Here is a 72089-nt window from a genome sequence, read left to right on the forward strand (position 1 = left end):
AGCACTGGGCAACAGCTGGGGTTGCCGACAACACAGTGGAGAGTAACAGGGATGACAGAGTATATGGGCTCCGGGGGGGGGGGTGCTATGGGATGGTGCCAATTGGGAGTTGGGTATATAGATGAATATGACTGTTTGGGATGTTCTGTATGATATACACACAAAAATATCAACAAATTTTTAAAAATGAGCTTTATTTGAGAAGGAGCATAAAAATTTACTTCATGTTAACTAGTAGAGGTGATAAACATTACTATCAAAATCTACCTGATGACTTTATATCCATACTCAGGTGCCAAGGATCTGAGTGTAACTGACTGTGACTAGTAATAATCAAATACACAGAGATTAGAGGTGCATGTGCAAACATTTAAGTGTTAGTAACATTAAAAATGAGTCTTTCTGTTGGAAACAGTGTAGTTTAAAATGAAATGGAGATCTTTTTTAAAGGTTAAATCCTCATTCAAATTTATGTCTAAAAGAGTTTACACTGAGTTCAATATTGTATGACTGTATTAATTCAACTCTGAACCCAAAAATTTACAGCCACTTTTAAAAGAGATGTGTCTTTGCTCTGGAAATTGTTATTGATATGTTAAAGCTGTAATAAAATGTTTCTTCTAATCATGGTTATTAAATAAATAATTAAAAAAGAAGAAAAAAACAATTGTACCAAAACACCTGGTTTTGAAAAATGCAGTTTCCATATTGTTAGTTTTTTAAATAGATATCCTTTCTATGACAAAGACAATGATCAGCAAATATCTTTCAGTCCAATGAATTTAGAATTTATTTTTCTGTACAGCTTTGAGTTTATTGTCTTTACCTGATGGTATAAACCTATATTACATAAATAATTTTCAAAATGGAAGTATTCATTTTTTAGGTTCTCACATTATAAAACCTAAAGAAATTAAGTAACAATCGGCACCCTAATTGTCACACTAATAAAAATATTCAACTGCAAGTTTTCATTAAGTTTTACAATTCAAATATCCAACTTGGATTTCTCAAAATAACAAGAAAAAAGTGATTAATATTTACATAAGTTGACCCTGTATGTTTTTGTGGTGTATACATATGTCATCTAACGCATTTAGAATACTTAAGACTAGATGTAAAATATTGAAATGCTAAAATGAATTGCAAAATTTATTTCTTTATATTTATTTCTTTATATTTGTTTATTTTATTATATTCTTACTCAAAGAGATACAAACAATCAGATTCTGCAAATAATAGAGAAGTGTCCTAAATATGAACAGGGCTTCAGAGGTTAGAGAGATGGCTCAGCACTTAAGAATGCTTCCTGCTTTTACAGAGGCCCTGAGTTCAGTTTCCAGTACCCACATCAGATGGTGGCTCACAGCCACCTATAACTCCAGCTCCCAGGGATCCAGTGCCTTCATCTAGTCTCTGCAAGTACTTGCACTCATGCACACATACCCACACATAGATACACATACATAAAAATTAAAAAAGACTTCAGAGAGATAAATGTGTGACTTTCATGAACATGAAAATATGCTCAATACCGCTGATCATTAGGAAAAGGTAAGTTAAAACACTGAGTTATCACTTCATTCTCATAAAAAAATGATTGTGATGGTTAGTGTGGATTATGATGGTTAGTGTTAAGTGTTAGCTTTTCAGGATCTGGAAATCACCTAAGAGGTATGACCCCAGGCACACCTGTGAATATTTTTTATTATGAAAAATTAAAGTCGTAGATTTATGAAATAAAATCAGTATATCAGGGAGCTTTCTGCATGTCTGTCTTTATTGCGTCACCATTCACAATAGCCAAGATAAGGAATTACTGTAGGTACCCTTGAACAAATGAGTCCATTAAGAAACTATCTTAACCAGGCATAGTGGTGAATGTCTTTAGTGCCAGCACTTGAGAGGCAGAGGCAGGCAGATCTCTATGAGATCAAGGTAGCCCAGTATACACAGTGAGTTCCAGGCCAGCTGTGGCTAGAGGGAGACTTTGTCTCAAGAAGACAAAAAAGAAACTATTTTTTATAATATACATATGCATTGGAATATCATTACCTACAAAGAATGGAATGCTTTATTTGCAACAAAATGGATGCAACTGGGTGCCATTAGAATAAAGTAAGCCAGGCACTGAAAGATGTTTTATATCATGTGTGATAATGAAAAATGTTGAACTGAATGAAGAAGAGTGATTACTAAGTAGCAACAGTAGGAAAAGTAGAAAAACATGGTTAAATATGATCAGTGATCACTGCCAACTTTTTGTAGATTGTATGTATAAATGTTCTTCAATGTAGTATAAGCTTTTCCATTAATGAGCAGAGATGAGTAGTTCTTGTAAAGTCATTTAAGAGAGGAATTTCCACCAAACCCCCTGGCTTTTACTTAAATTATTTTAACAGCTCTGAATATTTACTGGGGAGAATGTGATGACTCGAGTTTTTTACATCATACTGTGATTCAATCAAGATAACTAAGATGTCTAGCTCTCATCAGTTTTTTTAGTGAGAACATGAAAATATGCTCAATACTGCTGATCATTAGGAAAAGGCAAGTTAAAACATTGAGTTATCACTTCATTCTCGTAAAAAAATTATTGTGATGGTTAGTGTTGATTATGATGGTTAGTGTTAAGTGTTAGCTTTTCAGGATCTAGAAATCACTTAAGAGGCATTGCCCCCAGGCACACCTGTGAAAGATTATTTAGCCTTTGGGTATGCCTGTTAGTGATTCTGTTGATTAGAATAACTGAGTCATGAAGATCCATACTAAATTTAGGTATCAACTTTCCCTGTGCTTGAGTCCTGGACTAGATAAAAAGGAGAGAGTTGAGCACAAGCACTCTTCTCTCAGTTTCCTGATTATGAAAGGTCTGCAACCAGATGCTTCAAGCTCCTGCTGCTTTTACTTCCTTACCATTATGGCTACCACCACTGAAATGTGAGCTGAAACCAGTCCTTCCTCCTTGCTGCTTTTGTCAGGGTATGTTATGACAGCAACAGGCAAAGGAACTAAGACAATGATTATTTTCTCTTTTTTTAAAAAAATTATTTATTATTTTTATTTTATGTGTATGCGTATATTGCCTGCATGTAGGTGAGTGCACCCCTGTCCTGCAATTACCACGGAGGTCAGAAGAGGCTGTTGGAGCCCCTGGGACTGGAGTAACTGACAGTCGTTAGCTGCCATGTGGGTGCTGGGATTCAAACCCCGGTCTTCTGCAAGAACAACCAGTGTTCTTAACTGCTGAGCCATCTCTCCAGCCCCTGACAATGACTATTTTCAGAATGATGAAATATGTCAAGTGCTGGGGATGAGGAGATAAAGGAGCCCTTAATCATACTACCATTATTTAAAAAAAATCTTATAGGTATTTTATGTTGAGCATACTCTCCACCCCATCCTTCCCACCTCCATTTTTCTTCCCTTCCCTCCAATTTATTGTCTTTGTTTCCCCTGGACAATTTCACTTCTACTGTCACATAATATATGCACATATGGTTTCAGGTGATTATAAAAAATCTAGGAACTACAAATGATAGAAAATATACAATATTTGTCTTCCTGAGATGGGCTTCATTTGCTTAAAATGATTGTCCATAAGGCGTTTTCATATATCTTTAGTTTAGTTTATTCCATTCCCTACCACTCTGCTCCGCCATCATGCCTTCTTAATCCTTTAACTTCTAGCATACTCCTCTCTTGTGTAAATTCTCAAGAATAAAGAAAACATAATTAAAAATTGTCTCCTGTTGTGACTATTTTCCTGAAAACAATATAACTTCACTCTTGACATTCCATCTCCATATATGCAAATACAGACAATTATGGAAGACACTCACTGGCTGCTTTTTTATTGTAGGAGATATTAATGGCAAGCTATACTGCATTCGAATATATGAAGGAGTACATATTATGTGTTAAATTAAGTACACATGTGTACTTGAATTATTTTCCTACTTCAAGATTTAACAGAAATATCCATCATTCATTCTATAAAGAACATTTCAGGTACATGTCCCAAACTCCCCTTGCTTTAAGAGGTTACTATTTCTTTTATGAAACTTCTGACTGATGCAGAAATTCCTTATCTTTTGTTAGCTTCTTTCAGGTTCCAGAAGTCTGTCTTGTCCCCATAGATTTGCTCCTACTTTATAGTTCATTTTTAAATTGACATACAATAATTGTACTTCTTAATGGCATGATGTTATGGTATATTTCTACATCTAGCATTGATCAAGTCAGGATACTTAGGTTATACATCATCTCAAACATTTATAATTTGCTTGTGATGAGGACACTAAAAATCCTCTCTTCTGGTCACTCTGACTTATATATGCTACATTGTTAACAGAAAATATTCATCTGTTTAGAACAATAGGACTTAGTCCTTCTATCTGGCAGCAACTTTTTAACCATTAACTAATCTCCTCACCCTACTGAGAGATATCAGCTTTCTTCTAGTTTCTAGCAGCCACTATTCTTCCTTCTACAATAAATTTATTTTAATCATCACTTGTCAAATCTATTGCTTTAGAGGGCTGTTTTCAGGTTTCATTGTTGTTAACCACCTCTTCACTAAGATGCTGCTCACCCCATGTGTGGACAATGGTTCAATTCCTAAGCAACACAAGGCTATGAATTTAATTCAACATTAATAGAAGCTTACAGGTAACAGGGAAATATGTAGAAAAACAAAACATGAAACTGAATACATAATATCAGTACCTCTTTTATAGAAGTCCCATATTGACTATCTCTCTTTTATGCCTCTTTCAGCTGCCATGTTCTCCTCCTCTCATAAAATGAATCTCTTAATAAGAATCCCCACTTTTAGGGTTCGAAGCTTAACTTTTCCTGACTCTATCAAATGGAGGAAGTATGATGCCTAGTCTATGTTCCTTCATTCCTTCCCAAAGTGGATTAACAGTCATAACACCCACTATCATCAACAGACTTGTCCCTTTGTTCTAAGCAAAGCAATAAAAATAGTCATCTTAAACAATATGAGGTGCAAGACACAGACAGGCAAGATCTAGATATACAACTCTAAACAATCCAATTTTCCCAGCATTGCTTTCAGTATTAAATAAAGAAAATTTCAGGCCTGAACAGCTTTCATTCTAGGTCATGTTGTTCAAGGTATTGAATGCATCCTTTAAATAGTACCTCCAGAAACCTTGAACTATATAAGTTCAAGGAGACAAAGATTGGAGAAATTTCAATGAGAAATTTTTTAGTTGCAAAAAGTAATGGAAGGGAAGAAATAAAAACCATCATTCAGTGGTTGACAGGCATAAAAAATTTTAAACCTATGAGTGCTTATAAACAGCAGAACTGTTTGCTAATTTATGAGGAATTTTATAATGTAGTACCTTGCCCTGTGGATGAATAGTTGAAAACAGTTTATATACTATTTATGAAATCAACTCTTGTTTAGAAGTAATACTGGATTGGAAGTAGACATTCATCTGTTTCCAAATGTTTATGAACTTCTTTTTACTTTGCAATGGATAACTGAAATTTCCTTTATCTTAGATAAAGAGATATTAAAAACCATGATTTTCAGGGCCAGAGAGATGGCTCATTGGTTAAGAGCACCAGTGGGATCTGGTGCCTTGTTCTGTCCTCCAAAGTCATTGTACAACACAGGTAAATTTACATACATGAAGGCAAAACACTCATGTACATAAAAACTGAAAATAAGTATTTTTTGAAAAACATTTGTCAATAAGATTGCCTCCATGTATTAGTCACTATTGGTGTTTTGAAATGTGTCTGGCTCTACCGCTAGTACTCAGATATTCTTGACTATACTTTGTGTGAGCCCATGTTAGGATTGTACTCCCTGGTGTTATGAGGGGGAAGCTTATTTGGGAGGTTCTTAGTCTCATTAAAAGAATTTAAAAACAGGCAGAGAAGGATGCTCAAGGAAAATATATTAGAGTTTGAGAGGAAAAATAACAGGGCAGGCAAACTGTCAATCTTGGCAGCTGCCCAGAGACAGATGGAGAAGAGGAAGAAGGAAAGCCATGCTTTTTCAGGGAGGCTGGTACGCAGCTGCATGGCAGATGGGGTGGAGGGTTCAGAGAAAGAGTGAAAGAGCCATGCTTAATCTTTCTGCCAGTATCTGAAAAGACACAGAGAAGGAAAAAGAAATGTTATATTTTCCTGAGTAACATGGAAGAGCAGGTAAGCTTCAGGGCAGAGGCTTCAGAATTGGGGAAAGCATAAGTTTCATTAAGGGCATAATTAATCCTTCCATTTCCTTTATTTGCTGAGGCGTTTCTTGGCCAGGTGATTGACAGACCCAGCTGGATTGACTCTTAAGGGTGGAGACTACAGTATGTCATATCTACACCCTGGGCAAGAAATAGACCCCAATTTTATTCTTTTGAACAGCGAGATTTGGCTTCTGTTAATGGCTTCAGCAAAGCCCTGGTGTTTCCCCTGTTCATATGGAAATTTAATTCTTAAGAATAATTATGTTTCCATTGCTAATGTTACCAAATAAACAGGAGGTGGGGGTCCAAAGCTGAACATGAGGGAAGGGGTGCATCCTCAATGACCTCCAAGTGTGCTTAGTAGCTGTCTGGATACTTAACACTGGCAACCTTGTTCCTTGGTAGATCAAGGATTAGGTGCAGGCAATGCAATTTAAACAAAGAAAATGCATCACTTATGGGTTAGGGTAATTAATGGCCAGAGAGAGACTTTTACAGCCTTTCTCTATTCTTGCCCCCTGGAAATGTAGATGACACTGTACAACTCATGACATTGAAATTAAAAAAAGATAATTTAAAAAGAGTACTATGATCGATAATATGCTAAGATATTGGATATTATAGAAGAAATTGATAAAGTGCTAGACACATATGAGCTACTAGCATGAATTATGAAGATATAGAAATTCTGAACAAACTAATTGCAAGGAGATTGAAATGAAAATTACGAACCTCTCAACTAAAAAAATTTAAAGACTGAATTTGAAAAGCAGTGGTAAAACATTGCTGGTGAGTTCTAACAAATACTAAAGGAGAATTAGCATTAGTGTTTCTTGAATGACCTCAAAATTAAGAAAAAGAAGAAAATATTTTAAAATTAGGTGTACCAGGCATTACCTTCATAACGGAACTAAGCAAAACACCACAAGCAAATATAATTACAACTTAATATCCATAATGAACACTGATTCAATCATCCCCCACAAAATACCAGAAAACTGCATTTGACAGCACATTAAGGGGGCTTGGTACTACAACTAAATGAGGGTATACAAAAATGTTTAACATATGCAAAACAATAAATATGAAATACTACACCGAGATAAAAGTTTCCCAATCATTGAACACTGACAATCATCCCCCACAAAATACCAGAAAACTGCATTTGACAGCACATTAAGGGGGCTTGGTACTACAACTAAATGAGGGTATACAAAAATGTTTAACATATGCAAAACAATAAATATGAAATACTACACCGAGATAAAAGTTTCCCAATCATATTATTTTATAGACTAAAAATGAGGTGAAAGACCTGCGCATCAAGCACTAAAAAGAAAAATTAGATGAATCACAAATAAAAATAAAGTCATCACTTGTTAAGACTTTGAGTGTTCCCCTAAAGTTCATGTGTTGAAATGTAACCTGTACTAAGAAGGATTAAATATGTTACGAAGATGGAAACTTAACCCAACTATGATGTGTAGAGGTTGCGTCTTTGGGAAGTGATTAGGATTAGGTAGAGGCATTGGAGTTGAAATACAATGACTGAATTCTGGTGGGTTTATGAGAGGTAGGGAGGGAGGAAGGAAGGAAGAGGAGGGAGGAAGGAAGGGGGAGAAAGAGAGAAAAGAGATTGATTTATGTGACCTGTATCTCTGTACAATTTTGAGACTCCACTAGAAAGAAAGTTATCACCAAATACATTCCCTTAACCAGAACCATGATCTAAAATAAACATCCTTTCACTATAAAATCATATAGTCTATGCTATTTTGTTATTGGTAACAGAAAATAAACTACACAGAAAATTGGTACCGACAGTGGGAACATTGATAATAACAAATGCCTAAAAATATCTTTGGAACTGGGTGATTGGCAGAAGTTGGAATAATTTGTAGAAGGGTAAACCATGCCCAGAAATTTCTAAAAAGGGTGTTATGGGTATGGAAAGAATGAATTTAACTTTGGGAGATTGGCTTGGATAATAAAATGCCAGTGATACAGTGCTATGATTTGGATATGTTTAATTAAGTCATCTAAACTTCATGTGTTACCTTGCAAGGGAATACTGATCTGGAGGGAATTTTCTTAAGAGCAAATTGTTATAAAAGCCTGAACCTGACTTCTGGCTTCTTGTTTAGTGATGTGATTTCTCCCCTCCACACTTCTTCAGGTGTTATTTACCATAATGTGGCTGAGCCAATGAAAAGATTTCACATGAGCTTACATAATGCTATTTGGAATTTCAGCCTTCAAAAATGTTTGCCTTTCCTGCCTACCTGCATCCTGCCTACTACATTTTTTATAATAATGAGAAACAGATTGAAACATGAATTGTTACCCAGAATATATAAGGTATTCTTGCAACTCAATAGTGACAATACCAAACAACCTTCTTTAAAAATTTAAGCAAAAGATTTAAATAGACATTTCCTCAATATAAATATATGAAAAGGCACCAGTCATCACTAATCAACAAGGAAGTAACAAAAGAGAGAAACAATACCATACTACTTCACATCCATTTGAATAGCAACTTTTGAGAAAATAGAAGAAAAATGAAAAAAAGTAAAGATACGGGGACTGGAGAGATGGCTCAGAGGTTAAGAGCACTGACTGCTCTTGCAGAAGACCTGGGTTCGAATCCAATCACCCATGTGGAGGTTAACAATCATTGATTATTCCAGTTCCGTGGATTCTGCTGCCCTCTTCTATTCTCTGCATGACACGAGTGCACTCTTGTACATGTACATGCAGGCATTACACTGTTTCACTGAACACACCCACTACCTCTGGCTTTTAGAGTCTTTCTGCCCCTTCTTCCACAATGTTTTTTGAGGTTTGGGAGGGGGTGTGATATAGATTTATATGGGTGTTATGTGTACATGTACGTAAGTGCTGCCTGTTTGTGAATAGGAAAAGGACCATCCATTTGAGGTGGGTAGCCTCTCAGCGACAAAGCTGAAAGAAAAACGACCCTCCCCCAGCAGCCACCAAATGCCAATAGCTCCTTAGTTAGGGTGGGGTTTCAGGATCCCCCCTACCATCTGTATTGTTCTTTTGCAGGTCTTGTGTAGCAGCCCCAGTTACTGGAATTTCAGGTATGCATTGGCACTGCCATGTCATGCTGGGAGAGATCAGTATTTTTACACCTTGGAAATGTGTGGTCCTTTTCCCAGTCACATAACAGACAGCACTAAGTGGATGAAGTGGGTTTAAAAAAAGAGAAATAGCCAGGCGTGGTGGCACATGCCTTTATTCCCAGCACTTGGGAGGCAGAGGCAGGTGGATCTCTGTGAGTTCCAGGCCAGCCTGATCTACATAGTGAATTCCAGGCCACTGGGGCTACAGGGAGACCCTGTCTCAAAGAGATGAGAGAGAGAGAGAGAGAGAGAGAGAGAGAGAGAGAGAGAGAGAGAGAGAAAACAGGAAGTTGAGAGGGAAAATTGGGGGAGAGAGGATAGGGAAGTAATCTAACAGAAGGGAATGGGTTGCATTTGATCAAAACATATTATATGTATGTCTGAAATTCTCAAACAACAAGGAAGAAGAAAAAATATTAGGCAAATCCTTTATTGTGTGGGAAACATTTTGAAGGTTCTGAAAGTGTGCCACATGTGTGTGTGTCAGGTATAAGTGGTAAGTATTAAAGAGCACAATGGTAGTTTCCAGTCACTAAGAGAGAGAAATGGTAAGCTGTTCAATAGGCATGATGTTTCAGCTATGTAAAATGAATGAACTCTAGAAACGTTCTACACAAAATAGTGCCTGTACGGGTTAGAGTAATAGCTCACTGAATAGAGGACCTTGCTACAAGCCTGACCACTTGAGTTCTGACTAGGACCCGTGTAGTGGAAGGACATAACCAACCGCTGAAAGGTTCCTTCTGACAAACACATGCAAACTGTAGTGTGTACTACAAATACACACACACAGACACACACACACACACACACACACACACGCACACACACCGGCGGTTGGGGAGAGTCAGAGACAGAGCCTGAGAGAAACAGAAAGAGAAAAATATATGTAATAAAAATATTGCCTGAGGTTAAAAAGTATACCGTGCATTTCAGAGATTTTGTTAACAAAGCAGGCTTTGTTTGTTTTTGTGTATGAGTGTATTGCTTGCATGTGTGTAAGTGCACCCATGTCGTACAATGCTTGTAGAGGTAAGAAGAAGGTGTCAAATTTCCCTGGAACTGGGATTATGGACAGCTGTTAGCCACCAGTAGGTACTAGGAATCAAACCCAGGTCCTCTGTGAGAGGAGCCAGTGCTCTTAACTATTCAGCCATTTCTCCAGCCCCAACAAGACAGGTTTTATATTACACATTCTTAACACACACACATAAACACACACACACACACACACACACACACACACACACAAATCCTAAGAAAACAAGTAACAAAGAAACATGAGAAAATTTTTGGAGGTAATAGATATTTTCATTACCTTGACTGTGATGATGGTTTCAGTTATGTGCACATATTTAACCTCATTAAATTGCATATATTAAGTGAATTTTATATTAAGCAGAATTAATAAAGCTATTTTTAAACTATATATTCCCTATTGGCCCAAATCCTTCAGTATCTGCAATGACCATAAGCACCTGATGATTTACTTACAAGGCACACATAGCATAAATCGGAAAGATCTAGTGTTTAAAGCCTCTGAAACTTCGAGATTATCAGTGTATGGCCAAGCCTATCCTGACTGATTTTGTTCTCCTAAACTTCTATTATATTAATATTTTGAAGCTCTCACTGCCCACAATATTGAGAGTAATATATTATGACCTGAGGGATTTGAGGACAGAGCGAAATACAGAGGAAATTCTCTTAACCAATATGACCAATAATATACAGATAAAATAATGTGTAATTATCACATATTTAATGGCAAATATTGCTCAAAACAGCCTATGTAAAGATGATTCTAATAAACCTGGCAGTTTGTTTTTGTAACTGATAACCAAATCCCAAGAAGCATATTTGTAGTGGGTACCGTTTTATCCATTTCCCCCCCCAGTGGAAAAGAGAGGGTTTGAATTTGTCATGTAGCTTATTTAATAATATTTATTTTTTGCTTAATTTAGATGTCTTTGTAAAAAACACAAGTTGAATATTTTACACTCAGATGATTTGTGAGAGAGAGAGAGAGAGAGAGAGAGAGAGAGAGAGAGAGAGTCTGTGATGACTGGCTTTTGTTTGTGCGTTTTCAGGAGATGAAAGAATTAGCCTACTACTGTGTATGTATTTAACACTGAAAAACGTGATGTTTCTCCACATTTTCTTCTAGTTGTATTTTCTCCTTTATAACTCCAATTATGAGAATTAAAGTAAGTATTGAGTTTCTTCAGTATAATTTTGTCTTCATCTAGTTCTCTTGCTTTGAAAGAAATTCCCTAAAATGATGCTTTGTGAACAGAAATCAACAGAATTTATATTTTCTGTTGAAACAACTGCCAAAATAGCAAAAGATACTGCATTCAAGGACCATCCCTATGTGTCACTTGTGCAAGCAGAACACTGCAAAAGAGATAGTGTGGGAGCAAAGATATGACACATGTTAGAACTCTGGTTGTAGAAGGACAGAGCAGAATGCACCTTACTCTCAGAGTTCAACTCTTGGTTCTGCCATTTATCAAAGATAAAGCTTAAAGAAATTCAATTTTTACCTAATAAATAGAATGTAAGTTTTTGCTGTGATATTTCTCAATATTGTTATAACAGTAAACACTGAGGTATTATAACAACATTTGGGAATCTACAGCTGGATAGATCCATTCCAAAGACAAGTTTTTAATGAACTTAGCCAGTCACTACTATGTAACCCTGGACAAATTACTACTATTTGTTCAAACATTGGTGGTAAGAAGGAGTGTACCATAGATACTAAATCACATGTTCTGAAACAGACCGCCTGCCTGAATCCTAGTATCATGAATATACTCAGGCAAGTCACTCAGCATTTGTAAGCCCACATCTTCATCTGTAAAAGTAGGGACAATAATGGAATGTATCTCATAGGATAGTTATGAAAAGTAAATGGCAAAACTGCTTCATACAATGTTTGCTATGTAACAACCATTCAATAGTTGTTAGCTATTATACATGCAAATGAAGATTAGTAACCAGCCAGTGTCAAGTATTTTCTTTTCCCACACTTACACTCATTTGGAGATCAAAATCAAAGTAAAGAGGAGAAATCTTCATAAAGAAAAGGCATAAAATTCACTTGACTCACATTTCGCTTAACATATTTCCATTCAGATGTTTTCCAGACTACCTTACCCTAATTTGAACATAAACTGCAGATCATACTTAAGAGGGCCAATATCACTGTACGTTCATTCCCTTTTCTCTGGAGGGCAGGATGCTTTCTCAGCAGCAAAACAGAAACTGCTTCTTGTGCTTCAGTATTTGTGTCAGCAGCAAAATTGAAAATATTTTTTGTCACCCATACTGCTGTCAGCAGAAAAAAAAAGATAGGAAGTAGAGGAACATAATTTCAGCACTAACACAAGTATCAGAATGATTTACCTATCTGTTCTGCTTCACTTTCATCCCAGCTCTCAGAGCTTCATTCATCAATATTTTATTTACACATGGGTATCTCATTTGTATGCCATTTCTCTCCTCACTGCCAGATGGTTCTGTTGTGTGCATAGTGTTCATCAAGGAGAAGAAAAAGAGATAAAGCCACATAGTATTGATATCTGAGTATGACTTATAGTGCAGCTAGACTAAAGCAAATATTTGTCCCTCCTTTGAAGAAATACTAGGGAGTGACCAAAAAAATTAGCAACTAACTGAGATGGGATCCAATGTAAAGATGCATTATTAAGAATTAGAACCTGTAAAACTGGCGAGGTCAATTCCCTTGCCACTGTGATGTCACCATGTCCAGTGCAGTGCATTGTCACCTGAAAGTGTCAAGTTCATGGAGCTGCTACCACTTCCAAAGAGTAATTTCATAATTTAATACATCCTCTAATTGGAGCATTTTTCCAGATATCAGCATGTGTGTGTGCGTGTGTGTGTATGTGTGTGTGTTTTGACAAAAGAAAAAGTAATATTTTGTCTGAATAAAAGGAGATATTTTCTTGTTCAGGCATACTGAATTTACTTTTAAAAGATAGTTCTGTTAGAAAGGCTATCTGGCAAGGGTTCAGAGCTCAAAATATAGTAAGGCAAGCCTGGATTAGAATTTCAAGTCTATCACATATCAGTTGAGAAATCTTAATGAATATTTTAGTCTCTTTGTGTCTCATTTTGTTCACCTGTAACTGGTGAATAACTAACACAAGAACAAAAATGCCACATATATTAAAGAAATTTATTGTTAGAATTAAATGAGAAAGTATAAATGATATTAATTATAGTGCCAAACACAAACTCCAAATGAGTATGAGTTTATTTTGTGGTAAATTAAAATTTTGAGATGGCCAAGAGTTTTGTTTCCTGAATTTTTCTGTTTCTATTTCTAGAGGAACAGAATCAATAGAAAAAAATACTTATTACAAAAGGGATTTATTTGGTTGATTTACATGACATGGGTTGGATAGTCAAATGATGGTAATCTGCACACTACCGAGGGTAAAGACCCCATAGCTACTTGGTCCATGAAACCATATGTATTAGCAGTCTTGATCTGTCGGCAAAGGTTTGGAGGATTTCTGGAGAGCCAATTTACACTGGAAGACTGAAAAAGTTGAATTCTAATATAAGCAAAGGATTTTAGCAGCATGAAGAAGCAAAGGCAGGTGTTGTGTGAACTTTTTTCTGAGGCTATGACAGCAAACATAGTTACATCATATATACTAGATAGAGTGCCAACAACAGATCAAAGAGGTGATTGCACACCAGTCTAGCTTGCTGAAACAATGACTTCAATTAGGATCATTTACAGGAGCATCTGTGAGAGGTTGCTTATAAGAGCGTGGACACCTTTTGGGTAGTTACATCACTGAAGAAAGTTGTCTCTCATCCAGCAGCTGTTAACTGTCTATATATCCTGGGGGAAGGGGGAGGCATTGTGAGCTCTTCCCCCTAGCAGCTGCCATTGCCTATAAATCTTGGAAAACGGTAGACTCATGAACTCTCTCTTTCCTGGTAACTCTTAACTGTTTATAACTCCTTGAGAGAATGGGAGCAACTTGGAAGCCTCTTTCCCCTTCCAATGATTGAACAGGCCCAATTTTGTGCAGGCAGCATTCATGTAGTCCCAGCTGTTGTAGTTAAAGAGGACAATGGCTGGCTGGGGAGAAGGCTCAGTGATTAACAGCACTGACTGCTGTTGCAGAGAACCCGGGTTCAATTCCCAGCACCCACGTGGTGACTAACAGTCGACCATATCTCGGGTTCCAGGGGATCTGACATCCTCTGATCTCCAGTCATTGCAGGACATGGGTGCACTTACATACAGGCAGGTAAGATACTCGTACACATGAAGTTAAAATAGTAAATAAAATAATAAAAAATAAGAGGGCAATGGCCATTTCTGACCCAGAAGACAGTGTTCCACAATAGCAGGCAACCAAGCAGCACGCTTTTCTATAGGACCTTCTCTATATGAAACACACCTGAAGCTGCAACTTGCTCTGAGGGTGGTCTTTGCCTCTCAGTTAATCCTTCTGGGAAGTGTCCTCACAGATCCACCCAGAACTGGGCATTTCAGTTGAATCAAGGTCCAATTAAGTTGGAAATCAACATTAACCATCTCATTATACCTATGGAATCATTTTCTTTCAAAGCATGTGGAGAAACTTTTCACCCAGAGGAAAAAGAATGCAATGGATGCAACCGCTTGACTTTCTAAATATGTATTTAATTTCTTAGAATATACAGCATTTTAAAAAGTTTTATTTATTTTTACTTTCAATCATGTGCATGTGTGTATTTGACTGTGTGTGAATGTGTGTCTGTGTCTGTGTGGGGGCATGTACCCACAGAGACTAGGGGCATCACATCTCAGTGGCGCTGTTGTGATTGGCCAATGTGAATGCTAGGAATAGAACTCAGGTCCTCTACAAGAACAGTGTGTGCGCTTAACAAGTGAACCACCTGTCCATCCCCTAGCCTGCACTTTTAAAATGAAGCCATTTTTCAATTGCAAAAGTGAATATTTATAAGAAGAGAATGGTTTTGTTTTTCTATTTCTTTTCATAAGCTTGATTTTGAATCAAGATGCTTAAGGACGCTTGTGGGCTAATATTGTGAAAGTTTTTCTGATGTCTAAATATAAAAGAATATGGATCATAGACCAGAAACATCAGTCAGGATTTTGTTAGAAACACAAGCCCATCAAGACTTACAGAATCAGAATTCTGGGGTGAGGTTCAGCATCTCGTTTTTAACCAGTCCTCCAGGTTATTTGACTTTATATGAGAAACACTGGCTTATAGTGTTAATATAGATTTAGGATGACTGCCTAGTCAAGTTCAACCTAGTTTTCCCTCTAAAAATGAACCAAAACTGGAATAGCAACATGACTCTGTAGGTAAAGGTACTTGGAGTCAAGTCTAATGCCTGTGTTCATTCCCTAGGATTCATCATATTATAAGCAGGGCCAATCACCTACAAGTTGTCTTTTGACATCCACACGTGCGCATGGCATGCACAACCACACACACACACACATGCACACACACACACACACACACACAATGTTTATTTAAAAATTAACCAAGACTGATTGGTGAGTAGGAAATAGAAACTGAGGGAGGAGATAAATTGGCCCACTGGATATGGGGTCATCATAACAAAGTGTCAAAAATCATGTGACTTAGAAGAAATTCATTTTCTCATAGTTATGGAGGCAGGAAAAGTCTAAGGCCAAATTTCCAGTCAGGTTTAGTTTCTCATGAGGTCTGGATTCCTGGCTCTTTTACATCATTGCCCTCACCTGTCCTTTCCTCTGAACACTCAAAGACAGAGGACACAAGGTCCCTCATGTTTCTTCTTACAAAGACATTAAACCTGTCACAATGGAGATAAACCTTATGAATTTATTTGACCTGAACTCCACAAATGCCTGTTTCTAAATATAGTCATATTGAATGTTGAGGTTCCTACATAAAATTTAGGGCAGAAGACACAAGTTTTCAGTCCATAACAAGTTACTAACAAATCAGTCATAGTCTCTCTTTATTTGCAACACTGGGGACTGAACCTAAGATCTGTCTAATACTAGGCAAGCACCCTGTATCTTCAGTCCTGTCTTTAATTTTTAAAATTTGAGACAAGGTCTCATTAAATTGCCCAGGTTGACCGAGAACTTCTGGAGTCCCAGCAGGCCTCCAACTTTAAATTCTCCCAAGTATTTGGAACTACAGATATATGACTATATACTTCTGGCTTGACTGGATCTGTTGCAGGATTTTACCGGCCCATTCTAAGTTAAAAGATGGCTGACAGGTACGGTGTTGATTGCAGCAGTGGACTAGTGGAACATAAATACTTTTAGTGTAACAAAGACAAGATTAGTAGATGCCCCCACATGATATTCCTTAAAATATAGAGCAAGAAGACTGCAAGGTTACAGAAAGACTTCAAGTCCAACATGGTAAACGACTAGTAGAATTATGACACAGAGAAGTATCTTAGCAGATTAGTCTAAAGACATTTTTAAATATTTTCACTAATATATGTCAATTATTCACAATATAATGTACTTTATTATTAAATTATCATGCATGCATAATGTATTTCCATCATATTTGCCTCCTGTTACCCTCTCTTGTCCACTTGCCACTCTTGATCTCATTCCTTTTCCCAACTCACTCCCTTCTTTGCTTTCATGATCTTTTTGTGACCCAGTAAGTTTTATTAGAGTTGCTTAAAGAATAAGTGAAGAGTTCTTTATAATAGCATGGATGCTTTACCAGTGCGTACACCACTGAAGAAAATGGCTCCCTGTCCTCCTGTCAATGTTATCTGAATATAAGTCTCCACAGAGAGGAGTGGCCCTATGATACCCTCCTTGTTCCCTGAGAGGGATGTTGACAGTCTTAGTCTTTTACAGATCCTGTGTCAGTAATGACGTCCAATGTGAGTTTAAGAGTGCAACAGTCATGTAATAATGCCCAGAACTCAGACTCCTCGGGTTTCCATACTATTTCCCTCCTTCCTCCAGTTCATTTTCTTCTTCCATGATGTTCCTTGAGCCTTCCAGAAGGCGATACAGATGTTCCATTTATGACTGAGCATTAAATAGCTATTTATTCTCAGCTCTTTGACTAGTTATCAACCTCTGTATTTACCGTTGACCAATGCAAGCAGTACTTAGGTGGAAGGGGAAGTTACATTTGCTTACTATATTTTATTTTAAAGTCTAATTTTAAACAAAATTTTCGGAAATAAATTCATACTTTAAATGAAAATTAAAATACCACTAATAACATCTGTATATACCTTATTCTGATATATTTATGAATATTTTGTTTTCTACTTGTTCTCTCTCAGAGATACACAAATACTACTTTATTTGGCAGTTAAATGATAAGTTATATATGCCACAGTCCTAAAAATATGTTGCAGTACCTTCATATAATATATCTTTCATATTCAATTATTTTCATCTAATTATACATATATACATATACATATATATATATATATATGGTTGGGTTTTTTTTTTGAGACAGGGTCTCCTTATAGCTCCAACTGTCCTACACTTGCTATGCAGACCCAGGTGACCTCGATCTCACAGTGATCCACCTGCCTCTGCTTCCCAAGTGCTTGGATTAAAGACATGCATCGCTATGCCCAATTCTCAATGAATTCTTTATAGAATGTCTTCCCTTCAATTGAGGACCCAGTCTAGATTTCATGTCATTATATATTGTCATATATCATTAAGTTCCTTTATCCTAGGATAGCTCTACAGCATTCCCTTGTCTCTTGACAAAAGTGTTCACTAAATTATATACATATATGCATATATTTATGCATATAAATTATATATAACAGTACACTAGCTATTTTCTTCCACCTTTGTAACTAATAAGTAGCTACTGGGAAGTCAGTTTGGGACTAAATAAATTTGAAGGCCCTCAGTGTAATTTCCATCAAGATAAAATTTCCAATAATGAATCTTAAATGATCCTATCTTTACTATTATAACTGCAAATCACAGGGATTTCAATTCTATGACTTCACTTATTTCTGCAATTTCAGTTCTGTGACTTCATTCTATTTTAACTAGGTGCCAATCTTCCATGTTTACGTATACATTTTTCTTATTGTCAATGAGAACACATTCTTTTTTAGTGATCTACTTAGTTTATCTTGGTGTTCCTATTGTCTTAGATTTGTCCAATGGGACTCTTTCATTCTGTTACTTTTATACTTACAGGAAGCACACAATAAGAATTTAAAAATTATTGTAGTAGTGTATATGAAGTTATTAAAGACTCATTTTGTGTCTACCCTATTCTGTCCTTAGAATGAGCTATTTCTCCAAATATCCCTGAAAAACTGCTTTTTGTTGTTCTTATTGGTGTAGTTGTGTTACATGCTTTAAGGAGGTTTAAGGTAGTAAAATTTGGTTATTATGTTGTCATTCTCTTTTCCTTGATAGTTTGATATTTCAATAATATTCAGGAAAGAATGATTCTCTCCTGCTGAGTAGAAAGTGACATTAATCTTTAGCTTTTTAAAAACCAAATCTTTCTGGGTCTGAAGAGATGGCTCAGCAGTTAAGAGAACTGACTGCTCTTGCAGAGGACCCGGGTTCGATTCCCAGCACTCACATGGCGGCTATGAACCATCCTTAACTCTAGTTCCAGGGGAATCCGAAGCCCTCTTCTGACCTCCTTGGCATCGCACTACGCGGGTGCACTCACATACATGCAGGCAATACACTCATACATATAAAATAAAAAATTAAGAAAAACCAAATCTTTCTTCTCACTATATTACATAGACCTGAATTATTGCTGTTCCTAATTGTAGGTGCAATAATGTGTGTTGAAATATGAGTGCATGCATAGTATTGCATATACTTCTCTCTCTTTAGATATCATTGCATATAATGCAATAATACAGTATATAAATTATGATATTTCCTATGACTTTCCAATCATATGGGATAATTTTTATATCCTTGGAAAGAAACACCTGACAGAAGCAAGGAAGAGAGTATAATTTTAAATGTTTTTCAAAGCTCTTACATTAATAAATAAACAAATAACTTTGATACTTTTTGGTACTGCCTAGGGCTCATGGAATACTGTGTGTCACCATTTTGAAAGAGGAAGACTTGTTATAAGCCAGAGCCGTAGACAAGTAAAGAATCTATATGGAACCATTTAGTTATAGCAAACCCTTCTCCTGGAGCAATCTAATAGGAAGTGAGGACAGGAGTGCATCACTTATGGAAAGGCAGAACAACTGTGATTTGGTTGATAAAGTGCCCTAACCATAACATTTCTGGCTCCAAGAATAGTCCATGCTAACAATAACTATCTTTTCTGAAACTATGAGGAGCTGAGAAAATGAATATGAACTCATTCCCGCATATAGATGAGGAAGTTCTATTTCTACAGAATCATTTTTCTCTGTACTAGAAGAGAATAGCCTGGCTATACAGAAAGCAATGAAAAGGGGAAGTTTGAAAGTTGCATGCACACTGATGTGTGTTCTGTCTGCAGCCAGCCCTCTAATCTTTAGGAGGAGTGAAGTAACATTCACAGGAAATTAAAATTTCAAAGGATGAATTAAGTTGTATATCAGATAATATACCACAATCAAAACAGAGTATTGCCATCTGGCTGAAAATATCTTCATTATTAATTTCCCTTTCATGATTTTTTGTGGAAAGCAATGTAAAATTAATTTCATAAAAAATGCAGCATTTGTTGTTTCTCCTGCCTTGAACTGTGAGAAACAGCAATATCTATTACACTTCAAGCCTAACATATTAGCCTATGTGAACCAAAACTATGCACTCATTTGCATATCAAATTGTGACAATGAACCTATTGAGAGTTCTAGAATAATGATAGAAAACTAATTGCTGCTTCTGTGAAGCTCCACATAACAGATACAGTCTAAACTAATTTCTAGAGAAAGCATTTTTTTTTTTACTTCAGCAGAGCAAATTTTCACTCTCATCATTTTCTTCCTGATGCCCTAGCCAAAATTAGCCTTAGGAATCCACATAGTAGAAGACAAGTACTCTTGGGAAGATTTATGGGAAATCTACCACATTGAGGCAATATTTCATAATTATAGAGCATGCCTCAATCCCTACAGCATTTCTGACTATTGAAATTCTCCCTTTAAATGTGTCTAAGACACCCTACACTTAGAAATATACTCCTCTTCCTCCTAAACTTTGATTTTCCTGAGTTCCTCCTGGGCCTGTAAAAGCTTCAACATCTCAATGTTTGTCATTTTCTAAACCCAGATTTAACTGAAACACCCATGTTGGAAAGTCTTTCTTTGTAGTATCCCTAGCCCTAAGGCCATATATTCAGTGCTCATTGTCATTATCTTGGTTTAGGTGCTTACAACTTTATCAAATAATAACTACCACTCTCAAATAAAAGATTTCACACCCATGCACTCCTGCACTCCAGGCAGACATCGATTGTGCTTATACATACTCATTTTCTTCCCCACATAACTAATTGAAGCATGAAATATTATTTAAAAATCTCATAGAAATGTAGACCATGCTCCTTAGGCTACTTAGTGGTGTTGGAGTGTTGCCACTGCAAAGAAATTCTGCTTCCCAAGAGCTTTACAGGGACTCTTAGTGACTTTTCAGAACCAGATTCTGTGTTTCCAATTATTTACCTACTCAACCTTATCACTAAGTCAAAAATGAATCTTTCATAATTATACAAAGAGGTTAAGCTTGAAATCCAATCAACATTGCTTTAAGGATGGGATACCCTAAAGATTATGAAAGATGCAAATCTGCTTTCTCAAAGGATTATGAAGAACCATTGTTATGGCACAGGAAGTGTGATTCTGTCAGTTATACCTGGATACCTAGATCCTGGATCCCTGATGGATCTGAACAACATTCAGTCCAGGAATTTTGGGGGTGTTAGAACTAATAACACACAAACGGCTATAAAAAGAAAACGTATTGCTCATATAGTGGAAATGAAAATATGCCTCTCAAAGATAAAAGCTCTTGCACAATCCAGAGTGAAACAAGAGCAAAAATGAGCACATGAGCCTTTGCTATTTCACTGGGGCTAGGGTGTGAAGCCAGGGTAAATACAGGTAAATTTGCTTATATCAATGGGCAGGAGTGTGGGCTCTCTTACCAGCATTCTCAGATGTGAGACAAAAGGGATGGGCACTTGAAAACTGTCGTAGGTTGAACCAATAAAATGATAATTTTTAATCTATCATAATTGATACAAAAAAGTAACTGATGTCTAAAGGGTGTCACATTTTATTTACTTGAATTAGAGTTTGCTTAAGCATGAATTTTAGGTCACTAATCCTTATATAACATACTATAATCAATGTAGAGTAAACTTTAATCAATTTTGAATCTAATATTTTCAGATGGAATGGAACAACAAAGAAAAAAACAGTCCAGCTTGAGGTTGAATGTTTAACCTATTAATGCTTTGGACCATCAAATTTTTTCTCTCATTTCTCGAATAGTATTAGTAGTAGATTTAAATACTGCTTGATTGACTTTAATATCTATAACTTGTTGTCAGAATAAAAAGTAAAGACTCAAAAATCCATTGTATTTTTGCTCAGTAACAATAGTGTAGAAAAGTAATTAGGAATGCATCTTTATTTACAATGATACCTAAACGAATAAAATACTTAGCAATAAATTTAATCAAGAAGCAAAAGTTTGCATACAGAAAGTTTAAAATGCTGCATAAAGAAGGAAGATATTAACAAATGAAAAATTATCCTTTCTTTAAGAATTGGCAGATTTAAAATTGTGAGTTTAGGCTACTCAGGTAATTAGAACCAATGGTGTGTGTGTGTGTGTGTGTGTGTGTGTGTGTGTGTGTGTGTGTCTGTGTCTGTGTGTGTCTGTGTGTGTGTCTGTGTGTACTTATAAGGAATTGACTTACGTGTTTATGGGGGGCCTACAGCGCCCAAATCTGCAGCAAAGAAGCTGGATCTCAGGAGAGCCAGTGGACCAGGTCTAGTGTAAGCCCAATAGTCTACAAAGTAGGAGAGTTGATGGTGTAGTAATATGAGTCTGACAGGCTCAAAACACAGTAAAAGTCAGTGTTTCCGTTTGACTCTGATATACTGGTTTGAAAGTAGTTAGGCAAAAGAAGTTCCATCTCAGTCTTCTGTTTGTGCCTTCAATATATTTGGTTTGGCTCACACACATTACTAAGGTCAGTCTGCTTTATCCAGCTTTCACATTCAAATGATAATCTCATTCAGATGCACCCTCACTGACATACTCGTAATAATGTTTTGACAAAGAATCTGTGTACTATGTCACTCTATCAAGTTGACACTGTCACACTAACCAAAGCATTCTAAAGTCTTTAAGTCTTAAAACTCTAATGACAATTTTTGAAGAAACATAGAAAAGGTCTAAAACTCATAGAATCTCAAGGAACTTCAGATACTCAGAACTTGAAAAAAGAATAAACTCAGAGGAATAACAATACCTAATTTCAAATCCTTTCTACAAAGGTAATGAACAGTGTGGTTTTGGCATAAAGACAAATACATAGAGCAATAAGATAGCTTACAAATAAACTCTATCATCAATTAATCTTTGGCAAGGGTATAAAATCACAAAGTTGGGAAACGCAGTATCTTTAATAAGTAATATCAAGAAAACTGGATATTCACCTACTAAAGAATGAGTTTCTACCTTCCCTCCCAAAGAAGCTCCATCCCCACCCATTGCTGTTTATTAGATTTGGCCTCTCTGTATTTTGGAATTGAAACATGTATATCTACAACTTCAAAGATACCATATACACCTATGAGAGAACATGCGATCTTTTGATTATCTGGGTCTGTGTTACCTCACTAATGACGATTGCTTCTAGTTCCATCCACATACAATGTGCATTTCATAATATCATTTTTTAAGATCTGAACAAGGGGCTGCAGAGACAACTCAGTGTTAAGAGTATCGGCTGCTCTTGCAGAGGACCTGAGCTCAATCCTCAGCATACACATTGCAGCTAAAAATCTTCCATAACTCCAGTTCCAGGGGATCCGACACCCTCTCTGAAAGCACTGCATGACATGGGTGCACTTATACGCAGGCAATATATACATACGCATACACTAAAAGTAACAAGTAAAAGTATTTTAAGAGCTGAAAAATATTCCATTGTGCATATTTTCCACCCCTTCATTACCCACTCATCAGTTAATTGGTTACATTTCAGCTACTATGGTAAGGGTGGCAATGATCATGGATGAATAGATATTTCTGTAGTAGGGTATAGAACCTTTTGGGTATATACCCGAGAGTGGTATGGCTGGATCAAATAGTCAATCAATTTCTAGCTTTTTGAGGAATCTCCACACTGATTTCCATAGTGGTTATACAAGATTGCACTCCAACCATCCATGAAAAAAGAATTCCCTGTTTTCAACATCCTTGCCAGCATTTGTTGTTATTTGATTTTTAGATCTTAACCATTCTGACTAGGGTAAAATTAAATCTCAAAGTGGTTTTAATTTGAATTTTCCTGATGACTATAGATGTCTAACATTTTAAAAGTATTTTTCAGCCATTTTCATTTCATCTTTTGAGAGTTCTGTTTAATTCCTTGACCCAATTTATTATTGGGTTATTTTTTATTAATGTTTAGTTACTTAAGTTGGTTGTGTATTGTAGATCTTAACCCTCTGTCAAAGGTAGAACTGGTAAATATATATTTTTTCCATTCTGTAGGGTACCTCTTCACAGCAATGATAGTATCCTTTGCTATGCAGAAAATTTAGTCTCATAGGGTCCCATTTGTCAAATGTTGGACTTAATGTTTGCACTATAGGAGTCCTGTTCATAAAGTCCTTTCCTGTGTCTATAATTTCCAATGTATTACCTACATTCTCCTCTATCAGATTTAGGGTAGTGAGTGTTACAGTGAGGTTTTGATCCATTTGGAGTTGAGTTTTGTGCTTGATGAGGCAGAGAGATCTAGTGTCATTCTTCTACATGCCACTATCCAGTTAGACCGACACCAATTGTTGAACATGTTGCTTTTTCTCCAGTGTGTATTTGTGACTCTTCTAAACCTCCATTGTATTGCCATAAAAACAGATACATTGATCAGTGGAATAGAATTGAGACCCAGATTTAAGTCCACTCATTAACAGTCAACTGATTTTTGAAAAAGGAGCCACAAATAAACACTAGAGAAAAATCACACATTCAACAATTGGTACCAGTCTAATTGGATAACCACATATAGAAGAATGAAATTAGAAAAACTAGATTGGTCTCTAATTTTTTGTTGGGTTTTTGTCTGATTTGGGTATGAGAGTAAAACTGGTTTCATAGAAAGAATTTGGCAGTGTTTTTTCTATTTCCACTTTACAGAATAATTTGAGGAGTATTGTCATTGCTTCCTTTTTAATGTTTCAGTAGACTTCAGCACTGTAGCCATAGGGTTCAGGGCTCTTTTTCTTTGGGAGATATTTAATTACTGTGCCTATCTCATTGTTTGTTATGGATTTGTTTAAATTATGCCATTTTTATTTAACTTTGGTAGACTGTATATATCTAAAATTCATACATTTCTTTAATATTTTCAAGTTCAGTGAAATATAGTTGTTGTTTTTTTTTTGTCTTTTTGAAACAGGGTCTCCCTGTAGCCCCAGCTGTCCTGGAACTCGCCTACCTCTGCCTCCCAAGTGCTGGGACTAAAGTTGTCAGCCACCATGCCCAGGAAGACCCCACTTTTCTAAGAACATTTTTATGTTAAAGGAACATTTTAGAAAACAGACTTTACTTTCTGAGCTTTTGAACTCACAAAGATCTGCCTTCCTCTGCCTCTCAAGTACTGGGATTAAAAGCATGCGCCACCATGCCCAGCTGAAAAATAGTTTTTAAATTCATGAATATATTTCTTTTAAAGTACATTAGCAGACAAACTTCATGAATAAGATATGCAAGAGATAATTACATGATACAAGATGGGAATAGAATGCTCCTGCATTGTACACAGCCCTGAAATTTAATCTGTGATTACATTTTTAAAGTGAAAACAACACTTTAATCACTACAATCAATGAGCATATTATGCAGGTTATTCTGTTACAAAATGGACATCAGATATATGATGAATTTTTTACTTGTAGCATAAAGCCCTCTGTTACACTCATGAGAATTCTTTATAAATTTTGATACTTCACTAAAGTTACACCATTTGTTTTTATAACAAATTTGTTTATTTACATATTAGTAATGGGTGATAAGGCAAAAATGCATTCCTGAAACCCTACCCTATCCATTGCCATAGAGATTTTTTTCATCCACTGTGAAATCCCTTTTAACTATTAAGGTTTTATTTCTGGGCAAAGACCTTTGGTCGTTACATCACTTTTATGTATGAGCTCACTGGGGATTTATTGGTCTTTCTCTGGAATACAAAATCAGCTTTCCTGTCCATACTGTTTTTTTCAAATATACTTTTCAAGACATTAGCTTAGGAAAGTTTTAAGACTCTTTAGTCTTGAATGTATCAAGAGATTTGTTTACATTTACTTTGAAATACTATGTGAAGTAATCACCAAAGGAATTAGCATATTCTCTATATTCCTTAAATTTCATTCATATACAAATTCTACAGCCTTCTAAAATGGAAAATCTAGTAATAGATTGCTGTGTGATAACAGTACTCATGTATTCTATGAACACAATAATAATATGCTCATTTACCCCCTGCATGAGCTTGCCTGTGTGTAGTGAATTCATATTCTCTGCAATGGGTTATATACCTTATACACTGCTCTTGGGTGCACTCTCATTTTTAAGACATCTTGACAACAGTTACCTCTAGTCACTGAATCCATATAATCTCTTCTGTATGTGTTTTTTGATTAACACTACATCTATCAAAGAATTCAAAGACTAAATTCACATTGAAAGGTTTCTCTTGCTTATTCCATTAAATTTGTCTGCTATGTAAACACCCTGAAGGATAATAGGGTTGATATTGTACAAGTAGGATTTCCCCAAACTCCCTATACATGAAGGAAGTCTATCCTAAAATTTTCTTCCTAGAGGCCTGACCCTGTTCATTGTATTGTCAGAAGTTTTGGCCTATGATTTTGTTGATGTACAATGAAACTTCTCTTTGAGGAAAACCCTTTTCCACAGTCACTGCATACAAAGAGTTTCTCCCCTCTGTGAGTTCATTGGTGCACTATTAGGCAGCTTTTTGCCGTAAAGCTTTTCCACATTCATCGCATGCATGTGGTTTCTCTCCAGCATGAACTTTCTTAGGTAAAATGAGCTCTGTTTCCAGGGCAAAGCCTTTCCCACATTCATCACAAGTATAGGATTTCTCCCCTATATGAATTTGTTGATGCATAATTAAGTGGTGTTTCATGGTGAAGACTTGACCACACTGACTGCACACAATGGTTTTTCTCTGGTATGAGTTTGCTTATGTACAACAATGTTGTTCTTAAAAGCAAAACCTTTTCCCCATTTATTGCATCTATAGGTCTTCTCTCCAGTATGTGTTCGTTGATGTAGCATCAGTCCACTGTTCAAAAGGAATCCTTTCTGATTTTTTAAGGGGAAGCCTTTCCCACATTTACTGCAGGTGTTTGGTTTCTCTCCAGTATGAGCTCGCTGCTGTGTAGTGAGCGTGCTCTTCACAATAAAACCTTTCCCACAGTTGTTACATAGATATGATTTCTCTGCTACGTGATTTTTCTCATGTACAATGAGATTACTCTTCCTGGGAAAATCTTTTCCACATTCATTGCAAACATAGGATTTCTCTCCTATATGTATTCGATGATGTTCAATCAGATGAGTCTTCACAGTGAAGTCCTTTCTGCATTCCTTTTATACATACTGTTTCTCTCCTGTATGGTTTAACTGCTGTATGATGGCATAGTGCTTTGTGGTGAAGCCTTTCCCATATTCACTGTATGTATAGGCTTCTCTCCTGTATGAGTTCACTGGTGTATGATAAGCATACTTTTCCCACTGAAGCCTTTTTCACACTGACTACAAATATAGGACTTTTGTTCTGTATGATTCTGCTGTTGGACAATAAGATTACATGTGACTAGGAAGCCTTTTTCACACTCATAGTATACACAAGGTTTTTCTCCACTATGAATTTGTTGACATTCAATCAGATGGCATTTCATGGTGAAGACTTTCCCACATTCAATGCATATAACAGATTTCTCATTTATGAATTCACTTACGTTCATTCAGTCTGGAATTTCTGAAGAAATACCTTCTCACACATATATCCGTAAGGCTTCTCTCATGTATGAACTCATTCATGATCAGTGAGCTAAGACTTTCTGACAAAGGTTTTCCCATATTCACTGAAAACATGGGTTTTCTCTATTTCGTGAGTTCTTTGATGCTTAATGATTTGAAATTTCTTGCTAACAGGTTTTGCACTTATATGGAATATAATTGCAGAATGGGATTCCTCACACCATTTAGAAATGATTTCACATTTTCCTTAAGTTTCGTATGGTTTTTACCTTCATAATTTTGGGGGGGGGATGAGTATAATTAATTTTTATTTCAAATTTTGACTATGTAGCTCAAATATTTCATGATTTATTCCTGAAAGAAAAGTGACTTTTGCTTTGAAGAACAGTATTTCTAATTTCATTATGTTCATGGTGTTGTTCTATACTCTTCAGTATTATTTGATTTTTTTCAAGTGATCCTGTGTTGGGAGCTATTAATCCATTATGTACAATGAGCTGTGGCAGGCTTGCTTGTTTACTGAGTTTGTGTTTTGCACACCAGTACCTAATCTGCCAAGTCAGGAGGAATGCATTTATATGGTGGAGCTCACAACAAGTATTTGATCGCTCCTTCACCCTCAGATACAGGTGGGAAAAACAGCTGTTGAAATTAATTGAGTTAAGATCGCTGATGTTCTTCTGTATAAAATGGCAGAGCTAAAATAAAACGGGGCTGCAGTCTCTACTGACAGTCCTCCCAAGTATCTTTTTCTCTGTCTCTTGTTTTTTCCTTCAATCCTCACTCCCCCTTTCAGGTACTGTCCGTCTTGGCCAGCTGGCACCGGCAATCCTGCAGGTTTTTATCAACATCACCATTTTCTGAACAGATTTGACCATATAATACATCTCTTGTCCAGGGTTCTCCATGTTCCAACTTGGACAGGACAGCTTCCCCACTGACTTAGTACCCTATCCATGGGAAATGGGAGAAAACTAGGGTATAACAACTGGGTTGGAATGTGTCAACATGGGGAAGGGTTATGTTTAAAGATCTGACAGTTTGTGCATCTGAAAATCAGATGCTTTTTCTCTGAGGAGAGGGAACATTATACCATCTTGCCTGGGGCCAGGAACCACCTGACAGCATGACACAAACTCTTAACACATTAAGTAGCTTCTAGAAGCCACTACCTGGGAACATCCTGAGCAGAATGGGTGCAGTATACTTACCCACTGACACCAGGCTACTAAGTAGATCTCCAGCATCACATACAGGTAGGTACAGGTTCTTCTGAACAGGGCCTAAGAGCTGCTACTCCACCCAGGTGAACATCATAGCCACATCCTCCAATGTCAGTGATTCCTGAAAATTTATCATTTTCTTCTGCTTAAGGAAATAGTCAATATTTGTGATGCTCTGTCTCTTCTGGATAAGTCCTGGCATTTTAGAAATTTTAGTCACAGATGAAGGATACTTATAAAAATAAGATCCAGGTCAAAGAACAAACTCTTTTTTTAGTCTCTTATTCCTTCTCAGAATCACCAGGAACTAGAGAATGACCCAATTCTCCCAAGAGTCTTCTTAAAGTTAGAATTTGCTTCCCTAAACTACTTGCACTTCTAGTCTTCTAGTCCAAGCTGGTCTCTGAGAATCTGCAATGTTTTTCAAAGAATATAGATTTTTAAAGTATGTCCTTACAGGTTTTTAAATTTCCTCAGCGTGCATAGTAATGTTTCCCTTTCCATGTCTGAGTTTGTTCATTTGCTTCCTTTTTCTTTCTTTTGTTTAATTTGGCTAAAGTTTTGTAGATCTTGTTAATTTTTCCAAAGAACCAATGCTTCATTTCGTTGAATCTTTGTATTGTTTGCTTCTAATTCACTAATTTTGGGCTTGATTTTATTTATCCATTCCTGTATACTCTTTATAGGTATTGTTTCTTGGTTTTCCAAGGCTTCCAGGTGCCTCATTATTTTACTTATGTGAGATATTTCTAATTTTCCGGTATAGGCACTTAACGTTATAAATTTTCTTCTAAAGACTACCTTAATTGTGTCTCATAGGATGCGGTATGCTGTGTTTTCATTTTCTTTGATCTTGTTGACAGGGTCTCTCTAGTCCCAGCCTGCCTGGAACCAGGCTGGCCTCAGTCTCACAGAGATACTCCTACCTCTGCCTTCAGAGTGCTGGGATTAAAGGTGTGTGCCACCATGCCTGCTATTGTGTTTTTATTTTCATTCAGTGCTGGAAAAATTTTAGCTTTCTTCTTGATTTCTCCTATGATACAATTTTCATTCAGTAGCGTGTTATTTAACTTCCATGCCTTTGTGTATTTTTTTCCATTTTTGTTGCTGTTGATATCTACCTTTATTCCTTTGTGCTCAGATAGAATACACCCAGAAGTATGTTTTAATTTTCCTAAGATTGTATAGACTTGCGTTGTACCCTAATATGTATTCAATTTTTGAGAAAGTTTTATGGGCTTCTGAGGAATAAAAAAAAGTATATTCTTTGGTATTTCAGTGGAATGTTTTGCGGATGACTGAAAGGTCCATTTGATTTGTGATGCCACTTAACCCCAGGGTTTTTCTATTTAGTTTTTGTGTGGTTGACCTGTATGTGACAGTGGTGTATTGAAATCATCCACTGTCATTGTGTTGGAGTGAATGTGTGATTTTAGATCTAATAATATTTCTTTTATGAAATTGAGTATCCCTGTATGTGGTGTACATATATTTAGGATTGTAATGCCTTCCTGGCATGTTTTTCCTTTAATGAGTATGTGGTCACCTTCTCTATATCTTTTGATTGGTTTTATTATAAAGTCTATTTTGTCACATATTAGAATAACTACACCTGCTTTTTTATTAGTTCCAATTTCTTGGAATATCTTTTCCCATCCTTTTGCCTAAAAATGGTATTGATCGTTGATTTTTGTGGTGTGTTTATTAGAGGCAGAAAATTGATAGATCCTATTTTCTTATGCAATCAGCTAGTTTGTCTCTTTTTACTAAGGAGTTCAGAAAATTAATATTGAGTTACTACTGAACAATATTTATTAATTCCTGTTATATTGGTGCTGTAGTGCTGTTTTCTATGACAACTTTTGGTTGAATGTTATAGAATAATTTATTCTTTATGCCCTCTTGAGAATATTATTCTTTTCTTTTGACTGAAGTATTCCAACAAATATTCTCTATGGAGTTGGTTCCATGGACATAAATTCCTTAAATATTTTTAAAAGATTTTCTCCTCTTTCAGTTATAACTGATAATTTTGCTAAGTAGTCTGCTTTGGAATCTATGCTTTCATAATTTACATGACATTGGTCCAAGCCCTTCTGGCTATCTTAGTTACCATAGAAAAGTTAGTTGTTATTCTGATAGGCCTGGTTTTATGTGTGACTTGTTCTTTCTCACAGCTTTCCATATTGTTTCTTTGTTCTGTGCTTTTAGAGTTTTGACTATTACTTGACACGGGGATTTCTTTTTTGTTCCTGTCTACTTGGTGTTCTGTATGCCTCTTGAACCTCCATAGTTATTTCTTTCCCTTGCTTTGGGATTTTTTTCCTGTGGTTTTATTAGAAATAGTTTCTGTGCCTTGAACTGGGTTACTTCTTCTATGCCTATGATTCATTGGTTTGGTCTTTCTACAGTGTCCCAGAATTCTTACATATTCCTTTCATGGCTTATTTTCAGTTGGACATTTTCTTTGATTGAGCTACCGATTTCCCCAAGCTCTTCAAATTCTGATATTTTCTATTCCATTTCCCCCAGTTCCTTTTTGCTTCTTTCTTCTATGCTTTTTATTTGAGTACCTGAATTTTTATTTCAAATTTTATTTCAGTTTGGCTTTTTTTTCAGAGATTCTACCTCTTTATTGAATTTTATTCATGTTTTGAAATGTTTATTTCATTCAACTGTGTTTTCATGGTCTCTTTTTAGTGTTTTACTCATATTCTCCTTGAGTTCCTTAAACCCATACTTATCATTGCTATTTTGAAATCACTGCCTTCTGTATCTGCTAGGTTGTGATTCTCAGGAAACATTACATAAAGGTTGTAATTTCTGTAGTTGATATATTATATCTTGGTTATTAATGGTGATTGTGGTTTTTTTTATGAGGTATGGGCATCTGGACTTGTGTTGCTTGCTATGGGTATGTGTCCTTTTCTCTGTTGTGTGGTTAGGTATATCTTTGTTTGCTATTTCCCCAACTTGTCAGATTATGGCCCATCTTGGTAATGCTTGGTGTTCAATTTGGGGCCCATTTTATGTTGATGTGCAAATGACATCCTTATGCTAAGGATAGGTGCAAATTTTGAGCTGAAATTCACAGTACTGGAGCAGCAGGGTGGACTGGTGAGTTGCTAGGTGAACAGGTTGGCTGATAGGTCAGGTTGAGAGACCAAACATGTCTTGGGGTACTAGGATCCCTACAACCTAACCAGGTCCAAAGTTGGTCTGGAACAGTTCCCAGTGTCACACAAATGTCCTGACAGAGCTGAGATTGTGACTCAGGGAGGAGAGGGAAACTTTCAGTTCAGGTCAGGACACCCAGATCTAGGGGTACACCAGGTAGTGTTGGGAAAGCCCCCAGGAGCATCCAAAGGTACTGGCAGGAATGTGATCATGGGATACAGTGAGATGTGGGGAAGAGAACTCACAAAGGAAAATCTGGATAGCCCCCAAGAGACTCCAAGGGTTCCAAAAAAGCTGGGGTCAGGAAATGAAGGAGGTGAAGGAAAGTAGACATATGCAGGCAGGTCTGAGAATGGTCTCAAATCTCAAGGTCTACAATGGCCCCATAAAGCAGAAATGGTCACCACAAGGAGGTGTGGGAAAGGGGATGCATGAAAATAGAGCTGAGAAAACCCCCAGGAGAATCCAAAGGTCCTGGCAGAGCTGAGATCATGGAGCTCAGGGAGGTGGGGGAAGGGAGATTTGGGAAGGCAGGTCTGAGAAAGCTCCCAGATCTCAAGGTCCACAATGGTCCCAAAAAAAGCGGAAGTGGCCACTGCAAGGAACTGTGGGAAATGTGACACAAATTTTGAGAGAGCATATATATCTTGATATAAACTCAGGAGCCAGTAAAATGAAAAGGAAATATAGTGGTAAAGGGAAAGAAGGAACTCTAGAGAGAGGACTAAGAAACAGATAATATCTAGGAAGAAATGGGAAAATGGGAGATACTTTAACTGGGGAATAGGAATAGGAAGGGTTATACAGGGGGAGAGAGAAGAAAGATAAATAATGGTTTGGTAGTACGAAAAACTTGAGGGAAATGTATTAGTTCAAAAGCCTCCTGAAAAATACACATAGAATGTGTATGAGTGCATTTGTATAGCTGAAGGCTATATAAGAAAAAAACACAGTGCCAGACAAGGGAAACCTTCCTGAAAGTTCTTGGCCTCAGTAGTCCAAGAGACTCCCAAAATAACACAAGCTGTTGTCACAATCCCTGATTGCCTCCCAGAACTTGTGTGTAAGGCTCTAATGTTGAAGACAGGACATACTTCAGACTCAGGACTTGGAGCAATCGAGCTGGAATTGATCTGGAAATCTCCTCCCTGAAGACTAGCTCTCACAATATCAGAAGATACTATGCAAACTACCAAGGGAAAAAAGCAATGATTCCATCATACTGTAAAGCCTATGAACCACAAAAATGGCCAGCTCAGCAAATAATCTCCGTTGGTGCAGTAAGCATGTTTATCTTGGATGTAGTCAACAGCTGTCTAATTGGACTTAAGGCCCACCCAGTGGGAGGAAACTTATGTGTGGTACTATAGACAAAGCCAAATACCCATAGCTAAAGTGGTGTATCAGTTACTTTTCTGTTGCTGTGATAAGACAACATGATTATAAATCTAATAGAAAGAAGTTTATTTGGCTTATAATTCCAGAGAGATTACAGTCCATACTGGTGCAGGAGGCATGGCACCAGGTGGCCAGAGCAGAAAGCCTAGTGTTCACATCTTCAAGCAGGCACAGGGAACCCTAGAGTGACTGGAAATCTGGCAAGGTTTAAGAACACTCAAAGCCCATCCCCGGGGCTTCTTCCAGGAAGGCCACACCTCCTAAAACTTCTCAAAACAGTGTCACCAATACTTGGAGCCTTTGGGAACCATTCTCATTCAAACCATCACATTCTACTCTCTAGCGCCCCCACCCCTGCCTGGTAGGCCCAAGACCATAAGAAACAGAAAATGCACTTAGTGCAACCTTAAAAATCTCCCCATAGTCTGTAACTGCTACAGTCCACGTGGCTGGATAGTCCTGGATACAAAAGGGGACAGGGTATCTAATAGCAAAATATCACACAGAGACAATTTAACATATAAGAAAGCTAAGGACCAGGAGGGTCCCCATCAGTAGAACAAAGAGCACTGAGTCTCTAACTCTCAAGATTTATTGACAGGGATAGGTTTCTGTAAGCAGATATTCAGGAACAAATGGCATGCATATCAAAGGACATTCCTCTGCAGGAGCTCAGGAAACAACAACAAAATGTGGCCTGCTTGCAAGGTACAGAGCATATATTTACATAACAGTGCAAATAAAGGGTAGTTTGTAATCTAATCTAAATATAAACATAAGGGACACTGCACTTCAGAACCCTGCATACATGCCTTTCTGGCTCTTCCATCACAAACAATCTTGGCTACTGGTAACTTTGCAAATGTAGTCAAGCATGCTTTCTGCAGAGTTCAAACAAGGCAGTTATCTCCAACATTTAACAGTTCAATACTATTCAAAATTCCAGAGTCCAAAGTCTCTTCTGGGAGGTGAGGCAGCCTTTTAACTGTAAGCCACTGTAAAGTCAATAGACAGATTATATGCTTTTAACACATAATAAAATCAAATACACATTCACATTCCAAAAGGGGGGAATATAGATATACTGAGAAAATACTGACCAAAAACACCCCCCAAATCACCAGGACAAACATCAAACCCAGTAACTCTGTCTGACTTCTGTCCAACTTTATTTCCAAAGGGTTCAGATGAAATCTTAAAGTGGTTTTAATTTGCATTTCCCCAATTACTAATGATGTTGAACACCTTTTAAGATGTTTCTTAGCCATCTTTATTTCTTCTTTTGAGAACTCTCTGTTCAGATCCTTAGCCTGTCTTTTAATTGGGTAACTTGCTTTCTTGATTCTTTCTTTTTTTGGGCTCTTCAGATATTTTGGATGTTAAACCACTGTCAGATGTGTTGCTGGTGAAGATTTTTCTCCCAATCTGTGGGTTTTCTCTTCACTTCCTTGGTTGCTTCTTTTGATGTACAGAAGCTTTTTAGTTTAATGAGGTCCCAGTTGTTGATTCTTGACCTTAATTCCTGAGCACTTGATGTCCAGTTTAGAAAATCCTTTCCTACACCTACATCTTGTAGGTTATTGCCAATGTTTTCTTCTAACAGTTTCAGAGTTTCAGGTTTCACATTAAGGTCTTTGGCCCATTTAAAGTTGACTTTTGTGCAAGGTGAAATATAAGGGTCTAGTTTCATTGTTCTACAGGTAAAGATCCAGTTTTGCTAAAACCATTTGCTAAAGATGCTATCTTTCCTCCAGTGAATGTTCCTGGCCCCTTTGTCAAATATAAGATGGCTGAAATTGCATGTACTCATATTTTGGTCTTTAGTTTTGTTCCATTGATTTATGGGTCTATTTTTGTGCCGATGTGCTGGCCATTTTAAGGAAGTAACCCCGAGCTGAATTCTTCCCTACCCCCAGTTCTCGTAAGTAACCCAGTCCTTGCAAATCGTTTGACTTTCATTGTAAGACCATAGGAGAACAAAATCAGGTTTTGCAAAGCCCCTATCTGACATCTCTAAGTGGTCATTGTGGCTTCTATAAACTTGCTTATTGCTGTGTCTCAAAGGAAATGGGATCCCGAACTCCATGCAGCTGCTGCTCCCCACCCAGTAGCTGTAATTGTTTTCCTTGTGCCCATGCTTGTTTGTTCAAAAAGTTGGGAAATGTCCTGTTTATGTGATCTTTAAACAATGTATCAAAGCTGTATTGAAACTGTGACCTGCCCCACAAAAGCCCCTCTAGCCCGGACCCTGCAATTGTATAACTGTCACAAGATGATTAACCACTGCCTGCCTTCTGTAATCCAAGAAATTTTCCCCACCTGGAAACTCTCCTTGCTTTTTTTACTTTAAAAGGTAACTGCCCCACTCCCCCAGGACTGCAGTCCTTATTCTCAAGTTGAGGGCTGTGATCCAAACTAGCTTGAATAAAACTTTGAATTAAAATCTGACCTGGTGTCTGGTGGTCCTGAACTCTGTAAAACTTGTACCATGTTGTTTTATGACTATAGCTCTGTAATATAGTTTGAAATCTGGTATAGTAATCCCCTAGCATTGATCTTAGTACTCAGGGTTTCTCTGGCTATCCTGCATCTTTTGTGCTTCCATGTGAATTTTAGAATTTTTTTTTCTAATTCTGTGAAGAATGTCATGGGGAGTTTCATTCTCATTGCATTTAATCTATAAATGGCTTTTAGTAGGTGGTCATTTTCACAGTGTTACTTCTTCCAATCCATGAGAATGTGAGGTCCTTCCATCTTGTGATGTCTTCCTTAATCTCTTTCTTTAAAATTTTCATTGTAAAGGGCTTTAATGTCTTTGGTCAGGTTTATTCTGAATTTTTTTTTTTTGAGGCTATTGTGAATGGGAGTGTTTCCATGTACTCTTTCTCCAATTGTTTGTTATTGGTGTATAGAAAGGCTACTGATTTTTATAGATTAATTTTATAACCTGCCAGTTTACTGAAAGTGGAAAGTGATTTCTAGGAGTTTTCTTGTAGAACTTTTTGTATCTCTTAGCTATCATATCATCTGAAAAAAGGGATAATTTGACCTCTTCTTTTCCAATTAGTGCTCCTTTAATTTACTTCTCTTGTCTTATTGCTCTAGCAAGAGTTTCAAGCACTATATTAAAAAGGAGTGGAGATAGTGGACATCTTTGTGTGGTTCCTGATTTTAATGGGACTGCTTCCAGTTTTTTTCCATTTAGAATGATGTTGGCTGTGGGTTTGTTGTATATTTTTTGATGTGTGTCTGTATGTGGTTTGCAAGTTTGTTGAGATTTTTTGCAGCTGTGTTCATTAAGGATATGGGTCTATAGTTTTCTTTTTTGGTTGTATCTTTACCTGGTTTTGGTATTAAGGTGATGTTGGCTTCATAGAAGGAATTTGGAGGTTCTCCCTCTGTTTCTATCTTTTTTTCCTCTGGTCTTTTTGAGACAGGTTCTCCCTGTAGCCCCCAGTTGGCCTGGAACTCACTATGTAGACCAGGCTGGCCTTGAACTCACTGAGCTCTGCCTGCCTCTGCCTCTGGATTGCTGGGGCTAAAGATGTGTGACACCACACCCAGGTTGAGACTTTTTGTTTTGTTTTGTTTTGTTTGTTTGTTTGTTTGTTTTTGGTGTTTCTATCTTTTTGAATAAATTAAGTAGTATTGGCTAGAGATCTTCTTTAAATGTCTGGTAGAGTTCTGCTGTAAATCCATCTGTGCCTGGGCTATTTTTAATCAGGAGGTTTTTTATTACTGTTTCAATTTTCTCATGCATTATAGGTTTGTTCAAGCTGTTGATCTATTCTTAGTTTAACTTTGGTGATTCCCATGATTTTAGATACACATCCATTTCTTGCACATTTTTAAATTTAATAGTGTATAAGTTTTAAAAGTATTCCCTTATAATGTTATGGATGTTTTGTTGTCTGTTGTGCTGTTTCCCCTTTCATCTCTGATTTTGTGGATTTGGAGTTGCTCTTTCTTTCTTTTGGTTAACTGGGCTAATGGTATATCTATCTTGTTTATCTTTTCAAAGAACCAGCTCTTAGATTTCTTGGTTCTTTGTATTGTTTCCTTTGTTTTGATTTCATTAATTTTTGCTCTGATTTTTGTCATTTTTTCTTGTCTGCTGGGTTTGGGTTTCATTTGTTCTTGCTTTTCAAGTATCTTGAGTTGCAATGTTAAGTCATTTATTTGTGTTCATTCTGATTTTTTAATGTAGGCACTTGGAGCCATAAACTTCTCTCTTAGGACTGCTTTTAAAGTGTCCCAGAGGTTTTGTTGTGTTTTATTTTCCTTTTCATTTAGTTCTAGGAATACCTTTATTTCTTGCTTAATTTTTCCTTCGACCCATTCATCATTCGGGAGTGTATTGTTTAATCTCTATGAGTTCATACAGTTACTAGGGTTTCTTCCAGTGTTGATTTTGACTTCTATTTTACCTAGTTTTCTGTTGCTGTGATAACATACCATGACCACAGCTATTTAGAGAAGGAAGAACTTATTTGGATTACAATTCCAAAGGCATTAGAATCCATAATGGAAGGGGGCTGGGGAGGCATGGCAGCAGAAGCTGCCTGGAACAGAAAGCTGAGCAATCATGTCTTCAAGCAGGCACAGGAAGCAGAGAGCAACTGGAAATCTGGCAGAGCTTAAGAACTCTCAAAACCTGTCCCCAGTGTTGTGCTTCCTCTAGCAATGCCTAGCCTCCTAACACCTCCCAAAACAGCACCACCAACTGGGGACAAAATGTCCAAATAATTAGAGCCTATGGGGGAAATTTTCATTTAAACCACTACAAGAGGTCATTGATGCTACAGAAGAACCTACTTTTGTCACACCCCATAGCAATATAATTTCCTGCTGTATTCTAAATATATGTTGCTATACTTATAGACGTGTGTACCTCTCACAGCTCATCAATGAATATTCTTTTCACAACAGATGAAGACTATTACAAAGTTTTGTGACTGTTCAAATACGGAGAATAATTGTGTTAGGTGTGCATCCCTATGTGACACACCTACAATGTAATCTCTACACTTTAGGCACAGGGAATATAATTAAATAGGGGCAGAAAGAATATTAGTGCATGTCTCAGCTACCACCATGAATCTCCCTCATGCTACAGATGATGACTAACCCAGAAAGCCACAGTGGCCAAAGTTCAGAGAATAAGAGTTTGTAGAGCCTTTACTCTGAATAGGACACATATATCAAACCTCTTTCACCCAAGGTTCAGGGACCATTTTGGAAGATTGGGTGGAAAGACCATAAGGGTCAGAGGTGGTTGATTACTACAAGGAAACAGAGTTCTCCAAATAGCTGGGAAATTACTCATGTGAACTTGCAGCAACGGTAATAGCATGCACAAGACTCATCCAAGCAGAAGAAAGCAAAAAACCCAACATAAAAGTGGGGAAGTGGGGGAGGATCCCCAACCATAACCAAGGTACTGGGCATAGGGAACTTGTGATAAGGTGTTTCGCTTAGAGTACATTTCCCAGAGACCTCATCTCATAGGTTAATAGGGACTTTTGGTGGGACTGCAAACTTGTTCAACCCCTATGGAAAGCAGAGTGGAGAACTCTTAAAAAAGCTAAAAAGGAACCTACCATTTACCCAGTTATATCGCTCCTTGGCATATACCCAAAGAACTCATCCTATTGCAGAGACACTTGTACATTCATGTTTGTTGCTGCTTTTTTCACAATTGCTAAGAGGTGGAAGCAGCCTAAGTGTCCCTCAACTGAAAGAAAGATGAAATCATGAAATTTTCAGGTAAATGGATGGAACTAGAAACTGTTATACTAAGTGAAGTAACACAGACTCAGAAAAAAAAATGACGTATATTCTCCCTCATATGTGGATCCTAGCACCAAATCCTTATAAGTGAGTATCTATCTAGACATAACTACAGGAACCAGGATAATGAAAAGGAATCAGGGAGGTAAAGGAAAAGAAAGAATCTGAAAGAGAAGAACAGTAGGAAACAGGCATTAATAAGGGAGATATGGGTTAAAATGGGATTATTTTAAGGGGAGGGGGAGGGAGCATTATACAAGGACTCTTGGGGATAAGGGGAAAGAAGGAGCTCAAGGGAGGTGGCACCATAGGAGAAGGGTATTACTGAGGGAGAAATGGTAAAAATGGGGGCACTTTAGATGGAGAAACCAGAGAAAACCAGATTAATTGAACAACCTACTGACAAATTATACATACAACTAGCTCAAGGAATATAATACATGTCTAGGCAAGGTTTATCTGAGAATTTTTGGTCTTTGCCCAAGCTTTATCTGCATAGCACATAGTAACTAAAAGTACCAGACTAGTGGAACTAACCTTCTTGAACATCTAACAGCCATACTTTGAGGACTATACCAATTTGGTCAGAGGGATATAATGGACAGTTTTTGCTCCTTGCCCTCCTAGGTTGACTAAGCTCCAGGGGACTATGAGCATCTCTCAAAATGTCTTGTAACTGTGCTGTGTCACCAATAATCTTGATCAAGGAAGCCATGGAGACCCCACCAAATGGACTTGAACCAGTGTCCAGTCTACAAAGAGGAGGGTCAACACAGAGGAAACATTTCCTCCATGCTTCCAAGCAAAGCGAGCCATGGTTGAGTAGGATCTTTGACTTATCTTCACGTAGATGGAACTGGTAAAAGAAAGAAGCCAGGGGTTCCCCCAAAGCCCATATAACCCCTGACAAAGAAATCCTCAAACAACCTTAAGAGTAAAAATAAATTGGTTTATCTGGGCCAACCGTATGGTCTTAAATACTCAAAAGGAAAGTATAACCAAATATTAAAGGGATAATATAATTCTTTAAGAGTCCATGTGCATAGCTAAAAGCTACATAACAAGAAACAATGCCAGGCAGGAGATACCTTCCTTTGAGTTGTTGGCCAGAGTGGCCCAAGAGACTCCCAGACAGTAACTCAGCATAGAACTAGGAAAATGAACAGCAGTCCTCAATCTTATCTAAAGGAATATTGACAACTGATTGCTGCTAGATTAGGAAGAGCTGATCATCCTAAACAAGGCTGATTCAGAAGATGGATAAGCACTGGAGAATGGCTGGGGGTGCCAACAACACAGTGGACAGTAACAGGGATTACAGAGTATATGGGCTCCAGTGGAGGCGGATGGGGCACAGACTATGGGAAGGTGCCATTTGGGATGTGTGTATATAGACAGATGCATGAGATTTTTTTTGGATATTTTGTATGAAATACACACAAAAAATAAAACAAATTTAAAAATGAGTTGTGAGGAAGAAGCATAAAAATTTTCTCCATGTTAATTAGCAAAGGTGAAACACATTATCATTGAAATCTACCCAATGATTTCATATCTGTGCTCAGATGGATCTCAGAAAGTAATCAACTGTGACTAGTAATAATCAGATACATAGAGATTAGAGACACATGTACAACCACCCAAGTGTTAGTAGCATTAAAAATGAGCTTCCCTGTATGAAATAGTATGTTTTCAAATGGGATGGAGATCTTTTTTAAGGGCTAAAACCTCAATTTTATGTCTTACAGGGTTTATACTGAGTTCAATATTATATAACTGTATAAGTTCAACTGTGAACCTAAAAATTTACAGCCAATATTGAAAGAGATGCATCTTTGCTCTGGAAATTGTTATTGAATGTGTTAATGCTGTAATGAAATGCTTCTTCTAATCATGTGGTTATTAAATAAATAAATTTTTAAAATATGCTAAAATACTTGGTAATTGTCTAGAAAGCTACCTGCAAGTTTTCACAGCTATTTACTCATAATATTTCTAAATCAGAAACAACTCAAATGTCCATTAATAAATTGTGGTATAAGCATATAATGTAGTATTACTCAGAAAGAAATAGGAATGAGCATATGATAAAATCAATACAAAGATACTCTCAAAACAATTATACTGAACTAAAGAAATCAGAGAACAGCACTATAAACACATTATTCTAATCATATAAACCTGCATAAAATCAAAACTAATCTATAGTGACAAATTGTAAACCAGTGATTTCTGTAACAAGATGAGGACAGGAAAGAAAGGTAAAATCATAAATGTACAGGAAATGTTAGGGGGTTATTCATTACATATTGTGAGTATTGTCTTATCAATGGAGAGTTACCTCAAGAAAACAAAACGTTATATTTAAATATTTAGTTATTATGTGACCATTATATCTTAATAAAGCTGATAAAAATAAGTTATACAAAGGTTATAAAGTATATGAAGAGGAATTATCATTACTTATCATAAACATGCCAACAGAAACCAAATGAGGTAGCACTACATATCCACTAGAGTGGCTAAGTTGAAAGGCTGAGGTTGGCCCATGTGCATGTCTGTGAGGAATTGTCTTAAATAAGGTAGCTGATATGGGAAGGCCTAGCCCACTGTAGGCAAACATTCCATAGGAGGGAGTCCTGATCTCTGTGAGTGGAGTTGCTCACAAGCAAGCAAGCAAGCAATCATGAATGCATACATTTTCTCTCTGTAAATGACTATGGATGTAATGTGACTATCTACTTCAAGCTCCTGCCACTGCGACTCCCCTTCTATATGAACTCTAACCTAAATAAACCATTTCTCCCGTTAATTGGTTTTTGTCAGGGTAGCTTATCATAGCAACAGAAATGAAACTATACGTGAATGTTTCTCTGAGCTCTCTATTTGACTGGTTGGTGTATATGCTTTTATTCAAGCACCATATTGGTCATTGCTATGACTTTTAATATATTTTGAAATCAAATAGTTTAGTGCCTCCATATTGTTCTTTTTCTTGTGACTGATTTCAGGATCATTTTAATGAACATCTGTGAAACTGAGGGTAATATTTTCTACTTGTGATAAATGACATTGTAATGACAGAGATTTCATTGAATGTATAGCTTGCTTAGGCAATATGACATTTGAAGCATTATTAAGTCTTATTCACAGAGTAAACTTCATTGTGACTCCCTCAATTCCTTCACCAATATTTTGTACTTTACAATAGAAAGATCTTTCATCAACTCAGTTAAATTTATTTCTTAATACTTTTTAAACTATTATAAATGACACCATGGCAGTGAATAGTGGTGTACAGAAATAGTTTTGACTTTTGTACTTGATTTTCTATCCTGAAAACTTATCATATTATTTTATAAGTGCTAACAGAGTTTGGGGGAGTTGTGATATTTAGAGTCAATAGAAATAATTTTTAATTTTTAAAAACAATTAATTAATTAATTTTTAATGTTCCAAACTGTGATTTATAGTTCTACAAGTTCAATTAGGTTGTTTACTGTTTCTGGGGCACACAGGTGAAGGTACACTGAATCTGTAGAAGAGTAATAGAAAAGTAATTGAAAGCATCTTGGTACCTGGGAGTGGGAAAGGTTCAGTTCAAGGCCTGCGTGCCCAGGATCACATATGGAGTAAAGACCATAGCTAGCTATCAAGGGAGATGGGAAGTCCATTCTTGAGAATTAGTCCTCCCAAGACAAAATCTGCAAAAGACAGAAACCTCTCCTGTCTCCAGGATAAGGCCAATACAGAAGCAAAGCCACTATCATGTACAACTTAGGTTCTTGAGAGAGGGGTTGTGGCGCATGCAGCCACTCAGAGAAGGCTGGAATTGCTGCTCAACATCGAGAAGTCTTCCAGCCTTCAATTTGATCAACCATCAGCCAAGCATGAGAAGAATGTGAAAACATGGCTTTTCATTAGGGACCAAAGCTCCAGGCTCATGGAAAGGGAACCAGAGCTCCAGGTAATGGGAGGAGACCACAGCTCAAGATCCATGGGAGGGGATCACAGCTCCAGGATAATGGCAGGGAGGGGGAAATGACAGCTCCAGGTTCACAAGAAGGTGGTACAGCTCCAGGTTCAGAGGAGGAGACCAACCACAGCTTTGGTTCATGGAAGGGACCATAGATCTGGCTCACGGGAGGAGTCAAAGCTGTAGGTTCATCGGAGGGGGACCACAAATCCAGATTTATGGGAGGGAAGGAACCTCAGGTCCAGGTTCCCAAGAAGGAACCGCAGGTCCAGGCTCATGGGAGAAAACCACAGCTCTAGGTTCATGGGCGGGAACAGCAGATCCCAGGCACATAGGAGAAACTGCATCTCCAAGTTCACGGGAAGGGATCACAACTTCAGATTCACTAGCTGTAACCACAGTATCCAGTTTCCCGAAGGAGAAGAATTTCAGTTATGCTGATTCCTACTATTTTCTTTTCACCATAGCTCTGTCCATATGATTATATATTGTGCTTAAGAAAGAGTATTTTTCTTCTATGGAGCAAATAGATTTAATAATTACTTTCTGGCTTGAATTTATTGATAGACATCAGTATTGGACAAAACCACTTTTGCTTTTACTCAAGGAGACAGATGGATAGAATGTGTTTGTGGAGGGACTTTTTTTTTATGATCAAGGATCTCATTGACTTTTTTCTTATCTGCTGTTTTCATATCTTCCTCCATGGTCAGGGAGAACAAATGAAGAGACATCTTACTGGAGTCAGCTTCTAATTCTTCTGATTGGAACATGAAGTTAATTTCCCACTTACAACTCCTCACTACCGCACCCAAGGAGAGGCCCTTGGGCAGCACATAGCCTTATATGAGGGGCACAAAATTCTCTTCACCATAGTCACCTAACTACACCATCATCTTGGCTTCCATTATTTTCTTTCTTTCTTGTTAAGTCCTTATATCATGGCTTGGCTGTTTAGTGTGAATAATTTACTCTTGCTCTTCATGGTTGCAAGGATGGTAGTTGTGGCTGGCTTGGCTGTCACTGCTGTGTATAGGAGGTGACAGTGGTATGGTGCAGTTTTCAGAGGCTATTGGCACTAATCACTTCTTCCATTGACTTGGTGCATGGAGTGCTTAAAGTCTATTATTAATATCAGAAACAACCAATCTTCATCCATGGAAACAGTGAGTTGTCACACTTATGGTGTCACCTAGACCTCAATTCCTTCACCGGTGACTGTCCATCCTTGTAGGAAGGTTCTAAGGAGGAAAGTTTGGGAGAGATAAGAGTCCGCCATGGTGGGGAGACATAGTGGCTGAGTGACTGGAGGATAAAGTTGAACATTCACATCTTTAATCAGGCACAGGACACAGAGAAGCAGAGATAATTTTAGTCTCTTCTTTCATCAATGGATTAATAATTTTATATTTTGTGAAAAACTGAATCATGATGCATAAAGTCTTAAAAACATATTTAAAATAACGAAAATCTAACAGAAATGTTAGAATTTTTGCATATATTCTAATACAAACAAAAGGCAATGATCAATTTTATGAACTCATATATGCAGTATTATATGATAGTTGATTCATGATTTTCAGGTTGTAACATGTATATAATCAACACTTAAAATTTTTCTGAAAAGCTTCCAAAATGGGATTTGATCTTTTTTATTTCTATTTAACTGTAATATTTTTAAAACAAATTATTAAACTACCTCCTATTCTCTGTCCTCCAATTCTTCCCTATTCACTAACACTATTCTCTCACTACTTCATACACTTTTTAAAAAACCCAGAGTCTACTTAGTGCTGCCATTATGTAAATGACTATAGGGAAATCTACTCAAGTATAATTGATCTACTAGACACAAGACTAATCCCAACAGCAATCATTCACAATAGTTCCTCAGCTTGCCAGACATAATCCATGCTACAATTATGCCTGACTTGATCTTGTACAGGTCTTGTGTATTCTGTCACAACTGTGATGAGCTCATATGTGCCTTTGACATGTTGTGTCTAGAAAACAGTTTCTTTGTAGGAATCCACTCCTTCTGGTTTTAGAATTTTTTAACCTCTCCTTTTGCATTGATACCTGAGTCTTGGGAGGAAATTATGTGATATAGGTACCTCACTTAGAACTGCTCATTCCATAGTCTCTTATTCCCTGCATCTTGACCAGTTTTGGGTCTCTGTTTTATCACAATTTATTGCCAAAAGAAGCTTCTCTGATGAGGGTTAAGAGATGCACTATTCTACAAGTATAAAGATAATTTCTTAAAGGGTAGTTTAATATTATTTCTCTTTGGCATAATAATAGCAGTATGTTCTCCCCTTGGTGTACAGGACAGTCATCCAACAGACAGAGGATGAACAGATATCATGGTCCCATATTTGGTTGCTCCCTCTTGCTTAAAATCATTTTAGCTGAGCTTGTTGACTATCATGTTTTATAAGTGAGGAGGGAAAGGGAGAGGAAGACACATCTCCAAATCAGTCAGGTCTAGGGGGGAGGAGCTTAGGGTATATAGGCTAAGGAAGCCTAAGGAAGGCTCTCTCACCACTTTTTGTCGCTGTGGGAAAACCACCATCCATACTTGGATGAAGACTTTCCAGTGCAACCTTAAGAGGGGATCACCCGCATTCTTGTAAGTAAACCCTGACTCATTGCTCTGTAAGTAAGCCCAATAGACTCACTGGTTTCCCAGATTGTAGTTTGACAAAATCATACCTTGGTTTGTTCTTGGGACTAAAGAACAAACTAAAGGAGGAGAGGGTAGAAGTTTTTCACACCCCTCCAGAAGAAATTTTAACTACTCTCATAGAATATTTGACCTACTCATCAAGAGATTCTTTACCCAGTTGATGCTACCAGGCATCAGCTTCATCTTCTGCAACAGGCTCTGAAGCCAATCAGTAAATAGTTGGTTACTCCCATAGCAGTTACTCCCATAACATTCACGCCACTATTGCACCAGTGAGCGTATCTTGTCAAACCAGTCATTATTGTAGTGTGCACACCGTTACATTTCTATTTGGATATTCTTATATGAGTTTGTGTGTGTGTGTGTGTGTGTGTGTGTGTGTGTGCACGCATGTGTGTGTATGAGTGGGGTATATGTGCACATGCATATGGAAATTAAAGAATGATGTTGTGAACCCTGTTTGATCACTCTCCACCTCTCCATCTTATTTCTTTGAAGCAGTAACTCTCTCTCTCTCTCTGAAACTGGAGCTAGGATGGCTACTAGGAATCTCCAGAAATCCTCCTGTCTCTGTCCAATACAGCACTGTGGCTACAGGTGTGCGTGGATTTTTATGTGGTTGCTGGAGATTTGAACTCAGGTCCTCATACACACCAAATGTTATTGCCCACTGAACCAGCTCTTCAGCCCCTTGATGCCTTTATTTTTCTTGTCCAATTGCTATGGCAATTTTTAGAAAAAAGTAATGTGGCAAGGGGGGGTATGATTGTTTGTCCCTGATTTTAATGGAAAAGCTTTAAACTTTTATCATTATGTTAAATGTTGATATATCCCATTAGAAAAAATGAATTAAAATGCACAAAAGCCTTTAAATAGACTCAGGAAAAATATTTGACAAATTTCATTCTTTCGTGATAAAACTTAATAAATTTTATAACCCACTCTCAGGCAAACTACTTAAAAAATATTGAATGCAGGCTTCTGTATTATCAGAGTGGAGGTGAACAACTGAATAGGGAAGTGCCTTCTAAGAAAGTACTTTATTTGATTGGAAAAGTCATAATGTGAAGAAAAAAGGATGGAAAATAGCATTAGTTTATTGGATATCAATAATAAAACCAATCTATTTAAAATCAAATTGAAATAAGAAACTCCAAATGAATATAGCATAAGGTTGTATCAACAGATAAATCAAGAAAATCTGGTACACATACATAGTAAAATACCATTCAGCCATTCAAAGAATGAAATTCTATTAATTACAACATTGATGGAATTGTAAATCATGTTAAGTGAAATAAGCCAGACATAGAAAGACACAACACACAATTTTATTTGTATACAGGATCTAAAAGAGTTGTTCTCATAGAATGTGAAAATAGAAATGATAGGTACCAGAGTTTGGAGAGAATAGGGGTGTCACCGAGTTGTCTTAGGGTCCCTTGCTCTTGGCACTATTAGACAAACCATATAACACATCTTTATCTGAATTTTTCATGGTTTATATCCTAGGTAGGGGAAATAGAGTAACTTACAAAGGCGAACACCCACCCCACAAATATGAACACCCAGTATCCCATTCTGCTCTCTGGCTCAGTAACCCGCCATTCCAGATTGCTTCTGTGCCCCTGCCACAGTCTCTGTTAGCTTTTGTCCACACCTCCTGAGCCTGCAGTCTCGCCCCAGGTGGTTAAATGCCCCCTTCTCCTGTCCAGGTGGGTGAGATGCTGGGGCTATTTTTTCCACACTGCTGCTGCCTTGATGGTGCCAATGCTCCTCCCTCTACAGCTAAATCTCTGCAGCGCCCTTTCCGTAGCTCACTCTCTGCAGCCAGTTCTCTGCAACACACTTTGTCATTCAGAGGAACAAGTACCCCACAGGACACGAGGGGTAAAGAGGAATAAAGAAAAGGGGTACTAAGTTACAATTAAATAGTTGTAAAATTTTCTAGTGTGTACCTTCCATTTTAGATTAGAGTGCCTAGGTAGAGGGATTAAGGGCATTTCTTTTTTTAACTTTTAAAAAATGTTATTGAGCATAATTTCATACATGCATATAAAGTGTTAGCAACTTTATAAATTTCTACTGATATATTCTTGCCCTTTTGTCTCCTTCATTTTGGTATTCTTTAAAAATAAGATGTTTTAGCGCCAGGTGTGGTGGGACACAACTTTAATCCCAGCACTCTAGAGGCAAAGGCATGCAGATCTCTGTGAGGTCAAGGCCAGCCAGGTCTACATAGTGAGTTCCAGGACAGCTGGTGCTACAGGGAGACCCTGTCTCAAAAATATCAAAATAAATAAATAAATAAACAAGGTTTTAATTTTGGCTTTTTCTTGGTCAAGTAGGAAATAATTATGCACTATGTAGTTGAAGTTCAAAGTTGGATTTTGCATGGAGAACAATAAACAGAAATTTAAATGTAGGGGGATAAAGATATTCAATTTGGGAAAGCAAAACAAAGCGCATGCAGGCTCAAAAAAATTCTAGTGTGATTTCCATTATCCTGGTTCCTGTAGTTATGTCTGGATACATACTCACTTATCAGGATTTGGTTCTAGGATCCACATATGAGGGAGAACAGACGTTGATTTTTTTTTTTCTGAGTCTGTGTTACTTCACTTAGTATAATAGTTTCTCCAGAGAGGTAAAGGAAAAGAAAGAACCTGAAAGAGAAGAACAGTAGGAAACAGGCCTCAATAAGGGAGATATGGATTAAAATTGGGTTAGTTTAAGGGAAGGGAGAGGGAAGGGTATACAGGGAGCCTAGGTGATAAAGGGAAAGAAGGAGCTCAAGAGAGGTAGGACCATAGGAGAAGGGTATTATTAAGGGAGAAGGGAAAATGTGGCACCTTAATTGGGAAAACCATGATGGAGGGGTTAGACAATGTGAGAGATAAATAATGCCTAGCTAGTGTTAAAAACCAGAGGGAACTATGTTATTCCAACAACCTACTAACAAATTTTACATACCAGATCAAGAAATATATGTCTACACAAGGTTTATCTGAGAACAACTGGTCTTTGTCCAAGATTTATTTACATGGCACACAGTAATTAAAAGTACCAGACCGGTGGAACTAACCTTCTTAGATGTTTAACAGTCATATTTTGAGGCCTGTACTAATTTGGTCAGAGGGACATAAAAGACAGTTTTTGCTCCTTTCCTTCCTAGGCCAACTAGTTCCAGGGGACTATGAGCATCTCCCAAAATGTCCTGTAGTTGCAGTGCGTCACCTGTCCTCTTAATCAAGGAGGCCATGGAGACCCCACGAGATGGACTTGAACCAGTGTCCAGTGTACAAAGAGGAGGGTCAACACCGAGGAAACATTTCCTCCATGCTTCTAAGCAAAGCCAGCCATGGTCGAGTAGGACCTTTGACTTATCTTCACATAGGTGGAACTGGTAAAAGAAAGGAGCCAGGGGTTCCTCCCAAGCCCATGTGACCCCTGAGGAACAGATCCTCAAACGACCTTAAGAGTAAAAATAAATTGGTTTATCTGGGCCAACTGTATGGCCTTAAACACTCAAAAGGAAAGTATAACCAAAGATTAAAGGGGCTAATATAATTTTTAAAGAGTCCATATATATAGCTAAGGCTACATAACAAGCAACAATGCCAGATAGGAGATACCTTCTTTTGAGTTGTTGGCCAGGGTGGCCCAAGGGACTCCCAAATAGCAATCCAGCATAGAACTGGGAAAATGAACAGCAGATGCCAATCTTATCTAAAGGAATATTGACAACTGATTGCTGCTAGATGAGAAACAGCTGACCTTCCTAAAACAAAGACCTTTAGATAGGCTGAGTAGATTCACCAGATGGACAAGTAGTGGGGAATGGGTGGGGGTGCCAACAACACAGCGGACTGTAGCAGGGATAATAAAGTATAAGGGCTCTAGTAGGGGGAGGGAGGCTATGGGAGGGTGTCATCTGGGAAGTGGGTGTATAGCTGAATAAGATGGTTTAGGATGTTCTCTGTGGTATATATACACACACACAAAATCAACAAATTTTAAAAAATGAATTATATTTGAAGAGGAAGCATAAAAATTTATGTCATGTTAATTAGTAGCAGTGATAAACATTACCATTGAAATCTACCTGATGACTTTATAGACATACACAGGTGCCAATGATATGAGTACAACCAATTATGGCTAGTAATAACCAGATACAAACAGATTAGAAATGCATGCACCAACATCTCAGTGTTATTAGCAAAAACAATGAGTCCTTCTGTAAGAAACAGTATATTTTAAAATGAAATGGAAATATTTTATGGGTTAAAAACTCATTCATTTTTATGTCTTATAGGGCTTATACTGAGTTCAATATTGTATAACTGTATTAATTCAACAGTGAACCTAAAAATTCTATAGCGACTTTTGAAAGAGATGTATCTTTGCTCTGGAATCTGTTATTGAGTATGCTAAACCTGTAATGAAATGCTTCTTATAAAAAAAGTAAAAAATATATTAAAAAATGAAAACAATTCTAGTGTGCTATCACACATTAATATACTATACATGTAAAAATGCTAGAAGAAAATATTCTGAAAGTTTTCAGCATAAAGCAGTAATAAATGTTTGAGGAGATACATTTGCTAATCATTGCATGTGCTGATATTATAGGCCAGTGAATTTGTAGCCACCTATCATGTGCAAGAACCAATATTCTCTTTCTGACTGCAAAAAATAGAATAATAAAAATATCAAAAAGAAAAACATCATGTGATATCCATTAACACAAACAATTTTTTTTATGCAGCACTTAAGGAAAAAGCAGCCTAAGGCAGCATCTGAGTTTAAAGTGATGTACATGAAGATTTCCCTATAGCAAAAGCCTACTGAACACTAAAATGCATCCTAGAAATGCGGTGTTTCTCTATTTGTCTTATCAAATTGAGGAAGTCATCTACTGTAGGCATTTTTATAACCAACTACCTATTATTTTGTCCTTAAAAGGTTGGCTTCCTTTATAAAAAAATCACAATTCAGATTGTATAAAAATACATTCAAGTAATCTGATAATTAGTAGAACTGGCACACAGCTCTCAAAATCATTGCTCTTAAAAATATGGAAATCTGCAGGGAATCTAGGTCATAATTCAAAATTAAATTATTTCTTGTAAAAAATATTTTATTTACTATTATTTTTAACAGAGCATAGAATAGGGGTTTATTTACAAAAGAGTGGGCACCCCATATTTACCAGTGCCTCCTGGTTTTCTCAATTTATGTATCCTTTGTCACTCCCCACACATGCAGCTAAGGTCCACTGATTGGGTGGGAGGGGTAATTGCTTCTCCCCTCGACTCATTGATGAGCATGTGAAGGAGGTGTGACTATAGCTTGCCAGCATAGTGGTCAGAGGACATTTCCAGTTAACACTCCACCCCTTCCTCCGGCTCTTACATTCTTTCTGCCAACCCCTTCCACAAAAGTCCGTGAGCCTTGGAGGGGCTGGTAGGTATGGGATGATCTTCCTCACATTGTGGCAAGGCACTGAACTTTCAGGTCTCTGCACCATCTGTTTCCCATGGGCTGTTTGCCAGATTCAGTGGGATTCCATCTACTATAAAAACACACACAGCAAAACCAAGAACATCTAAACAGTGACTGCTATAATAACTTATCCTATGAGTGTAAACACAAATACTTGGTAGGGACTTTAGCAGGTGCATCAATTCCATCTAGCAAAGCAATTGCAGTGATTTCCCACTGGGGCCTATATTCTCCCCTGGCACAGGGGATTGGCCAGACCTACAGTACTAGATGTGTGTTCCATGCCTAGGGGCAGTCATTATATCCAATTGAAAATTTGATGGTTGTGCATACACTAGACGCTCCACTATTACACCAATAGGAACATCTTTCATGTTGGTAGTACAACACGCAGGGTCTATCACTGAGGAGAATTATAAGGGACTATTCTCCCCTAGTCATCTGTATATTGCCTTTTGGCACCATGAAAGCCACCCATCCAATGGCAGGGAGTTTCCAGCTTAGTCTAGCCTTGATTTCTCTCTCTCCGATGCTCACATCATGCAATGTCTTCAGCAATAAGGCTTTTTTCCATCCACTTCCAATGTACAAGCAATATTATTGGCAATGGTGTTTATTGTTTTGGGGACCTCTAGCATCTCTCAGGCCAATAGCTCATAGGGAGCAACCCACCTCTGGCACTGGGATTTTCATTTAACCACCATATTGCTTCTGGGAGGGCTTTCTTTCATCCCCACAGGATAGTGTAAGCCCTTTTTTTTTAAACTGTGTGTCTGGAGATTTTTCCCCCTCATTCCCATAGCTATTTGTATAATCCTTCTTCTCCACCTCCCCTTTAACTACCCCCTTTTTACATATGTCTCCCTTACTAACACCTTTATCCTACTAATCTTCTCTCTTGGGTGATAACTTTGGATAGGCACATGAGGCACAAAAATTAGCAACCATTAGCAAAAGTTATATGTGAGACCAACTGTACTCTTCCACAGTTGCCACTTTTATCTTTTAAGCTAATTCAAATTTTCTGTCTTTGTTCCATCCCCTTCAGTTTATCAGTGAGCATGAGCTCAAATTTCCCTTTGCCTTACTGTGGAAAAGGGTCACTAATCAAGGTGATGTTAACAACAATATTACATCACGTGGCTTGTTGTCCTTACTTCTATGCAAGAACTCAGATATACAACAAATTATCACCTCACCAAGGGTTTTTTTTTTTTTTGGTCTCCAGATGTCATATTTATTTACAAGAAAGCTATTTCACACTTTTATATTGCAGTGATTTTGTTAATGAAACGTCAAGAATTTGGTGTCTAACCACTGCCTCTGATAACAATTTCTCTTAGGGGAATGCTCACATTCTTCTGATGCTTCCCAAAGGTTAATGCCCTCTAATTGACAGAAACTACATTTTCTTTAGTTGTAAATGAACCATAATTGTGCCATACTCTAGCTAGAATGGAGAAATGCGTATCTCCATGTGCTGGATAGCTTTAGTGTCAACTTGACACACCTGGGTTGAGGCAGCCTTCAATTGGGTAATTGCCTCCATTGGACTGGCCTGTGGCCATGTCTGTGGGGCATTTTCTTGATTGTTGAGCGAGGTGGGAGGGCCCAGCCCACTGTGGATGGTGCCACCCCTGGGCAGGTAGGCCTGTGTTGCTTAAGAAAGCAGGCTTAGCAGGGGCCATGGGAGGAAGCCAGTAAGCAGCATTCCTCCATGGCCTGTGCTCCAGCTCCTGCTTCCAGGTTCTGCCCTGAGTTCCTACCTTGGCCTCCCTGATGAACTGCGACCTGTGAGATGTAAGCTGAATAAACCCTTTCCTCCCCAAGTTGGTATTCATCAGAGTGTTTTGTTACAGCAATGGAGAACAAACTAGGACAGAGATTGGTACCAGAGAGTGGGATATTGCTGTGACAGATCTGACTTTGCTGTTTTGGGAAGGACTGTGGAAGTGTCTGGAACTTTAGGCTGGAAGAGCCATTGCATGCTCATTTTGTTGCTGTGGAGTTTGGAACAGTTATGCTGAAAAAGTTGTAGACGATGGAGGCCTGGCTTGTGAAGCTTCAAAGGGAAGCGGAGACTATCAGGGCTATTCATGTCGCATTTGGATTGAGAATCTGTGGGTTCTGGTCGGCTGGGGCTGAATCAGCTGTGATTAAGAAGAGACCAGAACCTGAAGTAAAACCTTTGCTTTACTGGGACAATTGATGCTGGTTAGCTGGGGCTGAAAAATCAGCTGCAAGTAACAAGAGACCAGCATCACTGTGGTGAAATCTTCTGGGAGATATTTCCTCAGGGTCAGCACATGACGGACCAGCCCAGACTGGAGCACTCAGTCTGACAGGAACAGGGGATCGGAGAGTGGGCAAGGATTCGGCGAGTGACAGACACAACACAAAAGATGGTTGATGATCTGAATGTAATTTTCTAAAGTGGAGCATCAGATTTTATACAAGTTACAGAACAAGATTGTGCAAGCATCAGGTTCATTTTATGGTTAATCATTTTCTTAGAAATAAAATTCAAAATCAAAGCAATACAGTACAGTGTAGAGTGTTCTTACCTAATTAATCAGGTGTTTAGACTATTTGTCCTTTTTTCTTAGTGGTTTGGCAACATCAGCTACTTATAAATTTCATGGTTGGTAATTTTATGGTTCCGTTTTCTCAATTTTATTTTACTTTTGAGGTTTCAGTGGCCGAGGCCAATGACTAGGTCAGTGAAGTTGTGAAATAGCATCTTTTTTATAATAACTCCATATAACTACAAAGGCTTGTTTTTCTATTTCATATTTTTATACTGTCTTTTTATGTTTTTTATACTGCCTGTAATTGTTCAAGTATACTTTGCTATGCTGACTTGTAGTAAAGGCACCATGGTGGTCTGGATCTAGCTAACCTATCCATAAACTATAATGAATACCATGAAACTTTCCTTCCTTGAATATTTACCCATCTATTATTTCCTTTATAAACTCCTGTATGAGGAAGTGGTTCATCAGTGGGCTCGGGGATTTTAAATATGTTCTCCTTTCCCTTCAGGGGATGCCATAGCCTACCTCCTCCTAGCTCGTAGGCAATTCTAAGGTCTATCTTGACTGTAGGCAGCAATCTTCTTTTAGTATCCCTTTGATCTCATTGAGTCAACTCTAGGGACTGAAGCAAAGGGATTATATACAAATAATTCTTGCTGTAACTTATCTAGAATTTTCCAAAGTTGCTTATTCTCAGCTGCTTTTCTTATTGCTTGAAACAAGAGAGGAGCATTTGGAGGAAGCATAATATCGGGTGACTGAGTTCCCAGGAAATCATCCCTATCTAGTCTCTCTTTAGGTCGGCCTAATGACCCGAGTAGGTACAAAGCAGTCTCTCTAAGAGGAAAGAACAGGAATAAAGACAGCAATGAAGACAAGAACTAAAGCAGAACAGCCAAGGACACAGCATGCCTTTTTAACACAGCCATTCTCCAGGAAGCATTCTTCCTTTGAAGTTTTCTCAGCCTCGATCCACGGAGAGTACCTCACGCGGGCTCCACTGGAGGTGGCGCGACACCCAAGCCTCTCTCTCAAGCTGGAAGCAGGACTTGGTAATATTTAAGAGTCTCCTGCATGCCTCTGGTGTTGAAAGCGTGAAGGGGTCATAGAGAAGAGCTGAGGCTTGGCACTCACCTATGGCCAGGAAAGGCTATAGGTGAAAGTGCAGCTTCAATTGCAGTTAAGACCCCAGGATTGAAGGGGTCATGGAAAGAGTCTGAGGCTTTGCACCCGGAGAGGCAAAAAGCCATTGGTGAAGGTGTAGCCTCACTTTCAGTGGAGACCCCAGCTTTTTGGAGATGCCAGGACCATGGGATGACCACCAAGGACCACAGTGGGTGTGGAATGGAGCTGGCCTGGGTCTGCGAGACAAGCTGTTTGTGCTGTGAATGGCAGAGTCAGAGAAGTGGAGCTGCCAGAACCATTTGGAAGCCAGAAGATTGTGAGTGAATCCCAGATGTCCAGCCTCGAACTACTTTGCTGGACTTTGGTTTTTCTTAGGTCTGCTCAATTCTCCCCTTGAAATAAGACAGTACTTGTTTTGGATTTTACAGAAGTCCACCCACAGTTACGAGACTATTAAGAGACTATGGACTTTAAAGTGTTTGGATTTTTTAAGGACTGGGGTTTTTAATGTTGTACTGTCTTGTGATATTAATGTTAACATATCTTGGGGACAAGAATTGGAAATTTATGGTTTAATAGTGATGTGTTTGTGTGTCAAGTTGACAAAGGGTCAATCGTGCTGGATAGCTTTAGTGTCATCTTGACACGCCTGAGTTGAGGCAGCCTCAATTGAGGAATTTCCTCCATTGGACTGGCCTATGGCCATGTCTGTGGGGGCATTTTCTTGATTGCTAAGTGAGGTGGGAGGGCCTAGCCCACTGTGGGTGGTGCCACCCCTGTGCAGGTGGGCCTGTGTTGCTTAAGAAAGCAGGCTGAGCAGGGGCCATGGGAGGAAGCCAGTAAGCAACGTTCCTCCATGACCTGTGCTCCAGCTCCTGCTTCCAGGTTCCTGCCCTGAGTTCCTACCTTGGGCTCCCTGATGAACTGAGACCTGTGAGATGTAAGCTGAATAAACCCTTTCCTCCCGAAGTTGGTATTTGTCAGAGTGTTTTGTCACAACAATGGAGAACAAATTAGGACACTCCACAATCTGTGTTGGATGTTAAGACATAAGCAGCAAGCTTGGTGCTATAGTTTTGTCAGTAGACAATATTCAAAAATTATAGTAAAAAAAGACATAAGCTTCAAGATATGTCTTCTTAAACTCAAAATACCAAAAAGTTTCTTTTGCTTAGAGCCTAGCACTTAAATTTCTCTAGTGCTTAAATATATTATATGAATTCAGGTTAGAGAGCAGATGCCAGGCATTCCCCTAAGTTTTCCTTTAGTCTTCCATCCATCCTGAAAGCTTGTCAAACAAACTTTCAATTCTCAGATTGCATACGTATTTGAAAAGTTTGTGAGTGCATGAGAGAGCCCAGATGCAAATATTGTTAAGCTCAGCCAGGACCAGTAGCTGTAGGTCAATAGAAATTCTTTTAAAATGAGTTGCTGATGAAGTACCATATCAACAACAAAAACAAAGTTATCCAATTCTGATAGCAAGCCAAAAATAAACCAAACAAAAAATTATGAGTATACAATCAGTTAAAGAACTGGGAATTTTCAGGACTTGTTTAATAAAATTCTATATTGTTCTCATGACAGTCCTAAAATCTGTCAGTGAAACATTGGCCTCGGGTTGCATTCTCACATTCAAAATATCGTATCTGAGTTCCTTGGTTAAATGAAATTATTATACCCTCTCCTTTATGTCCTATGACACGTAGAAGATGACCATTCCCATAAGCAGGTAATGAGTAGATGGAGTTTGGAAAAGATAACAGAGCATTTATTTTCTGAGTTGCTTTTTAATTCATTCCAAGTGATCTTATATGACCATCATGGAATTCCTTTTCACTTTGATCTCTTTCACTCCTCTTTTTCAAGCCACCTTCCCCTTCTCCCACCTCAACTCTAGTCTCATGATCATAGAAATAGTCATGTATGTCTCCACTTGGAGAGGATCTTGGTAGATGTTCATCTCCTGTGCTTGATATTTAAGTTCTTCAAAATCTTTTCAATGGAGGCTAGAGTGTTCCAAATGAATTAAAGAGATTGCTATTTAGAAGAAAAAATTTAGTTGTTTTACCCTGTTAGTATAAAATATTTTTCTGTAATCATATTATAAAATATACAAAAATATTTTGACATTTTGATAAGTTTTCATTCATTCAAAAGTCTGTATATATAAAATGTATTCTCATGTGTATATATGTAAGTGTATATAACATATACTTGTATAACACACTCATAAAAAGATCATTTAAAATACTTTATTTTATCCAGTATATAAATGTTCAAAGTACAAATTTTCTTTTTTTACATTTTATTTATTATTTTTTTATTTTATGTGTATACATGTATTGCCTGTGCATAGGTAAGTGCACCCATGTCGTGCAATGCCCGTGGAGGACAGAAGAGGGTGTTGGATCTCCTAGAACTGGAGTTATGGACAGTTGTTAGCTGCCACATGGGTGCTAGGATTCGAACCTGGGTCTTCTACAAGAACAACCAGTGTTCTTAACCCCTGAGCCAACTCTCCAGCCCCCAGCTTTTCTTATTACCACTGGAATAATTTGATGCTCACTTGTCTTTTGTTTCATATTTTTCATCTGGAAAATGAAAACAATGTTCTGTTTATTGACAAAACAGTTCAATGACAGTGAACTGTAAAGCCCTGTAGGAAACTGCCAACATTACTAGAACATAATATTGCAATCCAATTTCTATTTTTAAAATGCATAGTTCTCAAATAACATTATCATCGGTTACAGAGTAACATTAATGTTCTCAAGAGAATGGTAATGGAGTATGAGTCTTTTGCTTGTACAATTACTGCTCAAATCTCACCCAACTGAATATCCTAACAATTTGACAGGGAACTGTAAAGCCCTGTAGGAAATTGCCAACATTGTTTCCAAACCAGTGTTAGTAATTTTATTAGATACTCCAAGGACCACTATCAGTACCAGAGGAGACCATGATCTCTTCGTTAAATGATCCAATTCCCTTGATCCTGTTCTTCCTTTTCTAATTAACTGCTACAAAGATCTCCATTTCAGAAGTGTTAAATAACCAACTACCAGAAGCATTAGCAAATTGTTAAATAGTTTGTTCACTACTTCCTGAGATCATGCATTATGCAGATGTAAAGATTACAGAATTTTTTAAGTAATGCAAAAATAGAATACTTTTCAGGAGATTGAGACAGAAGCATAGGAACACATACACCAATGTTTTTACAACATTTATTTTTGTGCATTTCATACAATACGTCTTAATCATATTTGGAACCCCTCCCCTATCTGCACCCCCTAACCACCCCCCACCAGATTTCATGCATTTTGTCATTTAGGTTATGGCCTATTGATTCAAGTTTTTGTACCCAGAGGTCACTTTATATGATTTCATCCACTGGAACCTGGTTAGTCTATCCAGCATCACTTTCGTAAAGAAGTTCAACTCTGGGGACTAGAGGGATGGCTCAACAGTTAATAGCATGGCTGCTCTTGCAGAGGACCCAGGTTCTATACCCAGCACCCACATGGTGGCTAACAGTCATCTGTAACTGTAGTTACAGGGATTCAGATGCCCTATTCTGACCTCCACGGACATTGCATGACATGGGTACACCCACCTACATGCAGGCATTACACTCATACTCGTAAAATAAAAATAATAAATAAAATTTAAAAAAGACCAACTGTCTCTCACTCAGCAACCCAGCAGTGATGAATTGCCAATAGGTCCTCAACTAGGATTAGGGATTCTTACCCATTTCCATGGTTTTATGCTGGCTTTTTGACTGGTTTGCATGTGTTTTGTGCATGCTGTCCCCACTGATGTGATTTCATATATGCAAGCTCCCACCTGCCTGGAAAACTTTGTTTCCTTGTGGTCATCCCCACCATTGGCTTTTATAATCTTTCTGCCCCTTCTTCCACAATGGCCCTTGAGCCCCAGGTGGCTGAGGTTTAATACAGGAGTCCTATCGAGAAGCACATACTCTGCAGTGTCTTATTCTCCTTATTTTAGCCAGTTGTGGCCTGTGCTGGATAGCATTAGTTGTCACCTTAACTCACCTGGGTAGAGGGAGCCTCAATTGGTGAATTGCCTCCATTGGACTGGCCTGTGGCCATGTCTGTGGGGCATCTTCTTGATTACTGACTGATGTAGGATGTCCCAACCCATTGTGGGTGGTGCCACCCATGGGCAGGTGGGCCTATGGTATATGAGAAAGTAAGTAGAGCAGGGGCCAGGGGAGCAAGCCAGCCAGCAGTGTTCCTCCATGACCTGTACTTCAGCTCCCACCTCCAGGTTCCTGCCCTGCGTTCCTACCTTTGACTCCCTCATCAATGAACTGTAACCTGGGAGATGTAAACGAAATAAACCCTTTCTTCCTCAAGTTGGTATTTGTCAGAATGTTTTGTCACAGCAATTGAAAGTGGACTAGAACATGATCTTCTGAGTTAATCACCCTCTGTTTCATGAGGAAGAGAGGAAGCTTCACTGGTGAGAGTTGAGAGATGCATTAGTGTTCTCTCTACCCCCCCGTTCCACTATGTTCCATGAACCTTAGGTTATATTGTAGATCCGTCACGTAAGGCTGGACATCTCACAGACACTTATTTGCTGTGTGTGATCAGTTGAAGAACCCTGTAATAGTCTCCATCTGTGACAAAAATAAGTTCCTTTGATGAGTGGTGAGAGGTATGCTTGTCTGTAAACATAAGAAAAATACTCAGCGTACAGTACAAAAATTACTTTTGTCTAGGGATGTGACAGACGTAGGATTTTCTCTAGGATCTATTACCTCTCCAGCCATGTGTATTTAGCTATGTTTACACTACCAGGAGTTTCCTCCTTTAAGCCCAATTAGAGAGCTATTGATTACCCCCAAGATAAAAGTGCCACTACTGCACTGATGTAGTTTACTGTGCTGGTCATTGTAGTGGTTATTAAGCTTTACTACTGGTGCTGGACAACTGATTGATTTTCTCCTTTACCAGATTGCATAGTATCCACTGAGAGATTCAGCCTTCAGGGAGGGGGCTTCCAGAGCAGTTTCAGTTCTATTGCTCCAAGTCCTGTGTCCAAAGTATGTCCTGTCTAATAACAGAGTCTATTGTCACAGTCCTTGATTTCCTCCCAGAATTTTAAGGTAAAATTCTATTGCTATAGGCAGGACATAAATATCAGTTTGTGTATTTTAAAGGATTCTTTATAAATGAAATGACTGATAGACTTAAAAACGTTGCATACATAATTTACTTTGTGCATGATAATTTTATCATGTTTATAATATTTGCAGCTATGATGACCTATGAAAATATATAGAAAATTTCTTGAAAAAAATTCCACCGACCATTTTCCCTTAGAATTGAAATGTCCTAGTTTCTTAGTGGATAGTAAAGGGAGTGACTTTAAATTTAATTTAATTTGATTTTTATTTATTGACAGATTCATACATGTACATAATTAATTTTAGTAATTTTCACACCCCATTACCCTTTACAATAATAAGTTTCTCTGACCAAGAATGAGAACTACATTATTCTATGGATATAAAAATGAGTATTTAGAAAGCAGTTTACCATGTCCATTCTGCAAAGCTATATATAGTAATAGTGTCTCCTTGCCCAGGGCATATAACCTCCCCAGCCACTGGCTTTTGACAGTACCAGGCATGAGTTCATCTTGTGGAGCAGGCCTCACATACAATCAGGAAGCAGTTGGTTACTATACCATAATCATGTCATTATTGCACTATTGGGTGGACCTTGCCATATGGGATCCATAATTGGATAGGACTACTGATTATTTTCTCTCCCAGTAGTTTCTTACTGCAGTGAATGGTGATTAACACAGAGATTCATATTTGTCAGAGTACTGAGAATAAGTAGTTTTGACTACTCAGCCATAAATAGGACATCTACACCATGCCCTCCAGGTCCATAGAATATTGAACACCAAGTGTGGGAGAGGTAGAAAGAATGTAGGAGCTAGAGGATAGAGAGGAGTGCTATGAAACACTCTTTTGAATATGACATTTCCACTCTATTCATGAAATCATGGCAGCTGTGGTTACCTGTACAAGGCCTGACAAGATGGGGGCCCTTCATTATCCACTGTGAATGGAAGGGCCCATGAGGCACCACTCTTCTCTGAGGAGCTATTGGCAGTTAATGGTTGCTGGGGAGGGTGTCATTTTTTCTTCAGTAGCATTGTCACTGGTAAGTTGCCTGTGCTTCAGTAAATAGCCCCTTATAAGCAACCGTAATTAAACTCATTGGGTCCCAAGAACATGAAGGCAGGATGTGACAATTTGGGAAAACGTAGGGGTTCAGGAAGAGTGGGAGGAGGATAAGAGAGGGTAATGTGGGTGGGTCTGATCATACTATATTGTACATATGCATTAAATTTTCAAAATGAGTACTTACACAAATTCAGAAAGTTCAAATATTGTCATCATTTTATGTTGTATAAATGAGTCTCTTTAATATGGAGAATAAAAAAGAAGTCCAATAGTAAGTACATATAGTCAGAGATGAGCAATATGGAATGATATAACATTGGCTATCAAAAAGGTGAAATGGAATGCAAGTGTATTGTACTATTAGTGTATTTTCTCTTTTTATATTCTTATTTTTATAGACATGCTAAATTGTTAGTACTTTGAAATAGCATGTTATCATAAAAGGATTTTTTTGGACACCTCATTGTAACCACAAAGCAAAACTCTATAATTGACAAACCAAACATAGAGAAGGAATCAGAATGAACTAATATAGTAAATTACTTAATCGCAATGGACAATGGTACGTGACTGAGGAAAACAATATCAGCACTAACAACAAAAGGACCTGCAACAAAACTAGAAGGCACATGGCAAATTGGCTGTAGTTAGACCTTTTCTGTGAATACCTTGAATGCAAAAGGAATACATTTTCCAAATGAAAGTCACAGATTCACAGATTCGCATAAAAATACTCAACTGTGTATTGCTTAGAAGAAAAACACAAAATAAATGTGAAAGGTTGGAATAAGGTATTTTCATGCAAACTGAACCCTAAAAGTAGTAATAGCCATGTTTATACTAGATAAAATAGACTTTAAAATACAAGTACTAAAAAAGACAAGTGAGACCACTATGTAAATGATAAAAGTGTTTTTTTCTTTTTTGGGTTTTTTTTTTTTTTTTTGGTTTTTTTGAGACAGGGTCTCCCAGTAGTCCCAGGTGTCCTGGAACTCACTATGTAGACCAGATTGGCCTTGAACTCACAGAGATCCGCCTGCCTCTGCCTCTGCCTCTGCCTCTGCCTCTGCTGGGATTAAAGGCATGCGCCACCACGCCTGGCGATAAAAGTGTTTTCAACTAAGGGAAAACAACATTGTTAAATATGAAACAAATAACAAAATACTCATATAAAGTAAGTATTAATACATAAAAGGGAAGGTTGAAACTCAATACAATAATATTTAGAAACTATAACACCTCACTTTTAGCAATGGATAGATCATTCATACAAATTATCAATAAGCAAAAGGAAATTTGGACCACAGTTCATCCAATGTAACAGATATCTCCAGAACATTCCATCCAAATACTGCCAAATACATATTTTTCTCATCAACACATAGAACATTATCCAAGATAGGCCGTCCAACACATTGTGAAAAGTTGAAACCATAATATGATGTTTTAAAATGATACTATAGGGGCTGGTAGAATGTTTCAGCAGTTAAGGACACTGGTTCCTCTTGCAGAGGACCCAGATTCAATTCAGAGCCCTCATATAGTGGCTAAAAACTATCCCTAACTCCAGTTCTAGGGGATCTGACATCCTCTTCTGACCTCCATGACACAGGTACACTTATATACACATAAGTAATACACTCATAAACACATAAAATAAAAATTATAAATAAAAATATTTTTAAAATGAAAAATTGCTTTTATTTATTTTATTTTAATGTATATTTTATTGAGTTTTGTGCATTTCATATAATAGACCTTAAAAGAATTTAGACCACTCTCCCCCATCTCCATTCCCCTCATTGTCCCTCCCAACTGGATTTCATTCATTCTGTCATATTTGTTAAGGCCTATCTGGTCAAGCATTTGTACCCAGATGTCTCTAAGTGGAGTCTAGTCAGCCTATCTAGAGGCTCTCCCTTAAAAAATATGAAATCTCCCACTCACCTTGCAGTAATAGTTCCTCAGCTAAGGTTGGGGCCTGCTGCCCAATCCCCCAGTTCTGTGATGGGTTTCTGTCTGATTGAAGTTGCATGCACCTTGTGCAGGCTGTCATCATTGTTGTCAGTTCCCAGAGGCCTGAAAGCCACTGTTTACTCATGGACACGCACCAACTCTGGCTCTTACAATCTGTTCCCCTTGTCCCCAATGGTCCCTGAGCCATGGGTGAGTGACTTTTAATATAGGAATCCTATCAAGGGACACACATTCTACAGTCTCTAATTCTCTAAAACTTGGCCAGTTGTGGACTTCTGTGTGTGTCAAACTGTTGTATGAGGAAGATCCGTTGGTGAGAGTTGAGGGATGTATTAGTGTTCTCTCTACCCCCAGTTCTGCTAAGTTCCATGAGCCTTAGGTGTACACTTACCTACATGCAGGCAATACATGCATGCACATAAAATAAAAAGAATAAATATTTTTTAAAAAAGAATGATCTTTTCAATTACATTGCTGGATTAAATGCATATTCACAGGAAAAAACTTAAGCACTTACCACATATCTCATATTAAATGAAAAAAATTCATTCAAAATTGGACACAAACCTAATTTAATTAAGATCTCCAGAAGAAACCAATGGAAATATGAACACAAAATAGGCAAAATTTGTTTAAAATGAATGATAGAAATGAGTTAAACATAGACTGGAAAAATAGTTCAATGTTAGTGTACCTGACTAGTATATGTATAAATATCAGTTTATTTTTTATTTTTAATATTTTATTATTTTATTTTATAAGTTTGAGTGTATTGTCTGCATGTGTGTAAGAGCACCATTGTCATGCAATTCCCACAGAGGTCAGAAGAGGGCATTTGATACTCTGGAACTGGAGTTACAGATGGTTGCTATCTGCCATGTGGGTGCTGGGAATCAAACCTGGGTCCTCTTCAAGAGTAGTCAGTGCTCTTAACCACTGAGCCATCTCTTGAGGCCAGGTAACCATGACTTTAATCACAAGCATCTAAAAAGTAAATGAATTAACCATAAAAGAAAACATAAATTTATATAAATGTATTGAAATGAAGAACTGTTTATCATCCACACGCTGTGACAATATACAGGCAACTACAGATTGGGAAAACAATATTTAGTATCTTATAAAAGACCAATATTTCATCAGATTGTTTTATTTATCTCTACAAATCAATAAGGATAAAACACATCCAATTAAATATGGGCTAAAATTTTAAACAGATTATTCAAAATTTTCTAAATAGACACTAAAAATTTGAAAACGTTCTCAATATCATCAAGTATCACATTAGCCTCAAAAAATAAAATGATTGGAGTAAACCTAACCAAAGACATTAAGGAACTCTACAATAAAAAAATAATCTTTGAAGAAAGAGATTGAGGAAGACACAGAAAGATGGAAAGACCTCCCATGTCCATTGACTGATAAAATTAATATTTTAAGAATGACCATTCTACCAATAGCAATTTATAAACTCAATGCCATACACATCACAATCCCCATGACAATCTTCATAGAATTAGGAAAAAAAAATCTTAAAATTCATATGGAATCAAAAAAGACCCTGGATAGAGAAAGCAATCTTGAGCACAAAGACCAATGTTAGATGCAGATGACCTTATCCTATCTCAAAATATATTATAGAGATATAATCATAAAAACACCACAGTACTGACACAAAGCAGACATGTAGATCAATGGACTATAACAGAAGACTGAAACATGAGTGCATGCAATTTTAGGTGCCTGATATTTGACAAAGGTGCCAAGAACAGACAGTAGCATACATAAAGGACTTCTTCAAACATAATAAAAAGAAAGCCATGCAATTAAAAATACTTTTAGATTTCAGAAAACATCCCCACCACTTTGTAGAGCAGCATAGAAAGCCAGGGACTACTCTGGATTTTAAAGTCAGCACATGTGCCTGTGATGAGGTGAGTCCCAGCAGCATAAGTTATCTTTTCCAAGTCTGTGACTATGAACTCAATAAAATAGGACACTATCAGGACACTAATGAAGTAGAATCATTCAAAATAATAATGTTGGAAATATATGCAAAATATTTTACTCTCTGGGAAATCAAAGACGATGTAGATGAGTTTGAGACTCTGTTTTCATACAATGAAAGGATTTGCAAAATATTAACTTACTTGTAGAAAAAATGTAACCTCCCTAAGAGATGAAATGATCTGGTTACACCTTGGAGTAATTATTTCCCTCTAAAGTTCCTCTCTTTACAGACCCTAGTGTTTCCATTAAAAATACTGAAAATCTATTTTAAATAATTGAGGTGTCTTTCTAAGTAATATGCTAAAACTAAAAAATAACTTTCTTAGGACTGGAGAGATGGCTCAAAAGTTAAAAGCACTGGCTGCTATTGCAGAGAACTGGGATTTCGTTCTGAGCACCTACATGGCACCTAACAATAGTCAACAACTCCAGTTCCAGGGAATGGCCATGTCTGGCCTCTGTGAGCATTGTGTGACACAGGCGCACTTACATACATGCAAGCAAAACACTCATACACAAAATAAAAACAAATAAATCAAAATTTAAAAAACAAAAGCTAACATTCTTTACAATAAAGTTTACTAAAAGTGTCAGAATGAAACTGAAAATTTCATAATGAACACAGCTGTGAAATTCATATATGAAAAGAGAAGTTTCTGAATATAATCAAATGTATTGGTCTGTCAACAAATATTATTCCATTTATTTTAATTTCAAAGAAACCTTGATAGTATCAAAACTGTCACAACCAATATGTTCAAGAAAAAAATTTCAGAAATTTACAATTAAACCTCTAGTGACATACCATCTTACACCTAAGAAATTGGGTAAAAATAAAGAATTCTCTTGTATAAATTACACAATTTAATCTATCAATTTTGAGATAAATAAATAAAATACAAAACCCAAGATAAGATAGATTTAAAAGAAAAGTGGCCATACGAAATGAGAAGTATGTTTCTCACATATGATTAGTAGGAGTGTAAAGTGTTACAATTTTAGAAACTTACTTGGCAATTCCTTTTGTTTATTCTCACAAATCCTAACTCTATTTACTTTATACCAAAGAAAAATATCCACAGAAAACACTTATAGGACTGTTCTAAACAGTTTTGTTCATAATGCTCCAGACCAGAAGCAACTCATATATCACCAGGATGATGGATAACCACAGTGTGGTATATTCATCCAATAGAAAACAACATAACATGATAAAGGATGACCAATGATACAGATGAACCTTAAACTCATGTTGAGTAAAAGAAATCAAAAGAATACACACTATATGTTTCTATTTAAAATATCCTAAAACAGTCCAAAGAAACCCATGGTGATAAAAATGATTGTCTCTAGTGTGGAGGGTAATTGACTGGAAAGGAGTAAATGGAAACTGCTAGTGGTGAATGAAATGTTTTATAACTTAAAATGTGGGTGAGTAAACGCGTCTATGCAATTGTCAAAATATATCAAGCTATGCATTTAAGTTTTATGTAGTTTATTTTAAATACATTAGACCTGATATTTTAAAAGAAATCAAGAAATAGGAAAGTATAAGATCTAGGAAACAAGAAATATAACATGATAAAATGGAATTGTCAATAAAATTCTTAAGAGAATTCCCAGTATAATGGCTAAGAAGCAGGCCCAGAGAACAACAGAGCAGCAATACTGAATATATATATATATATATGTAGTTTATTTTAAATACATTAGACCTGATATTTTAAAAGAAATCAAGAAATAGGAAAGTATAAGATCTAGGAAACAAGAAATATAACATGATAAAATGGAATTGTCAATAAAATTCTTAAGAGAATTCCCAGTATAATGGCTAAGAAGCAGGCCCAGAGAACAACAGAGCAGCAATACTGAATATATATATATATATTATATATAACTGATTATTACATTTGACATAATGGAATATTCTATTAGTCTGTGACTGGTTTGAAAGATGTGAGAAAAAAAGAAGAACAGACACAAAATAGGGCTGGATGCATTTCAGTAGGTATTTGATTATCATTCCTTAGGCCTTGGATTCAATCTCTTGTACACACACACACACACACACACACACACACACACACACACAAATAAGTCACCAAACAAAGGAAATTTTAGGTAGTTACTATTCCTAGGGTGACATTTTTGAAGAATAGAAAGCATAACAATGGAGCATCCCTCAGCTCCACAGATAATACTTTTGAGTTTGTTATTATTTATACATTCGTGCTGGTCAGTCAACTTGACACACACTGGAATCACCTGAGAAGAAAATCTCGAAAAATTATCATGATGCCCTGTGTCCATGCCTATGGGGGAATTCTCCTGATTGTTAATTTCTTGTTTTTTATTGATTTGAGAATTTCATGAAATATATTTTGATCATATTCAGACCCCCCTGACTTCTTGACCTCTATTATTATTATTTGTCCTTTTAATTTCTTAAAAATTATTTTTATTATTTTATGTATATGAGTGTATTACCTGCATGTATGTAAGTGCACCTGTGTCATGAAATACCCATGGTGTCAGATCCTCCGGAACTAGAGTTACAGATGGTTGTCACCCACCGTGTTGGGACTGTAAATTAAACCCATGCCCTCTGCACAAGCAGCCAGTGCTCTTAACTGCTGAGTTATCTCTCCAGCCTTTTATCCTTTTTCTTAAGGCCTATCGAGTCTATTCTGTATTTCCCAAGTGTTCTTAGGTTTGTATCAATCCCCTGGAGTCTGGTCAACCACCCAAGCATCACACCAGTAAGGAAACTGGATTCTCCCTCTACCAGTATTTTTCAATTACCAGTAGATACTCAGGACTAAGGCTTTCAGCCCACCTGACCCCTTCATGTTGGGTCTGTGAATAGCTTGAATATGCACAGGTCTGTGTATCCCCTGGGTTCATATGTACATCTACCCTGTGGTAGTTCCTTCTCTTCCACATTGATCCCTGAGCCTTGAGAGGAGAGGGTGCAATATAGGTATCCTGTTTAGGGCTGAACAATAGACAATCTCTTATTTTCTGTTTATGTTGACCATTTATGAGTCTCTGAGTTGTCATCTGCTGTAAGAAGAACCTTGTCTGATGACAACTGAAAGATTCAGTAATCCATGGGTAGAACAATAGGTTATTAGGAGTTGGTTTAATATTATATCCATTTAGAAGAAGAGTAGTAGAAGGTTCACTCCTATAGGTCGTGACCTGTCTACCTGCACTTGGCTCTGATAACAATATCAGGTATGGACCCCTTATTTTTTTCTAGTTCATTGATCTACATGTTTATTTTGTGCCAGTTCATGCTGTTTTTGTTATGATGGCTCTTGAGTATACCTTGAAATCAGGTATTATGATACAGATGACACCTCCAGCAGTCTTCATTTTGCTCAGGATTGCTTGGCTGTCAGGGATCATTTGTGATTCTATATGAATTTTAGTATATTTTTGCTGTATTAGTGAATAATGTCATTGGAATTTTAATGGAGATTTCATTGAATATGTAGATCAGTTTTGATAATATAGATTTTTTTGCAATTAATTCTGAGAGTCAAGAATTATGGGGAAATTTTCCATCTTATTCTTGTGGCCAAAAAAAGTTTTCCCTCTATCCAGTGTCTCTGTTTAATGTCCCTCCATCCATACAAAGTCAGTAGACAAGGCATCTTATAACATTCCAGCTCCTGGGGCTGAAGAGAATACTCATCAGGTAAGAGTGCATACTGCTCTTGCAGAGGTCCCAGGTTCAGTTCCCAGCACCCACATGACTGGTCAAAACCACCTGTAACTCCTTTTCCAGCCTCTGAGGGCTCCCAAATGCATGTGATACACCAACTCATGCAGGCTCACACACATACACATTACAAATAAATCTTTTAGAAGAAGGAGGAGGAGGAAGAGGAAAAGGAGGAAGAGGAAGAAGAATAACTGTAACAAGAGTGCTTCTGCTCGGGTCTCATCTTCTGCTTGGCATTTCTATACGATTTCTGTAATCACTAGCACTGTGTACATACATGTGACCCTCAGCGTAGAAGTGTTATGATCAGATGAAATGGAATTTCTTTCTTTTTTTTGAGATATTTGCTTGTGGTTTTTTTTAAATGTACAACAACTAGAGACTGCAACTACAAGTGCTATTCTTGTAGGGGCTTTAGATAATTAGATCTCACTAACCTAAATTCAAATGATCTAAATCAGTCTGAACTGTACAATGTGAAGAGAAATGGGAAGCATTGACCCCTTATTTTTGAGGAAGGCCATAAAGCCAAGTAGAAAGTGGTTGGTTACTCCCATAATATTTGTGACACTATTACACCAATGGGAATATTTTCTAAGCCAGTTATTATTGTATCTTGAGGGTCCACAGCTGGGTAAGGCTGATTACCTTTCTCTTTCAGCAACATACATATAATTTTTTGGTACTATGAAAGCTAGCCAACAGAGTTATAGCTTCAATGTCAGTACCAGCTTGATTTCTCTTTGTTTGATTTGTAACTCAGGAATATAGTATCCTTTGCAATATGGGTCTAACTGTAAAGTACTGGTGAATAAACAAGAGCAAAGTCAATAGCTAGTACTATTTGGGGCTCTGTGAGAACTCTCATGTCAATGTGCCAACAGAGAGTCTATTTCTGGGAATTGAGATTTTCATGTGCTAGCCTATGATTTCTGTGAGGCTATTCTACTCCTGTTATAGGGTAACTACATTTAAACTTTTTTTCTATTGCATATATATGTATTGAAAAGCAGGAAGACTCACCCTGAATGTGAGTACCATCATTTTATGGTCGAACCCTGAATTATATATATGAGTGAAGAAAGCTAGCTGAGCATAAGCATGAAGGAAGCAGGCAGTAGGATGCATTTGCTCCTCTCTGCTCTCCACAGTGGATGTGATGTAGCTATTTGAGTTCCTGCCTTGACATTCCTGAAATGATGAACTTTAGCCTGGAATTGTAAGTCAAATAAATCCGTTCCTCCTCTATTGCTTGTTGTCAGGATGCTTTATCACAACAACAGAAATGAAACTAGAACAACATTGAGAGTATTTGTAATTTTTTTTGAGAATTTCATAAATGATTACTGTATTTACTTATTTCTACTCCTTCTCCCCTTCCAACTTTTCACATATCTTCTCACTCCCAAATTTAAGACCTCTTCTTTGATTATTATTGCTACATATATATGCACACACACACAGCCTACTGAGTTCATTTAGGGTTGCTCTATGTGCATGTGTTTAGGGACTGGATAATCTATCAGGGAGCTCATGCATGGAGAAAAGTGATTCTCCATTTCTCAACAACCGCTGATTGCCTATAGCTCTTCCTCTAGAATTGGAACCATGTGAAATTTCCCCCATCTGTATTGGCATGTGAACTAGTACTGTCATTATACAGGTCTTATTTAGGAAATCATACTGATGACATTTCATGGGTACAACTTCCCTATCTTGTCTGAAAGACATTATCTAACTACAGAGTTCCTAGTCCCCAGGCTCTTACAATCTTTCTGCCCTGTATTCCACAATAATCCCTGAGACTTAGGTGTAAGGGTTGCATTGTAAATGCACCAATTGGGGCTGGGCACACTACGCTCATATATTCTCTGGGTGTTGGTGAGTTGTGGCTCTCTGTAATAGTCTCCATATGTTGAAAAATGGAGCTTCTTCAATGCAGTGAGAAAGCTCCAATTATCCATGTGTATTATTTAATAAGTATTTAGAATATTTAAAAAATATGTTGATTTAGGAAAATGGTAGTGATAGGTTCATCTCTAGTTGACTATGACTTCTCTAACCACAAGTATTTGGGTGGGTTTACGGTAGCAAGCATGAATTCCCTCCTATCGAGTGGGCCTTAAGTCATATTAGACAGTTCTTGATTACCCCCAAAATGAAAGCACCACTATTGTTCCATTTGGGATATTTTATTAGGCTGGTCATTGTTATGGTTCATATGCTTTATAGATGGATAAGACTGTTGTTTGCTTACTCCCTTGGCATCTGGCATAGATGCTTCCTATACTATGATAGTCTTCAAGGAGAAGATTCCTAGGTCAGTTCTAGCTTGATTCCTCCAAGTTTCCAAAATGTATGGTGTCTTCAGCAATAGGGTCTTACCTTCAAGTTCTTGGAGGCAACCAAAGACAATGGCAATAATCTATATCATTTTGGTAGTCTCTTGAACTACCCTGGGCAGTAGGTGGAAAGGAGGTTTCCTATACCTGGCACTGGTATTTTTCAAATAGCCTATGGCTACACACACACACACACACACACACACACATTCAAACACATACGTATCTTTATAATAAGCCATAAAAAATCAATTTTCAAAAAGATCACATAGCTTTGACGGAGATCTCTATGTAGATCAATTTAATAGAATAGAACAATAGAACTGAGGACCTGGAAGGAACCTCACATCATTATAAAATAATGCTTCCTGTGACTTTTTTCAAACATCCTAATTGTTATTAATCTCTTCTTCTTCCCTTTCCCTCTGTATTACCCTCACTATCCTGTTCCCAGTTAAAGTCTCCACCCCCAACATTTTTCCCATTTCTTCCTTGATAGTACCTCTGTTCTACTGGCCACTCTGCATCTGTTTCTTCCCTCTTTCCCTCTCTGATCCATTTTTACTTTCCTGACTTCTGCTGTTACCTCATCTTATACACTTACATCTAAATGAAATTATACTATTGACAGGTAAATGGATAGAATGGATAACAATTTTGAGTGAGCTCACACAGACCCAGAAGATAAACAGTACATAATTTCTCTCATAGCTGATGCTAGCTTTGAATTATTAGAT

The 72089-nt window shown here is 37.4% G+C and overlaps 1 pseudogene; it reads right to left on the reverse strand.

Annotated features, from left to right (window-relative positions):
• Positions 1-26461: 26461 nt before the first annotated feature.
• LOC103725558 lies at positions 26462-28081 on the reverse strand (annotated as a pseudogene).
• Positions 28082-72089: the final 44008 nt, after the last annotated feature.

This window comes from Nannospalax galili, unplaced genomic scaffold (genome assembly GCF_000622305.1).
Source record: "Nannospalax galili isolate Female #2095 unplaced genomic scaffold, S.galili_v1.0 scaffold10, whole genome shotgun sequence".
NCBI lineage: Eukaryota > Metazoa > Chordata > Mammalia > Rodentia > Spalacidae > Nannospalax > Nannospalax galili.